Genomic DNA, 71,626 nt, shown 5'->3' on the forward strand with positions numbered 1-71,626 from the left:
GACGGAGCGGGAGATGTTGGCGCCGGTCTGGTCGGTGTAGAGGGAGACGGTGCGCCACCAGTCGGAGACGGAGGGGGAGGGGGCGGCGCGGTGGTCGGAGATTGAGTTGAGGAAGTCCTTGATGAGGAGCTTCTGGGATTGGGGCCACTTGCCGTACCAGATGAGGTAGATATTGATCGGAGATGAAAGCACCGGCCCCATGTGGTATTTCAGCTTGACGAACTCCGAGGACCCCTCGAAGCGCTTCGAGGACGAGAGGGTTCGGAGGGGTGGGACCTGTGGGTTGAAGTGAGTTGGGTTAGTGTTTAGGGTTTGCACCCTGCAATTGCATAGACCAATTAACAGTGATAGGAAGAGGAACAAGTTAGGGAATAATGACAACATGCTGCTCACTGCTCAGAAATTCACCAAGGGTTGGGACATGGGACTCAAAACTCAATATGCTAACAAGGGATATATAACTGCTTCAACATGGGCTGGAGACAGCTGCCATGTGTGCCCGCACTTTACTCACCAAAATCAATCATAAATATCTCTCTCTCTCTCTTTTACTTTTCTTTCTGTTCGTTTTTTAATTCTTGTTCACTAATTAACCCTTTTATAAATAGTTTTTTTTTTTTTTTACTAGTTTACACTCTCTCGTTCATAACAGTGGCCATGTTACTTTACCTTTTTTTTTTCCTTTTAAATCACGTGTATCTTTTATAATAGATAATTGTGTTCAAGTTACATAAAATAATATTATAAATAGCAAAAAAATTTCTCCAATTATTTAGGACAGCTTCATAAATTGAAATTTTGAACTGAAAAATACAACTAAAATAACATTATATCCGTTGATTCAGGCGGGCTTGATGATACTTATTTACTTTTACTGGTGACACTTGTGGTTGGTTGGTTGGTTAGATACTTTAATTTACTACTAGGCTTGAAGTTGGGGGTGGATGGAGGATGGGGTCGCTCTGCAGCTGAAAGTACGTCCTTGAAGTTGAAACTTGAAACCATGGCCGTGATAGATGGAGAAGATTGAGAATTGGTTGGTGGGTGTGGAAAATAATGAAGTGGTGTTGGGGACGAGCTGGGCATGTTGGGATTGCAGACTTGCATGGTACAAAGGGAGACAAAGGAGTGAGTTGCCATGAAATGGCTCAAGTGGGGTTACATGGTTTGTTTCTCATTTTACCTTGTTTTTTGATGTTTTCTCGTGCCTGAGATTTCAAAATCTCTCTTCATTTATTCTCGAGGGTGTTGGGCAATGTTGCAATCCGGGAACTGTGTAATGCCGAAGCAAGAACTCTCTGCACAATTACCTTTAACTGGGGAAGCTTTCTGGGGATCCATCTTTAGTAAAGAACTGAGAAGCATTTCCTTTTGATAATGTTACTCTTGTCGACTTCACATTCATCAGCATTGGTAATTGTTTCCACGTGAAGTGATATGCACAACTTGCTTCAACAAAATCACTCCTTCACTTGTCACAACTCAAATGTTGTTTAAGCCTCTCTTCTTTTTCTAGTTAATAAATTTTAAATTAAACTCCTCAATTATGCAAGAAGATGATAATAAAAGTACAGAAAGTTATTTATTTTAGTTTCTGATCTGAGCATCTAGAGAAAGTATCGAGCATGGTGTTGTGAGGTTGCAGAGATAGCTAAAGAGCATCTAGAAACCAAAAATTCAAGTTTTCATGGTCATGTGATGACAAGTGATGCATGCACGATACATATGATCTGTAATTTCACCTTGTCCCTCAACCGCTGAAAGTTGTCCTTCAGTCACGGCGTGCAGCCTGTCTAAAAAGGAATCATTAACTTATCAGAAATTAGTTAGTGCTGCCCAGTGCCCACCAAGGTGGTTCCACTTGAAACAATTAACTTCACTGTTTTGGCCCATTTTCCTGTTTTTACACGGAGATCATAATTAATGAACTAAATCTTAGTTTAGTCTTTTAAACTCAAGATATATACACAAGTGTCATGTTTTTATAAATAATTTTGGCATCAATTAAGTTCTTTAATCATGGAAAGTGACACTAAAATCGTTCTTCAGTTTATAGACTGCAAGATTAAGGGACCAAATTGATGTGTTTATAATGCTCAAGAAATATTAACTTCACATGATAGAGAGACTGAATTGACGTAAACTTCTTTGAATAACTAAAATAGTGACACTTTGTATTTTTGGGAACTCAAATGGACGTTTACACTAATTTATTTTGGCGTGAGCAGCTAATAAATTTTAGTTGCCTTGCTGGCTGTGGAGGTAAAACCACAGAAAAGTCTTGATTCACATCAAATCAGGTGTGACATTATTGATCGATATATCTCCATCGCTTCAATAGTTCAAGGTACTTTCGGTATCTTCCTAGCTATATTTATAGGTCGTTGTGCTATACAGTATCTGTGCTAATACTAGTTTTTTTAAGGAAAAAAAAACTTCAAAGAAAGAGATGATGCAATATTCTGTATACAACTCTCTAGTATCAAGGTTATATTAGTTTGTAGGTCATGTTTTGATGTCTAAGAGGTGAGCATGCTAAATTGCAGAGGACAATAAATATATGCTATGGGTCTTTGTATCGACTTGAAAATGATGAAGCCTTTACGGTGCATGGATCTAAACTTGACTTAGTGTGTTGACGCACTATTGCCTAAAAGTTTGTCATGAATTCAGACATAATTTCTCATCATAAACCTATTTATGTTAAATTATCACTGATGAGTGGTAATGTAAGCACATGGATAAAGATTAGGATAATTTATTGGGCGAAACTTATACACAGTACCTACCTTAGGTGTTATTTTACTATTCTTCAATTCTGATAAATCAAACTTACATATTAGATATCTCAATTTCTTACTTCAAGCTTTTGTAAGGAATTTATTAGCATGTTTGGTGAGAACTGTTGCTAAACCTGGTTTCTTATTCACACATAGGTTCTGATTTCTGAATGCGATTAGTGAAATATATATATATATATATATATATATATATATAACAGATGTAAGTCAGTTATGACAGATGTAAGTCCACGCTAATATTACGCCTTAGGACCTTCTGGATGTAGATGCTAATAATTCTGGCGTTTCACATTAAGTTAATTGCTTACGTGTTTTTTTTTCTGCTGCACTTATCCTTCATTGTTTACGTGTTTTTTTTTTCTATTTCTTTTATGTGTTGAGGATGATTTTTTAAAAGGGAATCAGAATAAATAAAGATTAAAATAATCTTATGCTTTGCTTGCTAAAGCTTCTGTCAACTGCTATCAATTTTTCATCTTAGTAGTATCCTGAAGTCTTGTTTTAATTTAATGTTGCATTTGGTTGCTTATACATTAGTCCAAAGCTGCTTATGGTCTACAGAATATCATCAATTGAGGAGTTATTCAAATAAGTGAAATAACAAAAAGAATAATTTCGCTTTGTTTTATATTGGGTGGTTCCACAACATATATGGTCCTACTGGAAATATGAAGGGTGGGTATCCAGTTGTAGATTCTATAGCATATGCCACAGAATCTGGGATTGTTGCAATTGGATCACTATTTTTTTTCTAATACAGTAGACAAAGAGAATGCCCTTAATGGGTTCAGCAGAAATGTGGAAGCCATTACTTCCAACGATAGGTTTGAGATTTGGGAGGATTATATAAATTACTTGGATAATTGGATTTTGTTTTCCTGGGACTTAAGGCTATTTTTAGTCATTATTTCACTGTCTCTGTTTTTTATTTTTAAAACAGTAATTTTTTACGTGTATTCATCATAAGCAATAGGTCTCTTGAGTTGATGTTTTTAAATACTGTCATTTTGCAATCCTTATTATTTATGCTTGGATAATGTGATTTAAAAACACAAATTATCAAGAAAAAATAGATATGATTATCCTGTCAAATTCTTTGATAATGTGATAAGTTAATAGTTATTGTTATATCGCATGTTAACACTATTACTTTTACAGTCTAAAACCATAATTTTAATATTTAAAGAACATTTTTTCATGTACAATAACGGCAAAAAAAAACAATTTATATCTATATTATATACAATGCAGGGTGTTTTTATTTTTCATTTTTGTGACATTAATCCTTGTAACTGATTTTAAACAACTAAAAGAATTATAGAATTTTATTGATAAAGAAAGTATGTGTTACACTTTATAAAAAATTACGCAATAATTTTTTTAACAAAAATCCTTTACTTTTAGTTGTTTAAAATCTGCCTTAAAAGTTTTGTTCTACAAGTGCCGTAAAAGTTAATGGTTACAAAATCATTTTATAATGCAGGGTTCAAATGTATCAATAGCCATGGGCCATGGGCATTATTGCATTGACAACCCAATGATCATTCATATATTGGGCATAAAAGAAAGCCTTTACGTTAATGGCTCTTTTGGGTTTTTCTAGGATCCAAACGTTAAGCCCAAAATGAAATCTATAACATGAATTCACCATAGTTACAATGAAGTGTGTACTACGGAGTCGGAGAGGTTATGCGGTGTGAACTTAAGCAATGAATGAATTATTGTATTCTACCTCTTCTGTTTCTCTCCTTCCTTCCTGTAAGCTTCCCACTTGTTAAGAAAAATCCTGTTAACCAGTGTTTTAAGAGTTTTGATGAAAGAATTAATAAATATTTTTTATTAGAAATTATAGTGAAAATATATTGATAACACCTCTTTGTAAAAAATGAAAACTACTTTTAATTTCTTAACCAATATTCTAAAGATTTATTAATATTTTAAAGAAAACTTATTTTGCTTGGTGAAAAGTACAAATATATTCAAATACTTGTTTTTTTTATGAATAAATATATTCAAATACAATAAATGCGAGTTATATAACATTTGCTTACATATTGTCATTTTTCTTTTAGGTTTATATTCAAAATACACAGTTAATCGCAAGATATCTAATTTTCCTAGTACAGATATATCTTTTTCAATTCGTTAGGCTGTGGCTGCACAATTTACAAACATGCATTGCTAACATTTCACAACTTATATTATTCAAATTGTCAGTCTGTGTAAATTGTCAGGATATGTAGACTACTGACCACCATTAATTTTATTTAGAAGTAGTTTAATTTACTACGTGAAGATGCTGATTTTTTAGGTTAATAAATTTATTCATACAATTATTGGTTTGAAAGTTAGATAAAGTACGTGCATTATTTCCTAGTATAGAATTTTAATTTTAAAATCAGTAATGTGTGGAAAAGTTGAACTATTAGGAAGAATGCGCTATATATATATAGTACTTAAATAGTAATACAATTAAAGACAGTAATTAGCTCTAGTGAGCGATTTGGTTTGCATTAGATGGAAAAAAAGGTCAAGGTCTCAACTGCAGTTTATGGTTACAACTTACAAGGACTACGGCTAAACCCAGTTAAGGACTTCAGAAACGGCTAAAATTTCATCATTAGCTGTTTTGTTAGGAGTTGAGACCTATAAAACATTAGAAAGGAGCCCATGTGTAACATGGGAATCTTGGGATTTGTTATTTGGGTCAATTGATATCGAACAGTACAACGGATATTGCTAAAAAAAGCTGCTAAACCTTCTTTTTATATATATATATATATTGAACATAGTAGAAGCTAAATACTAAAAAACAATAAATTTACTGCCTATATGTTCTTTGGCTTTGTCACTAGCGGGTTCCTTTAGTATTTTATTCTGACAAATTTTGTTTAGTGGGGTTATTTAATTTATTATTGCCTTGCTTGTTTAAGGGTTCGGCAATTTGATATCAATAGGTTTTGGTGTCTGATATTCTCAGGTTTGCATGAGCTTAAAGCAGATACAAATGTACCAAGTTTTAGGCACTTCTTATATTTACTCAGAAGTGACAAAGTTGGTGAACAGTATTAATGTCAGCTAGGTTGCAGGGTTTAAGTTATGCTTTTATGATTCCTGTAGAGCTTAATAAATTAGTTCAGTCTCTACATAGGTGGATCAATAAGGATCAAACTTTTGATATTATATTAAACTCAGTCTTTAAGATTGAGGCTAGTGTCAGTTAAGTTATAAACTTATAAGCTTGTTTTCTTAACATTCTTTAACACTGTTTAATTTCCTAAAAGGATTATAAAACTATATGCACATAATTAATAGTTAATAGTAATAGAGTTTCCAGTTTTTTCGCATCACTTTCTTGAGAGCAGGGCCCACCCAGCTACTTACTATGGAAGTAAATGAGGGAAACGAAAGAAGGATAATCTTATCTGGACCACTTATCTGTTTGTTAATCATGAAACAGGAAAATGTATTGTCATGCTTTATTCCTATCTTCTGCAATATTAATTATTCGAACCTTGTTTTCCTCTATCAGCTGGTTGATGGGTCGATAGTGCATTATAACTTGTGCTTTTCACACCATCAATTGCTGATTAATGCTTCTACAGTAGGTGCTTTCCTTGACCCTGCAAATCTTTTAGCATTAGCTGTTCCATCACGCTAATGTCATAAGAGTAATGTTACATTTGCACATTTTTTTACATATTCTTATAGAAGTTGTTAAATAACAACATTTCAATAAAATTGTTTCTTGATGTTCTAGATTTTTCACATTACTCTTACATCGTTTGTGATTTTAACTGCCTCAAATATATGTATTTTTACATTTTATAAACCACAATCATACACTTTAACATCACATCAATATTTTGAGGGAAAATCACATCTTTGTCATCCTTATCTATATCTGTTTTTGTATGATGGGTGGGGTATCATAGTAATTAGCTTTAATAATAGAACTTTTAAGTTAAAGTACTTAAAGGCAAAGTGGTTTTCAAATCATCAGAGTATTTAGTTGGGAGAAGACTTATTTTAGTCGTATAGGATCAAATATTTCATTGCGTAGATTCCAAACTCACCGATGGGCAATTTAAGATGCTTTGGACAGCACAAAATATTTACTTTGTACTATTACTAGTGGTTCAGTCTGTGCCATGCACGGGTTAAATCTAAACGAAAATACTCTTTGGTGCGAAAGAATTCTCATGGAATCAGGTGGAAACAGAAAGATACTGTTGTGATTTCTGTGAAACGATAATTTCCATTTTCTATAATTAATCATCATGATTTCTGCTAAAAAAGTCACGTCCTCATCGGTGCAAAATACTTTCCCAATAAATAGCAACACTGAAATCTTGTATTAACCAAAACTCTTGAATTTAGTTGGCTAAGACACTAATTGCTTCTCACCATTCCTCTATTTCAGAATTTCATACTTTTTCCCTCAAAGTATATTATGGATGAATTAGTTTGTCTCTTGGTTCAAAATGCACTTTGTTAAATTGCCTTTAAATAAATAAATAAATACTGTAGTAAAATAATGGAGTATTTGTAAGGAATTTTAACCCACCTAGAAACTTCGTTCGAGGTAAGTTTAATGTCGAATAATTGGCTTAACCACCTCACGTAACAGATAGTACTAATCTATTGGAGATAAATGAACCAATTACATTGTAGTACCAGCTAAGCAGTGCCTCAAAAGAATAGTTTCTTAAATAAATTAAAAAAAAAAGTTACCAACTAGTAACTAGACGATGATGTCCACATTATGACAAATTAGAAGCTTAGCCAATTGTATAGTAGGTAATTCGTTTAATTCAGTGTGTTGAATACTCGAAACTTTGTTATCTTATCAAATCTTGGTGGTACTACGAGTACCCGAAAAGGCAATCACATAATATAACATAGTCGCTGCTGCAAAAACAATTATATGGTCTGTGTCAATGTGACATGACTGCTTCTTTGGCATGTTCCCACTAACTGAAATAAATAGATCCTTCATAAGCCATGAGAAATTGGGAAATAGAAAAGCGATAGGCCTAAATTAGGAAATTATTAATGAGATAATGGCATTTCATTAGGACAAACATGTCACTGGCACAGTGCAAACAAACAACCACAGTGGAAGCACTAGTACTATCATCATACTATGTCACACGCACACGCTTTTTTTCTTGCAAACATTATTCTTTTAAGAGCTAGAGAAGTAAATATTGAAGATAAGAGATAAAAGACGTACCAAGAAAATGTAAATAATTTTGATAATATAAATAAAATTATTAATTGCATTTTTTAAAATTTATGCAGTATAACTTTAAATAACAAATAAAAAGAAATAAAGGCGTATAAAGTAATAAATCAAAGAGTACAATCTCTGTATTGTGTTTAAGTTTGCTAAAACCCTTTTGAATTTTTTACTTGCTATCTGCAAATATCATTTATTGTATTGAGATCACACCACTAGTTTCTAGGATTCCTTCGGCTAGGGAAGCAAAACTTTAAAGGCAAGCATTATATGCTGAAGCTCATTATCCAAGTGAGCCAAGGTTAATATCATTACTTTTTTTCTGGTTCTCTTATCTGATTCCTGTGATATATTCTTTCCTAAAGCACTTATGCATGCTGTCTTCTACTCAACAAGTTAATGAATGTTTTGCTATTTCCTTCTTGATGTTCATAATTATTGCTTCACCACACTAACAACACATAAGAATGGGTGCTTCAGTTTCAACTATGCTTAGTCAGATCCAAGGAGAAAAAGTAAAGGAAATAAAAGTATATAATAATAAATATATATGATTCAGTGGCAGAAAGATAATACTAACAAATACTAGTAAGCATTTAATTTCCTCTGAGAATAACAATAAGCAATATCTGAAAACTCAGAAGTGAAAGAACCATTTTCTTCTGACGAAAGATTATGTATGTAAAAAAGCTTCTACAATCTTTCTCTCACTCGTTGCATACAACTAATTGGTTAGAGCTTTTCAATGAGGGGTTTGTTTGAGACATACAACACTTTTCTCTTTTGCCATTTCAAATGGTGACTTAGCTTGACAAATGTCTAAAGTTAAAGAACTACCATCCTTAAAGAAAAAAACAAATACAAAGGAGATAGAAGAGATAGAGCAAAACAGATGTTAGAAATTGGTAGGAGTAACATTAATTTGATTGTCCTTGTTCTTCAAAGAAGATGCATTCTCTTTCTCCAATTTGTCATCAATTTTGTCACATATGTGATTAAATGAGTCAGTCGTTGATTCCCATTCTCCAATAACATTAATTAGTCAAAGTCTTGCATACCGAATGGGCTGTGGCTGTGGCCCAAGAAGCACCAAGTGGACCAATAAATGTTTCTAAGTATATATAACGTACAAGTTTTGGCGTAAATATATTATCTGTTCGTCAAATTAGCTTTAATTATCCTAAATTAGCCTGAATTATATATATATATATATATATATATATATATATATATATATAAAAGAAATTGGTATCACCAAAACAAATGAGAGTAGAGGGGACCCTACAGATTATTTTTTTTTATAATAACTCTGACAACTTTGTAATTAGCTTTACTTGTTGTTTTGAAGTAAAATAACGGGTTAGTAACTTTTTCAAATTCAAGAATATTGCCTTGTAGGGTATGTATAATATGTCTTTCCATAGCACAACGGATTACATAGGCCCACCGCAATGATTGAGAGTAATTTTATGCGTATGTATGTATACATGTACAAAGGAAAACGTTAGTTGGATTAGTTATTTATGAAAGCTTTTTCTTTCTTAAGTTACACAATTCCAAATTTTATAGGCTACATTAATTAACATAAAGTTTACATAAATATATCAACCAGTGAACCAGTCACCCACAAACACATACAATTTTTTTTAAAAGATTTATTTTGCTTTTATAAAAAAGTATAAAAAAAAAGTGATGAGATTTTGTTGAGGGCAAAATTTATATATAGTTTGTTATCTATTTTTAGTGTTATCTTTAATAAAAAAAAAGTTTTACTTTAATAATCCGTTCAAAAAATAAACAATAAAAAATTAATATAAACAAAAATAATTAAAAAATATAACTAATCTTCTCATATTGGACGGAACATTAATTACTCCAATATGAGAAAGTTAATAAGAGAATTTTACCCAAACAACCCTTATACAATATGACCAACTATTGATATCATAGTTGATAATGATTAGGAGATTCAAAATAAAGATCAAGAAACATGTGAAGACAAATAGGAAACATTATTGATATTCACTTGACCTATATCGTTATATCCTTCTTTAAATTAATGATATATCAATTATAAAAAAAATAATTAAGAGAAATAATAATAAAAAACTTTAAATGGATAGAGCCTACCTCTAAATTCGTACTCCATAATTTAAAGTTAGACTTGGTTGGAATAATAATGTAATAAAACATGTTTGAAACAAATGGTGTTGAGAAAGCAATACCAACAAAGCAAGAAAGGATATGTAAAAAATATAATAAAAAAATATCAACTAACAAATACAATTGAACCCTTCTAGAGCTAGTTAAGTACATGTTTGGAATGGGTGTTAAAAAAACAATAAAGAAAAGATAGATAAATAATTTAAAACTAATTAATAAATGTAGTTTAACCCTCTCAAATTGGGTTGAGTATAAAAATTTGAAGTGGGCGAAATACAAATTCCTCGAATGATTCAATCTTAATTTTAGTATATTACACATTTGTGTTCAATTACTTAATTTTCTATTTCATTCTTTGAATTAACGATATCTCTCGTTATAAAAATGATAAAATTAGTTAAGATTTTTTTAAAAAAAATATACTCATAATTGATAAACCCCTAGCCTTAAATTTTATACTTGATAATTTAAAGCTCAACTTTGACCCGAATAATAATGTAATAAAATATATTTGCAATATTTAAATGTGTTAAGAACAAAATACAAAAAAAAAAAAGTTAGATAAACAATCTTAAATCAATACAAACAAAATCAACTAAATTGTAGTCAAACCCTCTCAAATTGGGTAGAGTATAAATTTGAAGTGAGTCGAGCATATAAGTTTCCCTCGACTTTCAGTTTGTAAAAGTTAATACTCCTTTCATTTTAAAATATTATATTAAAAAAAACTAATAAATAGATAAAAGATGATAATTTTATAAAATTAACTTTTTTACACCACAATTACTCCGCAAACGGAGGGAATAAGAGGGATTAGCACAAACAATCCACATTAATTGTAGTCAACTATTAAAGTCATAGTTGATAGAGGCTATGAAATTTAGAACAAAGGACAAGAGACGGGAGAGGAAAAATAGAAAACATACCGATATTTTAGCTTACCTATATCTATGTAATCCTCTTAGAATTAATGATATCTTAAATATAAAATGACAAAATTAATTAAGAAAATATTTAAAAAATATTGTCAGGCTTTAAATTTCATACTCAATAATTTGAAGTTTGACTTTAACTGAAATATAATAAAATGTTTGAAATATATAAAAGTGTTAAGAAAATAATCCAGACACAAGAAAAAATAAATAATCTAAAATTAATATTATTTGTGTGCACAAGTTCACTTTTATGCAAGTGTAAAAAAAAAGATCCTTGTTCTTAAATTCATAATATTTACATATAAATTATGCATAGCAGAAAATCTTTCTTGTCTAATGTAATTATTTTTTACATTCACTTGTCACACTTTTCCATCCTCACCAAAGTGTTTGAACAGGTATTATCATAGATAAATTCTTCGTGATTTTCACCCAAAACAAAGCCAAGTTTGAGGGGGGGAAAATCAAAACACTGGTCGATGGTCAGAACTAATAACTCAGAAGAAGGTGGTGACATGGGAGAGTATCAGTCAGTCTGAGGCATAGAAAATTTAGAAAGGCACCAAATTTGGGACGAAGCAAGCAGGGGTTTGGTAAGAAGCCGATGTAAGAGGGTTTATTTATATTATTAGTTACAAAATACAAGTAATATATAAAATTATACATATTGCAGATAAAAAAAGTAATATATACTTTTAAAGTGACTTATAAAAGTAATTATTATTATAAAATATTTATGTTAATCAAATATTTAAATTCCCTATTTTCAACTTTCCCAAAACCAAATGTGATGGCTCACACGTGTCATGCATTCCAAGGCAGTAAGGCACCTTCCCTGAGTTCCCTCAGCTCAGACTGAGAAAGTGGAATAATATGCCATTATTGCCAATGCCAACTTACAAGTCACAGCCTTCAGTCACAGTCAAATTAGCTGCTCACACTTTCACTTTCTTTTTTATTTTTACTGTGGGTCCTAATTCATGATCTACTGCCGCGTGTTGTTTTTTACCAGCTGGGTTATAAATGCACAAACCATAAAAAAATCAATAAAATAGGACATTAGTCAAATTTCTGGATTATGATTATTCCTGTTTACTTCTAGGATTTTGGTGACGAAAATGGGGTGCACATATTGAATAAACATTTGCAGAATAAAAGTTCAAAACAATATTCCTTATTTTCAAAATAATATAATTTTCAGAATATTTGCTTTCTGCTTTGTATTTACTTATTAATTGAGTTTTCGGGTAAATATAAATATTACTAGTAATTTATTATTTTGTATGCTGTTGTTGTTGGTCACGGATTTCCTGTTTTCGTTTATTTCGAGATGCCACGAACCTTCCTTCTTCTGCGTCGTTTGCTGGCGTCACTAATACCACTAACTCTTCTCAGTTCTCTCCTTTCTATAATGAAAGTAAAATAAAAATTCTCAGAATTGTGTTCTTATTGAAGTGATAAAAATAAAAATATACATATAAATAAGGATTCAATTATTAAATCTGATTTCATGAAAAGATGCGAAAACTTTAAGAAAGAAAAGTTTCACCCCGTTGTCCCCTTTCAAGGGACCGAAACGTTGTAAGTTGTAACTCCTCTATCCCTGCTTTCTCTCTCAGAAATCAACAACCCAACAACAATTGATGTTACACATTACAAAGACAGTACAGTATTTGTATACTGTAAATATGTATAGACGCAAATCTGAGGTGTCCGAAGAAATAACAAAAAATTATGTCTGTCATCTATGCGCATACTAATTCCAACAAACAATTAAACAAATGTTTTTTTTCTCATAATATGACAATGATAGAGAAATGTCTCTAATGCCGTAATGCATGTATGCTCAAGTACTTGGCAATTTTTTATTTTTTGAACTTCAAATAAACACTGTGTTTTTTTCCACAGTTAGATTCTGCAAATATTTACTCTTTCTTTCAGGTATTTTATTACATGGAGTCATGGAATACTCATATACTTTTGCTTCTTACAGAGACGGTAAGACCCAAAAAAAAAAAAAGTCTTGTTCTTATCCTAATATTTTTGGTTATATTTTAATTACCGATTTTTTCAGAAAAGAAAAAAGAAAGAAGGAAAGTGCAAAATTTTTTCTATGGCTTGTCCTTGAGAAGAGAAGCTAATCCGGTGACCACCTTAACCCCTCTCTCAACACTCCTCACTCTCACCGCCGGTGGCTGCCACGTCGGCGTCGCGACCGGTGGAAAGCTCTTCTCAACGCCGGGAAAAGTCTCCGGCTTTGGCGGCGATGTTTTTTCGCCGAAGATCAGTTCCAGTTCACCACACTCACTCTCCGCGGCATCATAGCCGCCGCCTCCGCCGTCGCTCAAATTCTCCGTCGAGTCATTGACGGCGGAGGACGACGTTAGATTCGCCCTAGTGCAGGAACTTGATAACCACTTCACCAACATGTACTCCGCCTTCCTCCACGGCGGAACGTGCATCCCTTTCTTCTTCAAGCTCTGCTTGGCCGCCTCCGACACGGCGGCGACGATCTGGCAGAGTCGATCCGATTTTCCAACGAAAATGAACGGCAGAGACTGAAGGATCGCCTTGTAGGTTCCCGTCGATCGAGCTATCTCGAACTCCGATCGAAAATCGATATCAATTATCAACCTCTCACCTTCCACAACCACATCGATGTATTCATATTCACCTGAATCAATCAAAACCACAACATTCACTTCTCCACAATTAACTAAAAAACAAATCGACTGTGATATATCCAGAAAAATTGGGGAAAAATAAAAGAAAAAGGAGTACCGGCAGGGTAGGTTGGGGTTTTGTCCCATTTCGATGTGCAAATGGAAGAATCGTAACCGAGAGAGGAAAGGCTTTCGGTGACGATCTTTCTCAAATCGCCTTTTCGCTTATAAACCTTGCTGTTCTTGTCAACGATCTTCGATGTGTCAGCTAAGAGGTTTCTCTCCACAACACTCGCGCAAGGAATCAAGCTCTGCAAGAAAAGAAAAAAAAAAAAAAAAACAAAGAAAGAAAGTACGGAAGTGAAATTAAAGGTTTTTTCGATGCTGAGAAAATCGTGAACTAGCTAATTAGGTTTTTGAACTAGTTAGTTACCTTGAGCGCGTCACTGGCGTCGCTGAAGGAGCCAGAGGAAATTGAATCGCCGAAGATATCGAGTTCCTCGTCGGAGCTGTCGTTGCTGTTGCCGTTGAAGCAGTTGCAGCGGTTGCGGCCGCATTTCGCGGTGGCCGGTGCGGGCTTCTCGTTACTCTCTTCCATGAAACTCTGCACCATTTTGTCTAAACAAACGGAGCTCGGTTCAAACTCCGCGGCTCCGTCTTTGGTGTTGGACTGAGGAGCCTCGCCGGCGGCGGGTTTCTCCGACGAGAAGGACGAAGTCTTCAGCACATTCGAGAACTGACGGTCGAACACAAAGAGCCTCTTCAGGCGCGACTTCAACACCGGCTTAACGGGGTCGTTTCGAACCACCGCGAGCTTCTGCGAATCGACGTCGATGGGTTGGATCTTCATCGGAGGCATGACTGACAAAAAAAAAAAAAAAGTGGAAAAAATCCCAAGAAAAAAAAATCCGCTGAAAATCCGTGTCTCTTTCTAACAACTACTCTATCATGTAAGTTCCATTTTGAGAGAAGAAGTATCGAATAACTTCTAGACTACGCGAGTAGAGGTGAAAAACTTTTGCAGCTCAAGGTTTTCGTGAAAAACATGGCGACGATGGTAGGACAGACGTGCATTGCTCATAGAAAGAGAAGAGAGTTTCGCCGGAATGTTCATTTCCCCGGCGAGATCCCCGTCGCCGGCGGTGAGTCACGGTTTCGGATTGAAGGAAGCTTTTTTTTTCGTTTGTTTAATTTTCGCTATTTTGTTATTTTTTTGGCGTTTTGGATTAGGTGTAAGGCGTGGGTGGGATTGGTATTTATAGCGAAGAGGCAGAGTTGCTGGCATGGCTGTATCTGCCACGTGGGATCCGACGTGGCGTGGGTGATTATCGTGCGCGGGGAGGAAATTACGGTGGTGACCTCGGCACTAGGTGGAATATCGGGTAGATGCCCCTGGTGTTCTGGAGTTATGGCAGAGAGAGCAGCGATCGTGGCGATTATGCATTAGGGCATTACGTGGCTTTTGAAATTTAAAAATGAAGAGGTGGAGGAAATTTCAAACCTGTGATTGTGAAACCAGAAGCCATTTGGAAATTGGAAACATGTGCAAATGACAAAGGTTTTCTTGGATTCTAATTTTTAAAAACAAAAAGTATGTGATTCAGAATTTATTTAAGTTTTCTTAAATTTATAGTTTAAAAAACAGAAAAACATTTCTGCTGATTTTTATGTTTTTTTTAATTCCTACAGCTTTTTTCAGTCTAATATTTATCAAAAGGCCTAACGATTAGTGTAATAAAATTATGAATATACTGTTATATTAAATATTAAAAATATTTTTTTTGTTTATAATTGTTTTATCCCATTCGAATAATATTGTTGCTGATAAAAAATACATATAATTTAAACAAAAATAAAAAAAAAATTAACGTAGTTGGATTTTTTTTGCTATTGAGCATAATATAATTCAATCATACAAGTAAATTTTAATTTAGATCAAATATATTTTTTTATCTTTTTAAAATGATTATGGTTCGATCGTAGTCTTTTTAAGTTTTTTATTCGTTTTCGTTATACTAATTTTAAAATATATATTTGTTCCTTCCTCTAAATTTGAAATAAAAAATACCATAAATAGTGCATTAATTATACAAGATTGAAAAACGAAATGTTCTAAATAACATTTAAAACAAAAAAAAAACATTTTAAACTTAAAAAGAGTAAAAACATTTTTCTTTTTCGAAAATTATATCATGGTATAAGACTCTTACAGAGAAAATAACTTATAAATGGAATAATTATAAAGAAATTTCCTTAAAGTTATGTATACAAAATCAAATTAATTTCAGGAAAGAGTTTGGTTTGCTCCTCCCAAAAGCGAATAACAGATATGAATGGGAAAATTTTATAGTGTCACATTACAGTAGCTTTGGGAGCAATTGCCACAGAAACATGTGTTCATGTAATCCAATGACAATGCATACCAAACAGTTCCGAAAGTGCATTTTCAGACAATTATCAATCAATGATCATCAAGCACCTTATGTAAGGGTTTATTTTGATTTTCATTCGGAATAATTTCTTTTTAACAGAGATCTATCTAGCTAAGCGGGTTATTACTTACCAATTTTTGTTCATGTTTTAAAGAGTTGGATAATACCTATACTTATATTTATATTCGATTAAAACGGATATTCATCGCCAAAGTTAAGATGTGTTAAAGTAGATATACGTAAATATGAAAATTTTCATCTTTTCTTTGATGCCATATAAGTAAAACCGAAGGTAGTAAAATGTAATTCTCTCTTAATTAATTAATTTTAGAATTTTTAAATTTTGCTTCTTCTTGTCTCAAATCTTATTTTTCTTCTTCTTACTATTTAAATTGATTTTGCGTAATTATTTTATACTGTTAAATATCTTTCTGTTGATTTGTACTTTTCAAATTTTATTTAAATAAAATATACTTGTGTAATTATATGGAATATATTTTCTCCAAATGAGAAGAAAATAAGTGATTCCGACCCACAAGCACATCACTGAATCCGTAAAATTAAATGTTTTTTTTTCTTTCAACGTAGATATTTTCTGGACATTCATAAAATTGATGGACGTTTTACTATGAATGTTGAAATAAATAAAGAACTATTAGGCCGACAAATGACACTATTTTTTAAAAGGAAAATAAAGTAGCAACCTCAATAGAGTTTTCACCCGAAATTATTTTTTTATCTCAAAACATCAAACTTGTTAAGTGTGCATTTTCATTTGGATTGTTTATTATTTATTAATAAAATAAAGCATCTTTTCTGTTGTTTTATGATTAGGATGCCAAAAAGCCAAAGGGTTTGCAATTAGGGAAACACAATCATGTTCAATGGATTACTGTATTTGTCATTAAACACTATGGGGGTTTAAATTTCCAATATCTTAGAACTTTAATTTTAGCTAGACTATTGATGCTGCTTTAGTGAACTTCTTTTGATGATGTCTATTGCAATTTCTTTTTAAAAAAAGGCCATCATTGCCACTCTAAATCTTTTGGGAACACGGGATTGTTATTAGCTTTATAGATGCAAATGCTTTAATTACACTAGGGGTTTAGGAAAAGTTGCTCCCTTTTGTTAGGTGAGAAGTTTATAGAATTTCATTAAGGAGGTCATACCTTCACAATTTCTAAGATCAACATGAGTTTTGTTGTTTGGTACTTGATTCTTATTCCCTAGAAGCCTATCCCTTAAGTTTCATGTACAGCTTACTTTCATTAACCTTGCCAAAATAATAAATCAGATTTGAGGGTTAAAGAGAAGGACGAAGGCAGCTAATTAAGAAGGCGAAGTAGGCATGATTTATAAGTATATTCGGTATTCAATTTATGAGCAATCTAAAAAATATGAACAATGGAACGGTGTAAGTGTATCGGTCTTGTTGGGCAAGGCTTAAAACAATGAAAAATGTATATTCATTATTATTATTATTATTAAAAATCGCATTATTAGAAATTATGATAAAGTGTACTAATAATATTTTTTAATAAAAATTCTTCACTTTTGGTCACTTAATATCTTTAGAACAGTTGGCACTTACTAGAGCTTATAGAATAGAAAAATATCTTACTAAAAGTTGTTCAATTTTTTAAGGTTGATTTTTTTATATAATTTGTTTCTCTTTTTTGTTGTAAGCTACCATACAAAAACATTATTTAAAAATTAATTATTAAAACATACTTTTTTTTCTTTACATGTATCTTCCATAAAAAAAATTATATTAAAAGTGCAATTAGATATTAAATGAGAGTACATCTTCCGATCACAATTCTAATAATGGTTCATTATATTGTGAGAAATTATTCTTTTTTCTTATAATATGAGAAATTATTCTCTTTTATTAGGCCAAACCCAAATTAAAAATTAAATCACATTGCTTCATTATATTGTGAGGAATTATTGTAAAACTACCTTAGACCCAACTTTAAAAGATAAATCTTCACGGGGATAAAGCATAAATAGTTGTCCTTTTTATAACAGACAAAAGTTATTTTGCTATCATTAAATATCAGTAAAAAAAAAAATTGAAATGCTTCACCTTTTTGGATTTTACATTATGTTTTGTGTTTTCATCAATTTCAACTTTTAAACACAAACATGTTATTATTTTGCATTCTTCTATATTTTTTCTTTTGAACCATGTATTTTGGGTTCGAGAGATAAAGACTAATTCTTAAAAAGATTAAAATTTATTTAAGAAGTTAAGTTCTCATTTTTATATTAAACCTACAATCACATATTTAAAAGATAATGTTATCTATCAATTATATTATCCAATATTGATTCCATCCTTGTTACCCCTCAGGGAATTAAACACATTATATATAGCAGATCTAACCTAATTTATCTTAGTGGCATTGCTGATCATCATACGCGAAACTGTTGACTGGAAAAGACTATCCTTGCATTGGCCTAGAGAGCTAAAGGAAAAAGATAAGTGAAGAGGAAAGGGTGGGGGAAACAAATTGCTGTAGCTGAGTGTCATTATCCATATAGACATTACAGTTGAAGCAGGCCTGTAAATAAATGCTTGATATAGTGGGGCCTTGAATTTGTATTTTTTTTTTCCATATGAGGTGTTAAATCCTTTATCCTTATACAAATCCCCAAATAATGCTAGTGCCAAAATAAAATTAAAAAAAGTTTTGTAAGTTTTCCGTTTATCTAATTGCGCAAGTTGAAAGTTTTCATTCGTAGCCTTTTAGTGTTGAGCTACTATAAATTATCGTGAACTTTTTTTTTTGGTGAACTTTTATTTATACTAGTATAGTTTAGATTAGAGTTAAATTTTTATGTACTGTTGTAGTAAGAATTTATCCTATCGATCAAATAAAAAAGTATGACTTTTAAAGATAATAATTTATTATATTTGATAATCTATAATTAAATAATAGCATAAATTTCTTTACACCATTAATATATACACTATTTACTCTTTAAACATTATATTTGTATAAATATTAAAAGAAAATGCATTTCATTAATAATAAATCGCTTATGTAGACTTTGAATTAGTAAAACCGTGTTCGGCCTCTCAAAATTGTCAAGGTTCAAGATTCTGTTGTTAATAAATAATCAATGTTAGTTAATAAATGGGGATTGTAGCATTTTCACCTCTCTATTTTAGTAGCATCCACTGAAATTAAGCCACAAGATGACAGGCAATCTAGAATTAAAATACTGAAAAAAATAAAACTAATCTATAAAACTATAATTTGTCTTGAATAAAAAAATTATGATTGTGTGTATGCTTTTCGTGCTTACCATCAAGTGAGCTCTATTAAATGATGATGTAAAAATCATATGACTTGACATGTGATTACCATATGATAAAGTGTCATTTTGTATTATTTTAAAAATGTCAATAGTATCTAAAAAATTCTTACCTCTTAAAATTACCATATTTTTTTTTATTTTCCGTATTTTTTGCTAAGCAACTTTTGATTTTTTGTCCTTCATTAATTGTTGTTTAGGTTACATACCTTGCATGCCAACGCATGCAGTTATGGAGTACCGTAAATTTAACGTAAAAATCTGTACCCTCGAAAGCAATAAGATGCTTAATTTTAATGTGAAAAAACCCAAATTCTTAAACGTACATAGATGGAAAATAATACATATTTTTTTTTCCGGTACACCTAAGAGATATTTAAATCTTTTTATTTGACATCCAATTAATCTCTTTTCATTGGATCGATTTATTTTAAGATAAAGTGAAATCAAACTCCTGATCTTAGATCAAGAGATTCAAGATTACACATATATTGAATTTTATAAACACATGCAATATCCAACTAAGAAAACCTTAAACATCTCATATTAGAAAAAGAAAAAAAAAAAAGCAAAGGAAAGCCTTAATTATAAGATAGAAAACCAAAATGGATAAGAAAATGTTGAATTTTTGGTTTAAACAATGAAAACAGGGAGGGTAATGTAACAAGCTAGAGAAATTAATTACACCATTTTATTTTACTTGTATCAATTACCTGGCCGCAGAGAAATGAAAACATGAATTTTATGAAGGATATAAGAGAACGATAATTTCCATGCATGCATCAATTTCTTTTTGGGACATCTTGTTTTCATTTTTCAATTTACTTAACCATTAGTAGGTTTAAATTAGTTTTCATGTACCTACTATATTCGTTTCTTTCAATCTTTACTTTCGGTGTAGGAAGGCTTTGTCATAATTTCCATGGAATGTTCAGATCAATCAAAGTAAACTAGCAAGCCTGTCAATGTAATGAGCAAAGATTCATCCATGTGACTTTCATTGTCTCAATAAATTAAACACACACCGTTAACACCTATGTAAGTTTTTGTTCCACAATTTACTTCCAATCTTTTTCCTTTGAAAGTCTTTCTATGGATAAGTTGACCTTCTCTATTAGGTAATTCAAAAATCCATGTGGACAAATGTGAGAAATTTGCAAATATATACTAAGATTTTTGCACCATTTTTCCCAAGTAAAGCTTATAATATAAATGTGCCTTATCTTTTTCTCATGATCTTATATACCCACACAACACAATTCTTACACTCTTCTTTGATACAACTAACCATTCAGAATAGAAAGTCATCTTCAACATACATCACAAATAATTGCTGATAAAAAAGCATGATCATGTAGAGAGTCAAAAATGTGGGTGACCACCCAACAGAAGCAACCGAAAACTAGAGGAGAGCCATCCACCATTTAACCACTTAGCCAAATAGAGAGAGGCTATGCCAGACATGGTGGTCACTGTCCACACTCCCCAAAAGTAACTCAATAGTTGGCCTACCATTGCACCATTTAGTATTTACCCGTATACCTAGTCAAGTGTATATATCTTGCTCACCTAAGAGAACCGATTGCAATGTTATGTTTGTATAATTTGAAGCAAAGTGCCACATGAGATTGGCCCCATTTTTGTTGATTCATTGCGAACATTTGATTTTCCTATGAGTTGTATATATAAAATAATAAAGAATGCTTTGTTTGACCTTGGTAGTTCCACTAATTGATATGGATATAGCAGCTATAGTCCAAAGACAGCATTTAATTATTCAAACCCTCTTTCTTATCGGTCTATCTATTATGTTATTGCGGTGCCTTGTTGATATAAATTTGTAAATTTTATAATGGCTCTAAGGCAATAATTATGAGTGTACTTGCTCAATCTTCTTGCTTACGGGACGTTTGAACTCGTCTTGCGGGTTAGTTTTTCTTATTTAATCAAATCAAGTTAATTATAAGTGTATTTGTTTTGAAAATGATAAACAACATACCACATTCAAATGTGTGGCTTATCATCATAATAAATGGCCGCTTCACTGTGGGTTATTCTAACTATAGAGAAATTAGTATTTGTTTGTATCAATTGCAACAAAAGTTGGTGTCTCAACCATACTAATTTTTCTAGGCAGATAAATAAAATAAATTTTCAGATGATGACTGATAAGGACACAAAGTGTTTGATAACGAAGGCCAAACAGGACATGATGCCCCAGACCCCAGATCATGTTCTTCCCTACCAAAACCATCCTTGGGATTTTGTGGTGAGATTTCTGTTCGGTTTGAGTTTAATTTTTACAAAGTCCTATCAATATAAGAAGTGTTATACCGTCAATCATTCAAAAACAGTCATTAGTATAATTTTTAATATAATTACTATAAAAGTTAATAAACCTATTAAAATGATGGTTTGTAATTAAATAATAATATAAAAATCATTTACAGTCTAACTACATACGATATTTAGTCTTCTGGTTGAGTTTTTACCTTGTTAAAAGTCAAACACTCGGCTTCATCCCAAGATTGTACCCTATGATTTGATTTGAGCTCTCGGTTATTGTGCTAAAATAATGTCACATTTTAACTGTTGTATGATGATGTTATACACATCATGGGCTGAAAGAGTCATGGCTGATGATGAATCTGTAAGCCACATAATGGTTTTCCAAATGGGGCCCCATCCGTGATGATGCTATAAGAATTTCACAACACTACAAAATCCATCAAAATAACAGTTATTTTTTTCCTAGATGATTTAACCAGCCGTTTGAATCAAGTGATTTAACCTCAGCAAAGAATATCTTCTCACGTGTGATGATCAAATGTTCAGTTTTGGATGATCTTTGGGTAGATATTTACTAACCAAACCCAACTAGGAATTTTAACTTGAAGACTATGAACCTTGTGTCATTTGTCAGTGACCATAATAATGGGTAGTGTAGCAGGTGTTATATGGTGGTGCTTTCAAGTTTTCGAGTCACCTTCACATCTTTTTCCCCAACTTGAAATCGTAATTGCGGGTCCACTGAATTATGGAGTTGGAGTTTGACAGTTTGAGCCGAATCTGTTGGCCTTGTATGGTAACTTGAAGAGCACTTTACTACTATGTGGTTTCAATTGATTTCACTAGGATACTTCTGACATATTACACAGCATTCTGGTTACTCTGTTTTCAGATAGAAAAATAATTTTTGCAATACTTAATGCATACATATTTGGTGCTGTGCAGCACCATATAAATTCAGTATACTCTGGTTAAAAAAAAATTCAAGATGTTATAAATGTACTTCATTGATTGTTTGGACTGATCTCTTCTCAAGAAACAGTAAATTTTTTATAACTTCTCGAAAGATTTTTATTTTAAAACAAGAGAGAACAAGTTTATCTCCAAAAAATTGCTGTGCTAAACATTTGAGAATAAGGTACCTTAAAGGTTGTGTCTTTAACTTGAGTGAGAGATATTTGGTTCATGAATGCATTGGATATACATGTGAAATTAGTATGCAGATGAGCATCTTCTCTCCCTTTTATTTTTTTGGATTTTTAGATGGTGGGCTCTCTTTGATTTATTAAATTTCTTCTTTCGTTTGTTCTATGTGTATCTTTAGGTTCTTTCCGGGTTCAAGTTAAAGAGAAAAGAACAATAAAGAAGGAACAAAAAGAGCAGTTGTACTACGTACCCATTCAAATTTTAATTGTAAAAGTTAAAGAGCCACATCTGGAGTTTTTGCATTGCTTGGAAGCTGCTTAAAAGCCTTATAATACTGTACACAAACACACACACATATATATATATGACTTTTATCAATGTAGTTAAGGTCACTTACACATCCCACGTCTTTTTTTCTCACTCTTCCTTTTTGGCCCTTCCTCTTTCTGGGTGGGGTTGCCCTTGCCCTGGAAGACAAACAAGCCAAGGAAAGTACCTTGTTCAAGGGACCGTATAATATAACAATTATAAAAACTAAAAAACATGACCCAGTAAAAAAAATTAATTACTCACTGCAATTAAGTTCATTTACTTGACGGATGACATTGAATAAGTTCATTTATACTATAGGACTCAGTACTGTACACAATAGATTAAAAAAATACTAGTACTGTAGTACTTGTACATTACATTTAATGTAATATTTTACAATAATTATAAATGCTATTTTTGTTTTCATATAAAAAAGTTAAACAAATTTTGTTGACGGAATTTTTTTCACTTACAAATAAAAATATCATCACTGATGCGCCTTAATGAAATCTTTAGAAGTGGGACAATACAACTTCCCATCAAATTTGATCAGGGATTTTCATTATTTTTCGTTTAGTAGATACTTTGACGCTTTTAAAATTTAGGTGTGAAGAAGGCTCAGCAACACCTTGCTTCAAAATTCAGATTTCCAACTTATGAATCTTAATAATAATAATAATAATAATAATAATAATAATTAGAGGAGATTTGGTAGTGATGACATTATGCTCTTATGTATTTTCTATGCTCTCACTTATTTCGGCATATAACCTATCATGTTGATTTTTTCTTTGCCATGTTGTATATTGTGGTCGGGTACATAAGAAAGAAAAACATTGAATAATTCTATTCTTTATCCGTATTAAGCATAATTGTACGGAAACTCTTAAATTTGACGAATAAAGAATGTTCTAAAGTAAGCATTACATTATGTAAAAGCATGGACAAAATGTGTTACCAGTTTCTTGGAAGAATAAATTTGACAAACTCAAACCTTTAACAGTTCCATTGTGAATGAGCAAACGCTTATCCGTTTATGATTTAATTGTTGAGTGACTTTGTAGCGTGCATCATTATTCATGCTTTTGCCTGCAAGGAACCAACTAAAAAGAAAAGGACGATAGAAAAAAACTGAAGTAAATGAGGTTCTACTCAAAGCCAATCCTGAACAGTATGAAAAATAAAGAAACGTTGCTTTGGTAAAGTTACTCATTTTCTTTCCTCAGTCTACTGCAAGGACTTAAGTTCTTCAATCACACTAGGAGTATCCTAAAAGTGTCAAATCCAATATTGTTCAGTGAAGCAACTAAAGGCGTTGGCCATGACGTGCATACAGAAAATTTGTAGCATGAATACTGTTCTGGACCGAATCTGGGCCTACTCTCAGCCCAACACAATCCTCCCATTAGTTAACCGCATTTATTTCCTGCAATTTCACTATTATATCATGTATCTCTCATTGCATTTCAAAAAGCCAAATGAAAATTTGCATTCCAGAGTGCAATGGAAGGTGCTGGATGCAATAGCCTAGTTCCACAACACAGCCAAGCAATGCATTTCAGACTGGTATTGTCACTTGTATGAAACTTGGGCTGCTGCTTCCTGCACAATATGCCATATTGCTTCTTGCACCAATCCAGAATATAATTTTACATTCCGGATTAACCTTTCCGGAATCTAAAAAACGTGGAAAAAAACCATTCATTAGGTGCAGGATGCAACTGCCTGAAATTCGTCTGACTGTAAATGCGTGAAATGGAGTAATTACTAATTACACCTATCCCACTCCATTTTGCTTGCGCCTTTGTATTTTGTATATAAAGTTAGAACTTACGCCTTCTTGCATATTACTCCCACTAGGCCGATCCAAGTAATTTAACTTTGCACCTTTAAATACTGAACAACCATTACACTTCTAAGTGCATTATATTCTAAATGTTGCAGTTATACTTCTGAAGATTTATTAAACTTTTTTTTTTCAGTATGCGCCACTTCTAAGTACATTCTCTTCTAATCTGTTGCAGTTATACTACTAACATCTAGTTTGCACATACATTGTGCATAATGATAGGCAAATACTATGGAATCTTTATTGAAACCTTCACATTTTAGTCAACATTGAAGTGGAAAGCTAATGCAATGATATAAAACATGGAAAATGCAAATGTGTGCCTTACAACTTAAAAGGGTAGCTATTACACTATTGCCTCACTCGACTAAAAAAGATATCTAGAGCTTGAAGGTGTATGCATTAAAACTAAGAACTTCAAGGCCATAATATTAACTCTCCCAAACTTCTGTCGTGTCCTATAAATTAAAATGACAGAACGAACAAAATTCATTCATGTAGTCTCTGCCCCATTTTAGCACTCTAGCAGCATCCCAGGTTTTGAACAAGCAGCAATGTTGGCTTTCAAAAGAAATGAAACATGTTCTCAAGGAACATTCATCACTTGTATTGACTGCAACATGTCTGAGACGGCAATGACAAGGTCACCAGATTTGATCAGATTTCTGGCCTTGAGCAATGAAAAGGTTCTGTTGAGATTGCTCTCCATATCATCTGTGAAGCTCAGGCGGAAAGGTATCAAGCCCCACTGAAGATTCAGTCGCCTACGCACAGATGAAGTGGTAGTAAAAGCAAAGATTGGGCAGTCAGGACGGCAACGAGACAATAGAGACGCCATGTGCCCTGTCTTTGTGTACACAAAAAGCGCATCCACCTCTAAATTATTGGCTGCCAAAGTTAAAACTCAATTTAGCATACATCATCATACAATGAAAAAGCAAACACAACTGAAAATTAAAAAGAGCTTTCGGGATCTCTTGAACATTAGAAGAGACTGAATATTAAATGAGTAAAACAAGTGTGTTAACCAGTCATTAATCAATATAGTGTTTCAGATATGAAAACTATATACTGTGAAATGGTCGTCAAAGAATATCTGGGTCAAGAACACAATATGCCTCTTATATTATGGTAAGTAAGAAAAAGAAACAATAATGAATTATTATTAAAGAAGACTTCCAGCATATACGTTTCTTTAAACAGACATTCTTACAGAAACTATCGTGGTTTTAGGCTCATTACCTTGTTTATAAAACTTAACAATTGGAAAGTAGTACAGCAACCTATAAAAAATAATTAACTTTGAACTTTTGAACAGTATAGACTGATGCGACAAATCAAATCAAATATACGACAGTGAAAGGCATAAAAAAATAAGGAAAACAAAGCAAGTTTAAGGCTTAAGACAGCTTACCCATCTTAGCAGCTGAATTGCAGATTTCTTCAGATATCTTTTCTGAAAAATAAGACCCAACTGATGGGAGCAACATAGCTTCATAGCGTTTTTCTTCCCTCCACCATCTCTCAATTCTCAAACTGACACTCCTTAAAACAGTTAAGGCCTTGTCAGGGTACTGGCCCATGGCTGATTCACCAGAAAGCATTAAAGCATCAGCTCGTTGTCTGACTGCTTCAGAAACATCTGCAACTTCAGCTCTTGTAGGTGTAGGGTACTCAATCATGGATTCAAGTAGCTGAGAGGCAACAATGACAGGCTTATTCAATTGCCTGCAAACCTGAACAATCCTTTGTTGAGCAGATGGAACCTGTTCTAAAGGTATTTGAGCTCCCAAGTCTCCTCGTGCCACCATAGCTCCGTCTGCCGCTAGAACGATCTCTTCTAAGTTCTTCAATGAGTCAATACTTTCTATCTTTGCAATGACAGAAATATCACTGCATCACCAGATTCATCACATTACAGTATTTCAATCTCAACTCTCAATATTAGCATATTAAAAAATATATATAATAAAGGCAACATTGAAAACAGTACATAAAATTGTATGGAGTGCTGATCTTAACAGACAGGATTAACATTAAAGGCCATATTACAAAAGCACAGAACTTTCACCACTTTGTCCTGCAGTTATTTTTGTTCGGAATAAGCTGTTTGAGATTTTTTGGAGAATATTGGGTCAGTTCTAAGGGTTACACCAGTTCCTCTTAATTCATTTCAGAGGTTTTGGTTTGGGCAAAGAGGATAAAATTGAGACATTGTATTGTCCTTGCAGTTCTTTGGTGTTTATGGAGGATTGTCCAAGCCTTTATAAGGACCACATTGGCCATATTTCTAGTCAATGTGGGATGTCAACACACCACCTCACACCTAGAAATGGACATTTAGAGCATAGATAAAGGAGGCTCAATAACAGATTTAAGATAGGCTTTGGTACATCTTAGAATTTGGACTTAGGACCTAACTCAATCCCACAAAGGTGGCAAAAGGCATACCAAAGGAATTGAGATGAGGAACCAGTGAAAGGGTTAGAGCCTCTTGGTGTTCTAAGGGAAGGCCCCTTTAGTCATTTGCATTCTTTACCACCTTATATTTTTGGGGTTCAGGTAAGGTGATAGACATTGCACCTCAGTGAAATTGATGTGGTATTCAAGACAAAAAGGAAGTCTCGTTAAAAGGTTCAAAAAGCATGCCAAATGCACAGGGCAAGAAGCACCAGGAGGATTAGATCCTCTGGTGTTTGAGGCAAGGCCCTTTGGTCAGACACCCGTCAATAGCACCTTCAGTGCCTGCTTGGTTCAGATAAGTCATTTGTCAAAAAAGCTAACTCAATGTGTAGGTCCACAGAAAAGGATCAAGGCATGTTCAAATATTGAGAGACAAATTTGGAAGAGATGAAATATGGATATAAATCTAACAAAGGAGATGAAACTGAATCAGATATAATTCAATAATTCATGGAACTTTGTCAATGGTGTTACTTGTTAATTAAGATTCCTTAATATAACAAAAGGGGTAAATAATAAAAGTATACTTCTCAACGGTGATATAATAATAGTACTAAAAATTATATGTTGCCAATAACTTTAAAAAGAAATTAAAAATGAAAAAAAAAGTTCAGTGCATACCTATCACGAGATCGTGCAGCAATATAGCTTTTAAGATGAGTAATAACTTCAGCAGACTTGACAAATGAAATAGCAATAAAATCAACACCCTCAGAAATACCAAAATCAATGTCTAACCAATCCTGCATATGGAAAATCAGATAAATGAATTACATTATTTGGGGCAGATGGTCTTTCTGACTAAAGGAAAATTGGCATCAATACATGAATCACCTGAAATCTAACATGACTGGTTAAAAGCATAAATCCCCCAACATTTGCATGATAACTATTAGACTTTAGATATTACTACAGATCCACAATGCACCATGGTAAATCACTCGTCATTTACCATATGCATTGCAAAGGTTCAAAACTTTTAAGATCATGGACGTGGTTTTGTCATCAACTTAGATAAATTGGGGGAATATAGCCTAAATTAATCCCTTGAGGAAGCAAGCAACATGATTATCAATCTTTCCCAAAACCATCAGATTGCTCCAATTTTGGGTCTTCATCCAGTACATAGACTGGTATATCGGAGTTATACTAAAGCTGGAATCGCTTGAGCACTGGCTTACAAACTCAAACAAAGTTGCTTGGGGGTTGCTCAACTTCCACCGAAGCTTCCAGTTGAAAGCACGGCCTCTAAGAGCCTTTATGGCCCTTGGTAGCCTCTCTGCCTTAAGTGTTCTTGTCAAAGCAAAGTACTCCTCAACCTTATGCTTCATTTCCTTCAAATTCTAGAATTTTTAATCTTCTCCAATGTCTTTGTTCCTCTAGTTCTTCTTTCCTCCAATGCTCGAACATCTTTTGATAATTTTCAAGAATTTCAACCTCCCAATGCTTTTCCACTTTTTCATCATAGAATCCAGTACCCAGTACCCAGTACCATGGTTCCAGGACCATAGCTCTGAAATTGATAGGAAATGGAACTCACTATTTAAGAAAAAAAATACTTAGATAACAGGGCTCTGATTACAAGGGAAAATTTGCAGGTATAGAAACTGAGAATGAAAACTTACCTGCCCTGTAGCTACTGCCATTCCAAAACTATCTAAGCGATTGCCTTCCTCTCTCATTTCGCCATTCTTCCCTAATACTAAGACAGCATCTAACTTTACCACAATGCTTCCTACACTTGTTTCCAAGTATGCAAGTTTGTTATAGCCTAGATAAATTCCTCATTTTCCCTTGCCCATATAAGAGTGCCTAATACATACAGATTAGAATCATCACAACCAACTTGTACCGTCATCGTTAGACCATTGGCTCTGCATGATAGTATCTATTCTAAATTCCTAATCTCTTAATTTTCACTTATAAAAAAACATTAAGAAAAAAGCAGTCCAGACAAATGACCCCAGGATGTCATTTCTATATATAATTTATCACGCCAAAGAACTCACTGTACTGATCTACAACTTCATGCATCAATTCAAGACAATGAGCACAAATCCTGGATACTTGCTTATGTCATAAGATAAGTACAAATAAGCTAAAATTAACTCTTTCATACACCCTTAATCAAGAGAAGTGCTACTCACATTTGGCATGCCTAGAACCAAAACAAGACCATAATGACGATACAAAATTGTTCAGAAAGTCCAAATTGAAGCAGAGTGCTTTTAAAGTATATCACTCATGTGAAAGTGTTGCAAGTGAAACTGGGAAAATATCAAATAACTAAATTTATCCAGGTGAAAGCCAAGCTTGAGGGCAAGAGATTATGGTATAAAAAATGAGAAAATGTAATATACAAACTGGTTATGGGATATGAAAAGAAGGCAAGAGATTCAGAATTCAGATCAAGGAAAACTGTATTAAAAATGAAGGAAAAGTTTCGGAAATTCAGCAAGATTTCAAAGGAAGGTTGAGGGGTTACTGCTACAAGGGACACACATTACACATATCAGAAATCAATGTTTTTATGCCATAGAGGTCAGTCATGTAAGCTATAGACCTATTGTTGGGCTTGCTAGGAAGATACAGAGGGAAACAGGAAAATAAATAAAGCTACACATGATCTTCACTGATCTAGAAAAAAACTATGATAAAATGCCATGAGAAATTACTTAATAGGATCTCAAGAATATAGGAATTTGTATCTTGTGTCTTTATTGACATAAAAGATGCATGACACGACAACCAGTTTGGCAACTCATGGAAATGTAACAAAAGATTTTCCTTTTTACCTTGGCATTAAGCATACTAATCAGGCAGTGGGCATATCTAAGAGTCCATGCCTCAATGCACATCTTTTGCAAAGAGAGGCTTCGGAATTAAAGAGTTTGCCATTAAGTGGGAATAATATGGAATACATATAATGCAAGTTCAATAACGTGTAAGTTAACAATGTTTTTGAAGTGAAAATTTATGAAGTATATCGTTCTGTAAGTTGCATAGTTTAGGTATCTTGGGTCCAACATAAAAAGTGGCAGGGATGTCACATCATGCATAGGTTTAAAGAGTTCAACGAAATAGAAAAAAGCTTTAATAATAATAATTTATGATAGCAAAGTGCTTATCGAACTTGCAGAATATCCTATTCAGCAACAATCATACCAACAACGCTCTAATAGTAGTGGGTCACTAGTGAATGTTGGGCAATAAAGTGCAAACAATAGCATAAAGTTGAGAAACACGGTAAAACCTACTGATGAGAAAACAATGGAAACGTGCCTAAGGTGGTGCGGTCATGGCTTGGTAGAAGAATGAGAAACTTTGATCAAAATTGAAGATGGTACAATTAAAAGGGGCAGAACCAGACTGCAGACGCATGAAAACTTTAAAGAAAAACCATTAAAAAAGACTCTAATGTCAATAACCAATTAGAATTTTTCTTAATTTTGGGTCAGTAGCCAAACAAGAATTACATTATATACAGTAACTATAAACCTTTTGTATAACTCGATAAACTCAGGGTTGCCGGAGTTCTAGGGACCTCCTATGCACACCAGTAGCTCCCAACTATGACCTAGGATTTAATAATACAACAATAGGAATACTATAGCATTGGCAAGATTTGTTTCTTCACTCAAGGCAAAGTTGACAACAAAAATAAATATTATACTCCAAAAAATATAGCAATAAAGAGATGCAATGCAAGGAAGCAAAAGGCAAAGGAGGAATTGGCAACCTTGGAAGAAATAGTAGGGAGCATGGCATTCCTTTCTCTCACCAAACTACCATTCCTCCAAAATGTGAGATTGGCCCGCGGCAGCAACAAGCCAGGATCAGTACAACGGCACTTTACATCTGGACCTATTTTCTGAATCACCTCAAACCTAACCATTCCTCCATCCACCAAAAGTTCATCCCCCACTTTCACATCTGCCACATCACATCACATTGCAATCATTAGAGTCTAACAACAAAACAAACAATTGCTAAAATTTGATTAAGTTAGTTAACCTTCAGCGAAGCCTTCATAATTGACATTGATGGTGCGTTGGGGAAGCGCCGAATCGAAGGCTCTAACACTGAAAGTCCAGATCTCACCGTCCTGCAGCAAGCAAGAGAGTAATACATTATACAATACAATGAGTATTGAATCGAAGAAGTGATGATAACAAAAAGGGAAAATTAATTAATGAATAGTAATAGTACATCGGCTTTGGCGGAGGAAGCTCCGCCGAGATCACCCATGTGAATCTCGCTGCCTTCGGTGTCCATCATGATGGCGACAGCGAAGCCCTTCTCGTGGTTGAGCCTCCGGACGCGGTCGATGACCTCCTTGTGCCACTCCCTGGTGCCGTGGCACATGTTGATTCTGGCGACGTTCATGCCTCCGACGGCGAGGGCCTCCAGCTGGTCGAAGCCGCATGTGGCGGGGCCCACAGTGCAGACGAGCTTGGTCCTGCGCGTGCTGCGGAAGCCGTTCTCCTTGAGCTCGGCCTCCGTGACGGCGTCCACCTCGATGGAGCTCGGATCGGAGGGGGGCGGGGAGGGGGCACCGTTGTTGTCGGAGACCAGGATTTCCGGGGAGGAGGAGGCGCGGAGGGAGGGGAGGCGGCGGTGGGCGGCGGAGCGCGGGAGGAGGAGGGTGGGGGGTGGGAGGTGGGTGGGAATGGCGGTGGGGGGAGGGGTGAAGAGGCGGAGGTGGAGGGAGTGTGAGACTGACATGGTGGCGCGTGGCGGAGAGATAGAGAGGGAAATGAGGTGCGAGTTCGAAAGTAGAAAATAGAAATCTAAGTGCGTTTGGGTTTTGAGTGTTGTTATTAACGGAGTTGCAGTTGTCTCTAAACCCAACTGCGGAGACTACGAGGTGCCAGCTCTGTCTCCTTTCCTTTAATGTGCTGTGCTGGCTAAGAAGTGCGTTTTTCCGTTAGGGTAAGTAAATGCTACTATACACGCAAAAAATATAAACTAAGAAGAATTTTAATAGAATATACCAATATAAATTTAAATGTCTAAAATTACGTATAATTTATACAAGTTTTTTCAAATTTAAATTTGTTATTACGGGTATTAAAAGTGGTGCCATGGTGTGATGTGTGTTGATGGTTTTATTCTTGGTAGCTAACCAAGAAATGTTTGCAAATTTATGTTATAGGGTTCTATTTATAAAGTATTTATCAATCTGGGTTTGTTTTTAAATTATTTACCGGGGGTCCATTTTTTACAAGCTTGCGCAGCTACCAATGACGATATACCTTCAACCGCCATTGCCACTAGCGAGGAAGCTGCTTACGTGGACATGTCGCTATTGATGTTGGCACGCTGACGTGGTTAGCATGCAGAGGATACCGCCATTGACAATGGCGAGTCTAGTGACATGGAGCTAGAATCGCCCCTCCCATTGGGGAGACATGCACAGCACGGGCAGCTAGGGCATAGGCTTGCAGCAGCAGTTTGAAGACGCAAAAGGTTGCAGAGGAGGCAACTTTTCATATATCGCCATTACTAATGGCGAGAAATGCACAGTTGCAACGCCCCTTCTATAAAAAAAAAAAAAAAAAATCCTCCATTAGAAAATATTTCATCTCCTCCCCAAGTTCCTCTATAAAAAAAAATCCTCCATTAGAAAATATTTCATCTCCTCCCCAAGTTCCTCTTTAAAAAAAAAAATCTTCCATTAAAAAAAAATCTTGCATAGAACGCGTATACTCTTATCCTCTCCTCCCCAAGTTCCTCTATAATATTTCATCTTCTCCTTCTCCTACATGTGTCTTCCTGCGTTTTGCTCCTACTATTGGCGATATACTCATTTCTTGTCACAAATAAAATATATTCTACAAAAATTAAAATATATTCTTCAAAATAAAAAATCTAATTCCAAAAATTACTAAACTTAAACTTCAGCTTCAAATTTCATTCTAACCACATAAGTTATTACTTCAAAATAAATAATTTGTAAATGATAAAAATTATTCAAAAATTTAACTTGAAAGAGAATGAAGGAAAGCTTATAAAAAAATCACTCAACAACAATACAAATTGTTACTTCAAATAAATAAAATCTGAACGTGGAATCAACAAATTTCAACAAATTTTAAAGGCTTTCTGCTTTTTTTGCTTTCTTTCTCTCTTCACGAATCACTACAAATTTTAAAGGGACAACCTGCCTGTTTAAAGGAAGGAAACAATGTTCAGGACAAGAGTCTCGCTATTACCACTGGCGAGAAACCACTGCCCTAGTTGTGTCTCTTATCTTTGCGTGCATGTGACTCTGATCTACACAATGCCCTAGCCTATAAGCTATATTGCCAGACGCATTGGCGGTACGCTCCTCCACGTCAGCCTAACTCGTCATCACCATTGGCGGGACGTCCATGTCATCTTCTTTCTCGCCAACGGCGATGGCGATTCCGCCTTCATCGCCAATCGCAATTGCGACTTCCATGCAGAACAGACCTTCCTCGTTAAATCTTTAGAAACAGACCCTATTACGTAAATAATTTCTAAATAGGATCCTCTGACGTAAATTTACCAAGAAATGTCACTATTTATTTATACTTTTTTGGGGAAGAAGAGTACTAGTGATATTATATAAATAGAAATATGTAAAAAAATAGAAATAGAAATAAGTTGTAAACAAATGTCACAAAGATTTGTAACTAAACTAAAATAATGTATTTAAATATGTTCATTGATCTTGCAATGAAAAGTAAAATAATATTCAATTGAGTGGATCTCATACCGACAATAATATTATCATCTCGATTCACATTATTTTTTAGGTTTACATTGACGAATGACAACAATATTATTATTTCTTTATTCATTCAAATGTAAAAATCACATATAACATAAAGGATAAATTTTTTAAGTGAAATATTTGTCAATTGAAAACATATCTTATAAAAAAAAGATTTGTATGGCTTAGTAGTGTCTTTTTTATTAATTAGGAATGAGTGACTTAACTTGTAAGACATTTTGCAACTAAAATAAATTAGCATCTTTTGTCAACTTTGTTTTTAAACACCATAAATCCCAATGTATCAAACCCATATCTACCCATCAGAGTGTTAAAATCACGATCAACATGTAAGACATTTTGCATCTCCATCCCACAAGCTTTGATAACAACTTTAAACTAAAACTCATCCATAATTGAAATTCATCATCCATCAAATAATGCCACCCACCACCAAAACCACCATAATCGCAAATTGACAACATAGAACCACCATTGAAGTTAGTGACCACAACTTCAACAAGTGACCATTGTCCTTGCACTCCCACCATCGAAGAAGCCACCCTTCAAACCCCTACTTCACAACTCCTTCTACTTGTCTTCATTTCCTTAAGGACTACACATTCACCTTTTTGTTTTGCATATCAAGTTCATGTCCTATGAGACATTTTTAGTTCCCTTATAAGTTGGGCTAATAAAGTATCCATCTCACTACTGTTAAAGGCTACGAGTGTCCACCTGGGATAATACTATCATTTTTCTCAAAGTTCTCTTATAGGTTTGGAGTCAATAATCAAGTTTGTAAATATGAAAAATATATTTGTTAGAAAAAGTCTGTCTCACAAATAAATCTTAATATTTATAGAGAATAGTTCTTAAGTCATAAAAGAAGATATTTTGTATTCACTTTTGCTTAATCTTTAAAATGAGGAGACATATTTTATGAAATTAAAACTTGAATGATTACAATTATCTACTAAAAATTATATGAAAATAAAATTTATAATTAAGCCAGTAAAAGGACAAATTAGAACATAAATAAGAAAACAATAATTCTAGTTTGTGTTGAAAGGTTGCACAGAGCTTTGAAACTATGATCATACATACTACTTCAATCCCAAAACTGACTAATAATAAAATGATAGTTTTAAAAACGATAATTGTTGAATAAATAATTAAAGTTTTCTACGTGGCAGCAAATCAATGCGCTCCACGTCATTCTAAACTTCAAGACGCCGTTCCTTTCTTCCATGGATATCCAAATCAAAATTGTAAATTCGTTCCCAAATTGGAAACTGGGGTTCCTTTCAATTCAACGATTCCAATTCACACAGCAAACAACTCCGATTCTCTTTACAACCTAATTAGAAACAACGGTGCCAGGTTCGATTGAATCTTTCTTCACGCTTTTTGCTCATTTTATCAATCCGCAAACTTGACATTCTGATCCAACGCAAGCTCGACGCTTTTTTGGCTGAAACTCAGGTTTTCAGATACCCTTTTTGTTCCTGATTAATGGGTTTGGTCTGTGGATTGTATAGGTGATTAAGTTAGAAGCAGATAGAGGATGGGGGCAATGATATCTAGGTTCTGGTTTTTGTTATTCCCTGCAAAGGAGTATAAAATTGTTGTAGTTGGGTTGGATAATGCGGGAAAGACCACAACCCTTTATAAATTGCACTTGGGTGAGGTTGTCACAACCAACCCTACTGTAGGAAGCAACGTGGAAGAGCTCGTCTACAAAAATATACGATTTGAGGTACCTTCACTTATCACTTTACTACTTCATTTATTTTGTTTTAATGTGTTGATTTGGTTTCAAAGGTTTAACGTTCTTTTTATTTGTTGCCGAATATGTATGAGTACGGGACTTGTTTATTCTTAATCTTTCATTAGTCTGATCAAAGTTCTGCCCGGAAAGCACCCTATGACCCTTATTAGTAAATAATAGACTACTAGCAGTTAAATTCACCAGCACTCACGGCATCCAAACATCTTTAAAAAAAAATACAGAAACATATACGTCTGTTTGGTTTCCATGAAAATTGTGTTTTGTAGACCGGATGCATGTTTTCTATTTCAAGGATTATTGACATGTAGTTGATCCCTCCTAGAGACCAGATCTGATTGTTGTTTTCTCCCGGTGCATTTGATTGGGGTAGAATGAAGAAGAGAGAAGGGATTTTTTTTTTTTTTTAAAAAAATCTTCTCATTTGGTTTAGAAATTTGAAGAGAAGGGAAAACGCACATGCTTTCTCTTGCAAACCAAACGAGGGAATTCCCTTCTCTTTCCTCCATTGTAATTTATTCCCTCTCCTCCTTTGAACCAAATGCAGGAGGGGAAGTGTAGAAGGGATGTCTGAAATTGAAAACATTTATTTCTACTTTTCTTTTTTGGGCTTCAGGTAGAACAGGCATTTATAACCCTTCCTCGAGTCCTTTGCTAGCTAATTTTTTTTTTCCCAATCTGGTTAAGGGATGGATCTGGTTTGCATAACAATCCACATGAATGTTTTTAAAAATATTTGGTATTGAATATTTCGAAGCTTTACTACTGTGCAGGATTAAGACATTACTCATTACACTTTGTCATTCATTTCAGGTCTGGGATCTTGGCGGACAAGAAAGACTGAGGACATCATGGGCAACATATTACCGAGGAACGCATGCTGTTATTGCGGTGATTGACAGCAGTGATAGAGCCAGGATCTCTATCATAAAGGATGAACTTTTTAGGTTGCTGGGGCATGAAGATTTACAACATTCTGTCATTCTTGTCTTTGCTAATAAACAAGATATCAAGGATGCTATGACTCCTGCTGAGATCACTGATGCACTATCCCTTCACAGCATCAAGGATCATGATTGGCATATACAAGCTTGCTGTGCCCTATCAGGAGAAGGGTTGTATGATGGTCTTGGATGGATTGCCCAGCGAGTAACTGGCAAAGCCCCAACATGATGTTGTGTTGCTGAAAACCTGGGATGAGATTCATTTTTCATGTATTGAATTTATGTCATAAGTGACACATTCTATGTATCATTTATACTTAAAAGAGCCAAGCTAGATTGTAGATTCTTGCAGTTTCACTTTGTGTAATCGAGCAGATCATTTACCAAAGATCTATAGACATGCCTTATTCCACACGCTTTGCAATGAAAAAAAATTATATATACATATATACTGTCATCATGGGTTGGTAATTATCGTCTAAGCAATTAAGCTGTCATCTGAAACATAAAAACTATGTATTTTCTATAATTGTCATCCGCACATGGGAGCATGCATGAAAATTTGCCAATAACAATATTGTTTCAAATCTCAATTTCTAGACCAATCATGGATTAGAAAGGGGGGGAAGGGAGCGGGGTTGGCAATTAGCATTGATCATCATCAGAGAATCCAGCATCTACAGCAGCTTTTAGAATCTTGGGGGCCTTCAAACCACCGATCCCATGTAGGACTTAGGGGACCAACTGATCTGTCAAACCCCCCCAAAAAAAATTGTTACACATCAAAGATAGCACGTGGTTGCAACGTAAATAAAAGTTCACTTAAGAGATCTTACGATGGTAGTAATGGATCAGGTTTTGTTTCCACATTGATGAGCATTCTGGCAAAACAAAAACCGGATGGAAATTCAAAGTTAAACCAGCACAAATTATATACATTATCGAATCATTTTCTACTTCTAAGCTTACATTTTGCACGATGTAGATGCTTTCTCCATCCTTTCAAGTTGTTCCAGCTCTTCCTGCATTCATTTTATAGTGACTATTGAGTATTGAAAACTAGAACTAAATACGGGTAATTGATAAGGGAGGCTAAGAACCACAATCAGCCTTTCCTATGAAAAGCTCACCAGACGGCTTCTTAGACCTCCCATACATTTTCATCAAAGACTACGGAATTTAATCCTACATAAATAGTGAATATATGAGCATCATAATAGTGAAACTGAAAGGCAATGTGCATGCCAAACAGCATAGATCAAATGGCACAAATCCCTTACTGCAAGCGCTAGATCCCAGGATGGAATCCTGGGCAAGCTGCTTTACCTGAATCCTATGCCTACCATCCCCCTCCTGAACTCGGTCACACCTAGCCTTAGGGAAAAAATGTAGAAAAAGGAAAAGGGCAATGTAAACAAGACCACATGGAAGAGGATTGGAGTATTGGACTACCCTTTAGTCAAGGGCGACAACTACAATTGCCTTCCCCTTTCTCTTTGGGAAGCCATATCTAGTCATCCTGACCAGAAAAGAACATTCAGTTCCACAGGGTATTCTGAAACTTGTACCTCAAAAAATAAGCATGAAAGAGTTTTCATGTCCTTAGAATTTTCATATCCCATCTCCCTAAAGATTAAGATACAAACGGAAAATAATAAAACCAATAACAAGACTCCTAACAATGAGCTTATGCCAACTATGAGGGATATATAATAAACAGAGAAGGAAGCAGTTTCACAGGTATGTAGTCCAAAAAATATTTAATCCTCCCTGTCCAACGGTGCTACCCACTTATAGAACGGATTTACATAGTTGGCCTTGGCCACTTAAAGCATTAAAAAAAAATCAACCTATATATCTAAGAAATTAATGGTTGCTTCTTTCTCTCCTCCATGGATGAAGTGGGCCTCATGATGGATTACCAAATAATCTTAACTGGGTAAGGACTTGATAACATATTCCAGATCATGAAACTGTTATTAAACAAGATAATAATATTTGACAGAGATGATCACTAAAAAGTTACAAGTGGCCCCCTTATCAACTTCACTGGTCTTTGGCAAATCACCGAAAGAGACAAAGGAGGGGGCAGTGAATGACCTTTGCAACATTATATGATTGCTTAATTACTCCTAGTAACCTTGATGCCGATAAGGTTAATAGCACAGGATTTTGCTAGTTCTCCGAACATCCAATGATATGATTGCTTAATTGCATATCCTTAACAGGAGCTCAAAAGGGTGTTGGCACTGATCTATCCAGTTTGACAAACCCCCAATTTGATGTTTCTAAATTTCCTTCACACCTAAATTTGAATCTTTTAGGTTGGTAAGGATAAATGAAGGCAACAAATCTAAATCAAGTTCTTAGAGCATACTCTCCATTCCCCAATTCAATACGCCATACCTTCTTGTAAGTGATCTAAAATATCAAATTTTGGTTTCTAATATGTCATAGAACTTACAATTCATTATCTATACCTTCGCCAGCTCACATAGAAAAAGAGGAACCAAAGAATTGGAAGGATTTTGGTGATAAATCATATTCCCTCTGTGGTCTGTCCCATGTTTTAAAGATTGCTAGTTGAGAAATGGAATCTCAAATCTCAATTATTACCAAAAACAGGGTTGAACCATTTGAGTAATTGATGCTTAATTGCTTATAACGGTACAAAGTGAATCAAAACAGTGGGGAAATAATAAATTATTGATAAATGAGAAGCAAATGCAAACAGCAAGGTTTATTTTGGAATGATGGAGGTCCTACTTCATGAAATTATTACCCCCCAGTTCCAGTAAACACTCATCAGAAAATAACCCAAGAAGGTACATTCATATATTAAGCCAACTATGTCAACGGCAATTATATCTAAAAGGAGGTGGACTAGCTAAATTTCTCCAACTTGTTTATTTTTGTTGACTACAAAAATATTATCAAAAACAAAAACACTACCACAATCCCTGCAGGGCCAACTTTGTCCCATAAACAGAAAATGCTAAAGTTGATTTGTGCGCAATGTTGTTAAAATAACCATCATAGTGTCGCCATAACACTATAACAAGGCATTCAACCCCTTTGCCATAGGCAATTTATGAAGGGAAGCCCACTATGGCGGCGCCATATGCCACAATGGTGTGATTATATGGCAGAATTTTGGTTACCCACCATTGATAAACTTGTTTGTGCATAAATAAACATTTAGAAAAATCACCTGATATTTTAATATAGAAAATTTCATAAAATTTTCAACCGGCAATCTTTGTTGTTAGACAGTTATGAGTGATGGTAACCTGGATAAAGTTTTTAAAGGCATGTTTGGTTCTATATCTTGGATGTGATTTTAAGAAGCTAATAGTTATAGTTTTCACATTCTAAAGGTGATTCTTTCTCCCCAGGTTCCCAACATGCAATACAACGCTGAACCTTTGATACAACTATCAAGTGAAAGATCTCAGTCTCTCTCCCTTGCTCAATAGATGTCTCTCCAAATATTTGAAACGCAGCAGCTGAGTTTCAGCAAATCCCTTCAAAAGTCAAGGTGCATATTCCATTTTTGCATTATTACAATTATGAATTATATAAGGTTTTTAAAATTCTATCGCTGTTTTAAGTAAAGCAGCCACTAGTAAAAAGAGTGATAAAGTAGATTGTAAATTTAGAGTCATCTGAAAGAAAAACTGTGCCCCTGAGTGTAACTAAATGAACTTTCTGGCAGTTTCCTACAAAATGAAAATGCAAAATTGTCCAAAAACCGCAACTTACGACATGAGTAAGCAAGAAACGACAAAAATTAAAGTAAAAAAAACAACATCGGTTTAATTATACTATCTCAATCATTAAGCTTTGGTCGCTGTAATGACAGATTGACAGTGCATATAGACAGATTAATCTATTAATCTTAGAAAAGTGAAGCTTCCTAAGCAAAGACTCAGGAACGGTTGATATCTTCAACTGAAATGTTTCCACATCTAAAGATAACTTTGCCAGTTAAAATCGCATTTTGTTCATTAAGAATAATTGATAATCAAAACCCAAACGCCTTTTTAACAGGTAAACAATTAATATATCAAAACATTAATTATGATATCCAGAAAATATTCATTGGGGAAACAATAACCAAACTACCAGTAGTTTGGTCCTTCAAAGATACACTTGACATCAATCTGATCCTCTAAAGATATGCAACATCAAATCAGGAACCCTTAGATTAAAAAATACACCAAATCAATCCTTTTGTCTAGCTAATTGACACAAACTTGAACCATTTTCATGTCAATTTAAATATTCAGAGGACTGATTGGAATTCAAAAATCTTTGTAGGACCAAATTGGTGTAAATGTAAGTGTATATTTTGGAAAACCATGCATTTAATAAAATAACTACCCTTTTAACTATCAGGAGGCCACACTATAGTTGAGGTTCACGGACCACAATAACATGTACCTCTCCAATCTGCACATTAATTTCTTAAACAGTGTTTCCACAAACAAAAACTCATAAATCAAGCTGACAGAAGAATACCCCAGCAATCAACCAAATAATTTTTTGTTGTTGTTAATTTGTAGGCAACGTCATCAGGTTCACAGATAGCATTTGTCTCTGATAATACCGACACACCAACAAAGAAAAGTTAAAACCTTTCTCAAACTCATTTTACCATCTCTCGTTGAGAAGAACCAAAAAAAAAAAAGTAAACCAATCAAAAAGCAAAGCAAAAGGCCAATGGAAAAAACGACACAAACAGAGAACAATCAAAAACAAACAGAAAAAAATCACCACCCCACCAATGAACAAAACCCCAAGATATAAATTATGAAGAGAAGAAAAAAAAGAGTACGTACCTCTAAGAATCGTGCTTCTTGCTCCAAGCGTTTGAGTTCAGCATGTATCCTATGTTTCCCTCTTGTATCTGCGGAAGACAGAGACTGAACCCTGTGGGTCATGGGGCTTGCGGATTCAGGCCCACCGGATTCCATTTTCCGAGAGAGAAGGGGTGGCAATGGAAAATAAAAAATCTTAAAATCCCTAGCTTGCAAATAGAGTTGGATATGATTATGATTATAAAAGAGAGGTGATTGAGTTAGAGTGCATTGAAGAAGAAATCTTGATGGACCCCATGATCAAGTGCTGGCCATGGAATTGAAAGCAGAAGCAGAAGGGTGGGTTCAGAAAACAATAGAGCAGGATCTAAGCGTACTGAAAACGCAGAGACAGAGACAGGTCACAAGGGCGTTGTGTTTGGTGAACAAAGAATATAAGAGAGAGAGGTTAAGGGGTGTTTGGAGTTTGAAGAGTGTATTGAGAGTTGGAGCGGAAAATGGGGGTGAAAAAGAAAACTTGTTTCAAGTGTTGAAGTCGAAGTTGTCGTTTTTGGGTGCTGTTGTTGGAATTCGAACACAACATCAAAGCTGGTTTTCTTTTGAGTTTCTCATTTTTTGTGTCCAAAAAAAAAAATACTTTCTCTCTCTCTCTCTCTTTTCTTTCTGACTTTGAGACTCTTTTGATTTTTAAGCACGCGGTGAGGTGTTTAAACTCACTGGCTATTATGGTTTGGTTTTATTTTATGCAAACAAACAAAATTGTTAGGACAGATGAGATTTTACTGTTTTTAAGGATAAATTAGCTGTCAATTTTGTAAGTACTTCCATGTTTACTTTTTAATTGTCCAATTTTTAATAAAAAAAGATTTTTATTTATATGTAATTTTTAAAGTTCAAGTAATATTGATTCTTTTTTTTCAATTATATCCTTATTCTAATTAATCACTTACATTTTTTTATAAAATTAAATGATAAATAATTGAAAACTTCAAAAAAAAAAAATTAAATGCAGATTACATACGTTCCCTGCTTCTCCACAAATGAAATGTCAACCAATAGAAAATTATGAACATGCATTAGTTATGGAGAGAGAAATAGAAATATACAATAATTATGGACATTGAAAAAAACGTGGAGCTAGAAAAGGAACTTAATAGAGAAAGTGTATCATTTTATTATTATATAAGAACAGAGAAAATACTAAATAAGACAAAAAAACAAACAAGTAAAATAGAGTGAACGAAAATAAAATAAAAAAATAAATAAAATAAAAAAGAGAGTATTTAATTTTTTAAAAATAAAAAATAACAAATATTTTAAAATTAATTTAAAGATAAAGATTTAATAGTTGAAGAAAAACAACTATTTAAAAAAAAACAAACTTAACTCATTTCCTTAGTGATAAAAAGGACAATACAATATGATATCATATGATAAATGGTTGAATTAGCTTTATCCATAGTTGCCTGAGCTAGAGTCTGGACAACTATAGTAATTAAACCCTCCTAATAACTTCAACCTGCAAGTATGGAGAATTTGACAGAAGGTGCTTGCAATGATCAATTAAAGCACCAACTTCAGATATATCAGGTGTTGGGTCGTGGATTATCTAAAACTCCCTTAAAGTCAGAAAACAACACATTTTCTTTGGAAAATAATAGATTGTCATTTAATAAAAATTGTGATAATTGATTATCAACCATTAAGAATCAATTATTTTGTACGGGAAGTGATTTTACTGTACTATTTTTGTGTTGTTTTGTTTCACATTTTTTTTCCATTCTTATTTACATACAATAAGTCGCACATCATTTTTTACTTCTCTTTTATTTATACTTTTTCTTCTTTACTTCTCTTCAATTTCTCATATACCAAACGGATCCTAAAAATAAGGTATTTTGAACTTGAACCTAGTCTCTGCAACATAAAACAGATAAATTCACTTGTGATAAAAAAAAATAGTTGTATAAGTATAAAGATCAAGATATTAAATATAGACATTTTAGTCCAAAATATAATAGTATGGTAGTCCCATTAATTTTTTTTAATGCATGTACATCAAACTTAAACATAAAAAAGATTGAAATGATCTATTGGTTGAATAGAGCATATGAGTTGTTGTAAACCTCCTATTCCATGTCTTTAATTATTACATATGCAAAAAAACACCATAAGTAATGGGAATAAGGGAGTAGATTAGAATATATTGACTAATACTTTGTTAATATGTGTTCAACAAATAAAATTCATATAAGTTCTTAAATTTGAGTATTATGAATAAAAAATTGATCAAGAGAAAAAATTTCATCAAAGATAATCAACAAGTTTTTAGTCAAATATTAATTATCAACAAACCCAATAAATATTGATACTAATAATATGGTGATTTTAAAAAAATATCTTGAATAATGATTTTTTCACTCTTTTACCCCCAAAAAAATATCATAAAAACATGTTATTTTATTGAGTAATGAAAACTGACACTTTCATCTTACAATATAATGAAAACTTGTTTTCAATTATATATTGTATTACTCAACACAACCAAAACATATATTTGTGTGTAATTTTCCATGCAAAAATTTGTTTTTGATTATATATAAAAAATTTAATTAAAATATAATTTTAATTTTTCTATTTTAGTTCTCTTACTTTAAAATAGAAATATTTAGTTGTTCACTTTTACAACCTGTGATATTGATTATTCTATCAAACTAAAAGTATTAATAATTAATAGATTAATATTAACTATAACATAAATTAAACAAATAATTTCATTTCACGTTATTAAATTTGGATCACGTTAAGATATTATTAATAATTAACACTTTTTTGAATTCGATGGAAGAACTAAAATTGTAGATTTTATAAAATTAGAAGATCAAATATTTCTATTTTAAAATAAATAGACTAAATTGTAGATTTTTAAAAATACGAAAATAAAATATCTCTATTTTAAAATAAAAAATAAAATTTTTAAATTTTAAAAAATAAAAGTACTAAAATTTTATTTAAATCTAAAAGACTTAATTGGTGTCAATCAATCACAAAACATTTTATCAAACTGGGGTAAACAATTTAGAATCTTTATTGTTCGTTAATTCCTTATTGTATAAAGTTGTTTTGGCATAATCTTGTTGAACAGCATTCCCTTCCGGTTTCTAGTATGGTCGGGATTTTTGCCCTTTTCATTTTAAAAAAAAAAATCCCGTTTTTGTCTTTTCTTTATCCGTTATACACTGTTATATTAAACCGTTTGAATTTCCGTCTTGCAGGTGGTACGGTAAAAGGACATTAATTTACCAAGAAGTTGCTCTTGTGCCGAATCCCACCAATTGGACAATGTCACATATAATATGAATGGATTTTTATTTAATGAATTTTATTCAATAATAAATAAATAAATAAAGTGTATTGTTAATGTTGTTGGCGTATATAAAGCCATCTTAATGTGAAGAGGGAGATTAGTTGTTACGATGGGGCATGGCGTGTGAGGTGGGCAATGGTCCTCTTCATGGTCAACGGAGAAAAACCAGGCGTGACACTTACGAATCTTAACAATAAATGCATTCATTAGGCAACCAATTAAATTGGATTTTGTTAGTGTTTATCTGACTGGACCTAACTTTAACCTAAAATATTGTTATAACTTTTGAAATTGAGTTTGAGTTTTTTTTCCGGTGTAAAAGTAAGGATGGGAATATAATATTGTAATTACTGGACCACGTAGAGATGAGAAAGCAAGCCAACCTGATTTGGCTAGTTTTATATCATGTCTTAAGTGGGATAGGTTAACCTACCAGTGATCCATAGAATTGCAAAAGAAAAAGTATATAACTTTTTTTAATATAGATTATAATATTTTTTCATGAAAAACAAGAATTATCATGGGTGATAGAGTTCATCTCATTAATATAGCTGAATATTTAAGACTCATACTTGACATCCTGTAATTTAATTTTATGTTAGTTGATTTATGTATTTGATGGTGGAAAAAGTATATAAATACATTTTGTACTTTTTTTGTTTTTATTTGAGTATTTTATACATTTTTTCTTTTGCTGATTTATACAAATTAATGACATGTACGATGTCTCCGTTACACTTTTGTTTATTATTAGGTGAAATTTTGCTATGAGATACTTAATTTGAATAATTGAAGAATTGTACAAATTAAAATATATGCACATAAGCTAAAAATTAAAACATGCAACTGTAACTGATGCTGCACTTGCCACTATTACCAGGCCAACATGGCCTAGCCACAGATTCAGGCATAGAGCGTGATGAAGGATTTGTTAATTAAGTCCGTGTCATTTCTGGAGTCAAACAATTGTAGCCTTTCTTGAATAAAGCCTTCATCTTCGTTATGATTGCCTTGGTCTACTTTACCATTTGTCCTCATCACGAATATGTATTAACTATATCACACTTGAATGTGGTATGTGGGACACCTTCTGTTAACTGTTGAGGTAACTTGAAATCATCAATTTCCTTCCAAGACATTTTCTTCAATAATTAACCTTGGCATGTTGCTGCACAGTGCAAACTTTCTATCTTCCTTTTTGCTTTATGTAAACTCATACATACTTTTTGAAAAAATTGTTAATTCATATGGCTGTTGTGGACTGGAGTTGCCTCTCTTAAGATACCTAGCTTATCAATTCAATGTGTTATATTTTCAGCAACAATCTTATCTTCATCATTGAGCATTATATAAAAGTGTACAGCTAACAACAGATGATAGGTCTCCTTAGACCATTCCAACCGCCTAATAAGCTAAATTCTTTGTCCTTATTCTAATTTTGCACTAAGATCGTGATGCTCTACGCTTTTCCTATGTTTTAGTAATTTTTTTCCTGGCTCTTTTATGATTATTGCCTTTGACTAATACTCACTAGCTCTTTTGGGGATCCACGTTTACACCATATTTTGATATTGGAGCCAGGCTAGGGATACTCAAGTAAAATCGACCACCAAGAGCTTAGAGATGCTGTGAAACAGTCAAATTGGGATTAGCTAATTGCTATCACTGAATTTGCAGGATGAATCTTAACCATATTTTGTTTGCTGAAGATTGTAACGCCTGCCTTCAACTTATTTTGTGGCCATTTTGTTCAGTCACATGCATATAATATGTGCATTGAAGAATACTATAATAGAATCTGTTCAAATTCTCATTGGGATGAACTTTTCCTCAACTTTATTATTATGTCGGCTTTTCATTATCATGAAAAGATAATTGTTATTGACAAAATAGATAGTACTAGACTAGCTGGAGTAGATTTTCGGTCTGCCTGATGTTGCTATGGTTAAGCCAACAATTCTTGTTCCGGAGCTGTTGCTGCTTGCCGGTTTCTTAAAATGCTGACACTTGCTAATATTTTTAAAAAAATGATAGTAAAAAGTTTTACTTGACAATTGATCTCTCTGAAATGAATGTGGTGACAAATTAGGAATGAACTGCCGATGAATCTGAGGTTGATTGTTGACTAATGGGAAGAGGGATGTTGACTTGTCTAAAGAAGATTGTGAATTTGTCTAAAATATTCCTTTTTAGTGAATTTAAAATACTCCTGTCATAATTTATTTGTTTGAATATAAAATTTCAAAAAATTTAAAAAATTGAAATTTCACTTTAATAGTAAGAATTTGAACTTTTTTCCTCTTACACGTACCATAGGTCCCTTTGTTCTCTCTCTCACACCTTGTGCCGGGGGTATCGTTGGCGCCGTTACATTGGAGGCGGCCGCTGCAGTCTCCGCTGGCGCAGGAAAAGACGGTGCCGAAGTAGGCGCAGCCGCTGTAGGCCTAGATGCGATCGGACCAGTGGGCATCCGGGATGGGGATGGATTGGTGGGTGAGGGTGAGGCCGCCGGCGGCGAGGACGGGATGGCCGGCGTTAGGCTAGATGGCGGGCCACACGATGTAGTTGCAGTTGTTGACGAGGGTTAGGATAAGAGCAGCGGTGGATGAGTAAAAGGTGGTGACAGCGAGGATGAAGAGTGAGCATAGGAACAATGAGCGAGTCATGACTGGGGGGAAAAAAATAATGAAATGAAACTATGTTGTTGCAGAGAGGGTTTTATTTATAGGCAGTGTTTATGTGAGAAGAACGAAGGTGCCAAAGTGAGAAAGGCGTGTTATGCTACTACGGACTGTTTTATATTTTCAAGGGATGCTATCAACAAGTTTTTTAAAAAATAAATATTTAAAAGTGAAAATTTGAATTTTATTGAAATTGAATTATTTCATCTAAATAAAAAAATTAAAATACAAGAAATTGAATTATTTTATCCAAATAAAATATTTACAAAATAAAATAAATTTAAATTAAGACAATTAAAATGTTATGTAGTTGAATTTTCTAAAAAATTTTAAATTCTCCATCAAGGTAAAAGTTGGATAGGGAAAACTTAATGGGTAAAGTACCTATCAAGGAAGTTCATGTTGCATCAACTAACTAGTTATTTTCGATAAGATTCGTGTGTACACATTACTTATTTTTATTTTTTTCAATACAAGCAACTTTAACAACAAATTTCTACAATAGAACAACTCTTTTAATTGCTTCTCATGGGTCCTACCAACAATGTTTTTTTTTAATCTCAAAGTAATGTTTTTATTAGTGACAAACAACTTAAAATAATTATATATGTTCTTTTTTTTATTAATTTAATAATGTAAAGCAATGTTGCTTCAACTAGCAATTGGACCAAGGAAGCAACCCGTCCGTTCGCGACTACAAAGGCAATTGCTTTGGTAGCAATACTGCTTCCAGTATCCTGTTACTTCCCAATCATGCGATGAAGATGATTTAAGACAGTCTAGTAAATTAATAAAAAATTTCATCAGTGATATGATATATTAAATGAATACATGTTATAGTGACTATAGTGATATGTATATAAACATCAAAGTGACTTTATTTTCTTAGGGCCTAAGGTAGATTACGAGAAATTATATGTTGTCTTAGTATAATGGTAGGGCCTAAGATATGATTTACTAATTTCATGTATAGGTTAGTTATCTTACTAATATTGACTTTCGGTCAACACTTACGACCTACAGTTTTCATAATATCTAGGCTTGTCAGAGCTATCATGTGTATTAGTTCCGTCCATTATAAAAATAGAAATTAAATTAGTAAGTAATTTCTTCCTAACATTTCATTAAGAAGTTAAAGCTTTAGATTTTTATAAATAAACTCATTTACAATTTTTTTTATTAATTCTCCTTAATAGTTATTTTTACGGCTTATGCCTCAAAAGATGTGATCATGTGGAGATATGTTTAGTATGTCACAGAAACATTAATATAAGTGACGGATAAAAAAAATTTAAGTTGCAGAGACAATATTTTCATATATAAATGAGTGAGGATGATACTTATATTATAACTTTTTTTAACTATATTTTAAATTACAGGGCTATATTAAGAAGTAGAAGAAAAATCTTGTGGGGATAGATACCCCAAACCATCTAAGGTAGATTTGTCCATAATTAACATTATATATTTTTTATACTATTAAATAAAATTTATATGAACTTTATTAAATAAAGAGAGCAAATACTTTTTTATATATAAATTAGAATAAAGAATGAGAATATTTTTAAAAGTTATTCTTCAACAAAAGTGTTTTTAAGAATTCTTTCTGAAGGAGAGTATTTTTAGTTTTTTAATATTTTATCTCTTTCAATCTATTATTTCATCTTTAGTTATAAATTGAATTTCAATATTTCTTTTAAAAGAATTTACCAATAGAAAAAAATAATCTTATATTACAATATAAATTATTTATCATAAATCTAAAATATAATTTATATATTCAAAATTATTTATTTATTATAAATTCTACTTATATAAAAATAAACATTTGTTCTATATAGTGTACAGGGTAAAATACTAGTGATTTAAACAAAAATTTAACCCAACAATCATGACCGTGATCAAAAGAACATGTTTTCTAGCAGCGTTCCTGTTTTCCCTTGTTAGTCTCTGCTCGCTGGTGCTTTAAATTGTGGTCTACAATCTGCAATCGCGTTATTATGGCTGCACCAATTAGTTGCATTTATTCATAATTTTTTTGGCTAACCACAATGGTTAAGAATTTAAAATAGAAATGTTTTTGTTAAAAGATGGAAAATTATGTTTTACGCTCCTATAATTTACACCAAACATTTTTCTTTTAATTTTTTAGTCAATGTTGTAAAGGTATTGATTAGGAATACCTTAATTATTTTTTAAAAAAAGTATCAAGCATGGTGACTTAAAACATTGGCTGTGCTTATTAACTGTACCAAAAACAGAAAAGAAAAGAAAAATCCAAGAAATTGCGCTTTCAAGCGTTGGCAACGGTTCAGTGGTGAATGGAACAAGAGAGTAACAAGTAGTGCCAGGAAAAAACTTACGAGCGCAAGCTTCTGTTATGTGGTGCCTATCCACTTATTCATTGCAGCAGCACCAAGTTCCGTGTCTTGATCTTTCACTGCATAATCCTTAATAAGCGTTACCATTTTCCAAGTCACTTTCAATCTACAAACCATCCTTGTCTTGTTTTTTCGATGATATAAACTACATTGAACCATAGTCCATAGTATTTCTCCAACTTTTCTCATTGTTGTCACTTCATGGCCTACTTAATGCTAAGTGGTGCTGAAAGTACAAAGCTCACTAGTGGTAGTGGCTTAGCTCCATCTGGGTTAGGCTCAATTGGTCTTAACTTTCACAAGAGGTGTTTCTTCAAGAAGAGTGTTGTGTCCTATGGTATCAAATGCGTGGTACCCAGATGCAGCATCTCATCATTGAGTCCTGCTTCTCAACCTGGATTCAAGGAGGGATTTTGGTTCTACAGGTTTTTGGCTACTATTGTGTATGATCATGTCATAAACCCTTGCCACTGGACTGAAGACATGAGAGATGAGGCATTGGAACCTGTTGATATCTATGACCGTAAAATGAGAGTGGTGGATGTTGAGGGAGGAACTGCATTCACCACTCTTGGTATAGTGAAGCATGTGGATGCTAAAAATGTTACAATTATTGACCAGTCCCCTCACCAGCTGGCCAAGGCCACCAAGAACAAGAAGGAACCCTTGAAAGAATGCAAGATAATTGAGGGTGATGCGGAAGATCTTCCATTTCCAACTGATTGTGCTGATAGATATATTTCTGCTGGAAGGTAACATGTGGTGTCAATTTCTTTCTTTTGAAGAATTTTGTTACTGCAATTAAGATTTGGTTGTGTTAGCGAGTTAACTTCACTGTTTTAAGTTAATGTTATGAGTTCTCTGGCATGGATTTGGAGTTTGGAACTATAAGTCATGCTCGATGGATGATTAATGTAAATTTTGCATTTAAACTGTTACTAGTTTTAGTGACATTTATAATAGAATAATGGATAGTCGATGCCAATTAAATTGGGCTTTTATAAGATGGACTATGACTAACTCTTAGTCTTATGATCATTAGACCAACAAAATATAAAATATTAACCTTCATTCATGAATCATAATAGCTAGTATCTTTAATGATAACTAAATCTTAAACTTCATGATCATTAGTCAAATAAAATAAAATAAAAAAATAAAACTAGTCCCGCTCTTCATGATAGTATGTTGGCATCTTTTACAAAATGGCCAATCTTATATGATGATGTTCTTCAGTATTGAATACTGGCCTGACCCACAGCGTGGCATTAAGGAAGCATACAGAGTGCTGAAAATAGGAGGCAAAGCATGTATCATAGGTCCTGTATACCCAACTTTTTGGTTATCTAGATTCTTTGCAGACATGTGGATGGTCTTCCCCAAAGAGGAAGAGTATATTGAATGGTTTAAAAAGGCCGGTTTCAAAGATATCAAGTTGAAAAGGATTGGTCCAAAATGGTATCGTGGTGTAACACGACATGGTCTCATCATGGGTTGCTCTGTGACTGGAATCAAGCCTTTATCTGGGGACTCTCCCCTCAAGGTAATGTAAATTTTCCTTCTAAACATAATTACCATGCTCAGATTCTTGTGGTGGACTTTTTTATTATATTGTGTTCACAGTAAGATTATGTTGCAGACAAAAAAAAAATGTACCAAGGAGAATAATTATCTTGTACACCAGAAAAATGAGATTCACGGTTATCTTGAAACGGTTATTAAGATGCTACTTAGAGAGTTAAAAATTAGAATCTCTGTTGAAAAGAATTGGTACTTCAGAAGTAGGCATATAGATTTTTATTAATAGTTTTCCCATTCCACAATTGACAATTCAGATATGTTTGCTTAGAAGTTGTTAGTCTTTTTTTTTTTATTTTGGGGGGGGGGGGGGGGGGGGGGTTGCTTTCTCCTTTAACCATAACAATGCTTACTTTTAGTTGGATTGGGATTTTGAATGCTATTTGGTGTATGTAGCTCAGTAAATACCAGAAGATTCTTTTTTGAAAAGAAAAATTGCCGAGTCACATGAAACCTTTTCAGTTTGAAATGATGGGTAAATATCGGAAATTCAGGTGTGAAGTCACCATTCATCAAGAGTTGTGCTTTTTGTTGTGCATCGCAGCTGCCTTTCTATATTCTCTAGTCTTGTAGAAGCAACAATTGAAAGGGATGGAACAGTCTCTAAATCTGGATGGATAGAAAAGGACAATTAACAGAGCAAGCAACTCTATGTTTTAACAAACTTGTCTTTAATACTGGATCTTAAGATAAATCTTAAGTTAAAGATTTGGTTTTTTCCAGATTCAGCAATAAAACATATTCAGTTCTCGAGGAAGAACTCTAAAGATTCCCACATTTTAAAAAAGAAATTATTGCTCATTTGGTAACAGTAAAACGTGGGAAGAAAAAAAACAAACCAACAAAAGATTCATGAAAAAAAATGACAACATCAGATCTTCTTTGCAACAGAGAGATCCACGAAACAATTTTTTTTTTTTAAGAAAAACATCACAGAGAAGGGGAAGGGGGGAAGACGAAGGGGCACGCAAGGGAGGGGAAGGGGAGAAGCCAGGGGGCCCGCGGTGGAGAGGAAGGGGGGAAGAAGGGGCGCACGGAGGAGAGGAAGAAGAAGGGGCGTCGAGGAAAGAGAGGAAGAGAAGAAGAAGAGTGGGGAAGACGAAGGGGTGGGTGAGGAGAGAAGAAAAAAAGTGGGGAAAATGAGGGGGTGGGTGGGTGAGATGATCTGATGAGAGAGAGGAAGAGACTCTATGAAGGTAAAGGAAAAAAACGTTGTTTGTCGATTGTAGGTGTGCATAGTGAACCTTGGCTACAAAATTTTGTGATTAAACAGTAAAATTTGTAGACTAATGAGTCAAAAGGAAGATGAAGAGGAAATGAGTAAGAATATCTACCAATCAATCATGTGGATTTGACTGGTCCGAAGGAAGTAATGAGGGGAAAAAATATTTTCAACCCCACTTAAAGAAAAAGAATTAGAAAATAAGTACTACAACATTCTAATGAAAGACACATATACAATGTTCGAAAGGTAACTCTAATACCATAAAGCCTTTTGTAAAATAATTAGGTAAAATCTAGGCATTGCATAATTAGTTGTTATAAAACTAGTCGTTGCATAAGTAGCCCTTATGAAACTAATCGTTACACAAGTAGCCGTTATAAAACTAGTCGTTGTATAATTTGTTATTTAATTATTCAATTCTCATTTACTCTTATACGTCTTCTTCAAATAGTCTTCTCATTCTCATTCAAACAATGGATCCAAATAATGACTTTGACAAAGTTTGGAAACAAATTGTTTATGAAATACTTGATGATGATAGTGATGAATAAATCATGACCTACTTACGTGTGATGCAACAACAGTTGACGGATAAGGCCTAGAAAAGTGATTAATTGCAATTGTGAAGATGAACATCTACAATTGATTAATGACTACTTCTCATAAAATTTGATATACATAGAGACTCAATTCTAACGTAGGTTTCAAATGTGGCGATAATTATTCATTCGAATTGTCAACGCTCTTAGTAATCGCAATGAGTATTTCCAAATGAGACCTGATGTTGTTGGCAGAATGGGTATTTCACCATTGTAAAAGTGCACTATAGTTATTCGTACACTGGCATACAAATTTCCTGGCGATTGTATGGATGTGTACATTAGAATTGGAGAATGTACTACAACTTAATGCTTACAAAAATTTGTAAGAGTATCAATGAGATATTTGGACAAGAGTTTTGAGAAGGCCCAACAAAATTGACATTAATCGGCTACTACAAATTGGAGATGCACAAGGATTTCCAGGTATGTTAGGTTCCATTGATTGCATGTATTGAGAGTAAAAAAATTGTCCAATTGCATGGCAGGACCAATATCGTAGAAGTGATCATCACTAACCCACAATAATACTTGAAATTGTTGTTTCACAAGACTTAGGAATTTGACATGCATATTTTGGAGTTGCAAGTTCAAACAATGACATTAATGTGTTTATCCGTGTTTGATGACATTTTGCATGGTCGAGCTTCTCCAGTACAATTTACAATATAATGGAATTTCATATAATATGGGGTATTATCTTGCAAATAATATTATCATGTTTGAGTCACATTTGTGAAGACCATACCAATGCCCCAAGGTCCTAGAAGAAAATTATTTACAAAATGTCAAGAAACAAAGAGAAAGGATGTGGAACAAGCATTTAGTGTACTTAAATCTAAATTCATAATCATTTGCGGTCCATCGTGTGCTTGGAACATGGATATAATGTTGGCGTACATTATATTACATAACACGATTGTCAAAAACTAATGTGATACATTAAGTGGTAATGTCGATGTTGATTATGATTACATAGACAATGACATTTCAAATGTTGAAGTATCTCTTGGTGTTCATCTTGACTCTGTTACACACTTGCAAACAAGATGCGCTATGCATACAGGAGAAATTCATTAACAACTTCAAACAGATTTGGTGGAACATATTTAGGAACATTAGAATCACAACAATAAAAAAAATTCTTTGGCATTAATGTGTTGCATTTTTTTATTATCAAATTTATGTATTTTTCATTTGTTTAACATTTAGTCATTAATAAAAATTAAATTTATGCTCATTTTCCTATATCTTAATATTTATAAATTTTCTCCTTAATATTTTTATTAATTAAATTTAATTACTTAATTAATTATATTTAATTTAATAAATATTTAAATGAAACACTTAAAAGTAAAGTTCCTTTTAGACCTACTAAAAATTATCTAAGATCCCAAAATAAAATTTCACTAAAGAAAAAAATGGAAGAAATCTTCAACTCTAGGTGACGATGCAAAATCTACCAAAAATTGATTTAAAATCTCAATTTGAAATCTCCCACTAAAGATGCTTTTACACTATTACTCAAGAGAATCAATTTGATTCTCTCAATCAATATATGTGATCAAATTAAGGCTGTTAGGTAACAATGTGAAGCAATGAGCCAATGACTTTGGTGCTTTAGATATACACTTTAATTAAAATAAACTATTATTTTTACATAGTAAATTTTAAGGTTAATTTAATTTTTAATCCCTCAACTTTTTTGTATTTTTGCCCCTCAAAATATTTATGACAATTTTTAGTCTCATTAATTTTTTGTTATAGTTTTTAGTTCCTCTAAATTTTTTTATCCATTTTTAGTCCCTCATTTATTTTTTTTGCTAAAAAATAATCTTAAATATAAAATAAACAAGAGACCAAAAATTGGAAAAATAATAATTAATTTTGAGCAATAAAAAAACAAAGGATTAAAATTAGGCAAAAAAATTTAAAAGGACTAAAATTGTTGATTGAAAATTAACAAAAGACTAAAATTGTTGACAAAAAATTAATGAATGACTAAAAATTGTATAAAAAAATTGAGGGATTAAAAATTGAAATTTAGAAAAGTTGAAGTACTAAAAACTTAATTAACCCACAATTTTACCACAAAATAAGTTGCATCCTAAAAAGAGTCCATTTTTTATAAGAAGTAAATTATACTAACTGCCCTTAAGGTTTCGTGAAATTACATAAATACTTCCTATTCTTTTTATTCTTATATCAACTCCCTTAATTATTTTTTTAAAAAAAAAAACATTACACTGACGCTACTTATACACCATTTATATATACTTAATTGTTTTGAAAAATATTAAAGGTTCTTGTAAAAAAAAAAATCGTGTAACCTCACAAAACTTTAAGGATAATTAAGTTACATAAAAAAAACTTATTGAAATTATAAGTTTTTTAACAAGATCAAATAAGCTCTCTACAAACTCTTCTAAAAACTCCCTTATGCCTATTACTTTAGGTACCTAATGATGTAGCTCTGGAGATTTTTGTAGCCACATACATTTTCTTTAGCAACCAGCATTACGACATTGAATCTACTATTATATACACTCTAAGATGTTATATACAATGAATACTATACAAGGCAATGTTAGCCAAGAAGTGTATTACTTTGTTTGGAAGCTTGTTTTCCCTACTTTTTTGAAGTGTGATTGTGCATGTCTTTGTGCAGCTTGGTCCTAAGGCAGAGGATGTAATGAAACCAGTAAATCCAGTTGCTTCTCTCGCGGATCCTTCTTGGTACAATTGCAGCTACTTACTATGTACTAGTTTCAATTTACATGTGGATCAAGGACAAAATTGTTCCAAAGGGCTTGCCCATCTAAGATTGGAGAATGAAGTTGGGGTATATGATGGCCAATTATTTTTTACTTGTACATCAATAAAAAAAACTATTATGGTAAGATAAGATAAGATTCTTTCTTGCATGTTTCCATCTTGCCAACGTATCAGGGATGAAATTTTTGCATCTAAACCATTAATTTTGCTTTGTTGCACTAGCTAGCTTCAGTTGTTTAATTGGAAGGGATGGCATGCTTATAGGCTTATAGCAGTTATGCCAAATTTAATATGTTTATAATATGTTATCATGCTAAGCCTTTAGTAGACATAAATAGACCATGTGCCTGGCTGCCTCAGCATTCGTGAGCTATGTCTGGAGGAATCAACAAAACATTGTGCTCCTTTTACCTACGGATAAGACACCGAAGACAGAGTATTGACTACATTAAAAAACGATTATTTTAGCTAATTTATATTCAATGATTATTTTAAGTTTTTTTGGTGATCTCTCTAAAAAGAGAAATATGTTTTGATGAGTTTTATTTATTTATTTACACGGTCTTAAAATATTGTTCATTGCAGAAGCATATTAGCTTTTGCCTAATTCAATTTTAAAAGTGAACTTGGATTTCTTTCATCGTTATTAGTGTAAACCATGAATTTAATTTGTTAAGAGAACCGTTCTTGTGATAGACATCTCCATTCTTATCTACACACTTATTTTTTCTGGGAACGTGTTCTTTTTTAAATAAAAAAAATCCTTGAACGAAACCCCATTTACCATATAAATTGAATAATTTTGCAAACAAGTCTGGATCATGTGACCCCAAAAGCTTTACTTTCGGAGACTCTTACATTTCAGAGTCATTTATATGCAGACTCTGTTTTCTACTGAAAGAGATCAATATTTTTAACAAGTACTCTCTAAGCTTTTAGAGTTAAATATGAGTCTTGTGTCTTGATCATAATTGATTAGCTTAAATTCATTTACATGATTGCAGTTTTGTACCTTGTACCGTAAATTACATTATTGTAAGTTTAGAGCAATCTTTCATTGCATCAATTAAACAAATAGACTGAGAAAATACGAGGGTTGAATAATAGGCCGGAGTTATGTGGGAAGCAGCATCTGACGACTTCACAGTAGGTGCAGTACAGAAGCTTCTTGTTATAGCAATTAGGGAAAAAACAAAACTTGGATAAATTCTTTATATTTTTATAAAGATTTCAAACCAAACAATAACAAATAATTGTGATATTAAAATAACTTCCATCAAACACACCCGCACACCCACGCGAGAGCATATCTTATGAAAATAAGAAAATTAACCATACAAACTATATATGAATGACCAAAATTGTTTTAAATAATTCTAATCTTAACCATAAATTGAAATTATATGATTAAATTCACTCCTCTCATGCTTTCATCTAACCTGAATAATAAACTAGATCTGAGGATAAAAAAAATGTGTCTTAATCAGATTATTGAATAATCTTTTTCCTCATAGCAAATCAAACACATTATCTTTGCTTGACTCTTAGAAGTATAAATGATACATAGAGTTTTTGTCCCTCGTCATATAAATTCAATACATGAAAAATGAATCTCATCCCAGGTTTTCAGCAACACAACATCATGTTGGGGCTTTGCCAGTTACTCGCTGAGCAATCCATCCAAGACCATCATACAACCCTTCTCCTGATAGGGCACAGCAAGCTTGTATATGCCAATCATGATCCTTGATGCTGTGAAGGGATAGTGCATCAGTGATCTCAGCAGGAGTCATAGCATCCTTGATATCTTGTTTATTAGCGAAGACAAGAATAACAGAATGTTGTAAATCTTCATGCCCCAACAACCTAAAAAGTTCATCCTTTATGATAGAGATCCTGGCTCTATCACTGCTGTCTATCACCACAATAACAGCATGCGTTCCTCGGTAATATGTTGCCCATGATGTCCTCAATCTTTCTTGTCCACCAAGATCCCAGACCTGAAATAAATGACAAAATGTAATGAGTAATGTTTGAATCCTGCACAGTAGTAAAGCTTCGAAATATTCATACCAAATACCAAATGTTGTTTAAAACATTCATGTGGATTGTTATGCAAACCAGATCCATCCTTTCACCAGGAAGCAAACAAAGGACTCAAAAAGGTTTAAAGTGCCTGCCTACACCAATATCTAAAGAAATAGAAATAAATTCTACCAACTTCTGGCACCCTCCCTGTTTTCTCACAAGAAAAATATTATCAAGTATTTTCTTTCTACGTGAATTGATTGATGCCATTGTGCTCTCCCAAAAACACTTGTTACCAAGACAAAGTAAAGAATATATTAATGTGATTATCCCATGTTCAGACAGAATCCTAACATTCAACATCACTAAAATTGTGGTTGGAGTTGTAGAGAATCAAGGGTAGCCAAGCATTAGCCTGTATTTTGAAAACCATTTGCATCCTTAAAAGCTTGTTCAGTTTATACAAATAAACTTCATTTATTGTGCCAACATGTTTGGCAAAATTGTGAATAATCAATTTTGCACTCCAAATCACAGTTTTGACATGTCACTTTTGCAGTGAATAAAAAAACCATGATCTCCATAATTTAATACCATTTATATATCATTATTAGGATGAATGAGCAAGTTTAATATTGCCAAAAATGAGAATAATGCGATGGATATGTAGTTACACAAGACAAGATAGAACTAGGAATACAATCATTAGAGAGAAAGTTGGGGTAGCTCCCATTGTAGAAAAAATGCTAAAACTTTGTCTTAGATGATTTGGACATATGTGGGGAAGACCTACAGTAGGGCAGTAAGGAAGGTTGGCCAATGGAAGATAGTCTAATAGTTCAAGGGAGACTGAAGATAATTACTCATCAAACCCAATTGGGAGACATCTACAAGTAAATGGCTTACTTTGCACTTAATACGTGACAGAACTTTATGGCCTTATATGATCCAAGTAGTTGACCCAATGCCAATGTAATGGGAAAGGACTTTGTTGCTGTTACACATATAAAAGTGGTAATTATACACAAACAGGTTGGATGAGAACATGCTGATCTTGTAATACCATTGGGCAAGCATTTGATGAAGTCTATTCAAACAGGCAGTTGAAGTTTGAACATTACCTTTATGACAATCATTTCACTCCAAAATCATATTTACAAAATCAAGAACATTCAAAATTAAGTTTGAAAATTCTCATCCAAACACACTCAGAAAATAGAGACACAACGAGAAGTATACAATGTCCAGGACAAAGTTCCATGTTTGGTCCCAGGAGCATGAAAACACAATTTTCACCAAAACCTAACAAACATTAAGGCAGAAATAAAAAAGCTATGTTCTGTATGTTTTATGATTGTCGGATGCTCAAAAATTAAATTTGAGTGCTGATAAATTTAACTGTTTAGAGCCTATCATTTGCTAAAAAACTCCAATGAAAGACTAAGAGACAAGTCCTCATATCGCACATATATTCAGCAACAAAAAAAAAAAAACATTAATCCCTTGAAGCAAGATCAACACCTTAAAACAAAATGAATGAATAAATAAAGTAGTAGAGTGATAAGTGAAGGGACCTCAAATCGTATATTCTTGTAGACGAGCTCTTCGACGTTGCTACCAACAGTAGGGTTGGTAGTTACAACCTCACCCAGATGCAATTTATAAAGGGTAGTGGTTTTTCCAGCGTTATCCAATCCAACAACAACAATCTTATACTCTTTTGCAGGGAATAACATGAACCAGAATCTCGACATCATTGCCCCCATCCTATATCAACTTCTAAATTAACACCCATACAATCACCAGAAAAAACCCATTAATTGGGAACACAAAGGGTATCTCAAAATCTGATTTTCAATCAAAAAAGCAACGAACTTGCGTTGGATCAAATGTCAAGTTAGCAGATCGATAAAACGTGCAAAAAAAAACATGAAGAACGCAAAGATCGAACCTGGCACCGCTGTTTACAAGGAGAATCGGAGTGTGTGGGAGAAAGGGTGAATCGAAATCGTGAGAACCCCAACTTGGAATTTTCAATTTTTGTTTTGTATTTTTTTACTTTTCAGAATGGAACGAATATAAACAAAAAACAATTAAAAACATTGAGGCTTCCTTCATGGTATTCAAGAGGGTGAGTGGCCCGACACGTCAGCTATGACCAAGTTTTTAAACTTTTACTTATTGGGCCTCTTTGTTTAAGTTTTTCTTTAAAAACTTTTTTTTAAATAGATAAGCAGTTTTCTATTTTTATGTATTTGTCTACTGTTTCTTAAAAAACAATTTCGATTAGAAAAAACTCCTATCTTCTTTTTAAAATATCACCTTTTTTCTAAAAAAACCACCTTTTAGAAAAAAAAAATTAAGAACTTGTTTTAAAAATTTAAGCAAACTTACTCATAATTTTAATTCTTTTTAAGAGTTATCACTAATCATATTTTTATAATTCTTTGTCTATTTATCTTTCTCGTGTGAATCACGCTCTTTACTTTTTATTGTGTGTGAATTGTTTGCGGCCATGCTACAGGAGGCTGCTCCTGCAACATCTAATTATTATTAAAAATAGGAATATAACAATATATTTATATGTTTAATTATGAAAGGTTAATATGCTGCTGATTCAAAATTATTTTGATTCAGCCTCGCGTGAGAAATTGTCAAATCATTTGACTCTTCATCCACTTCAATATAAAGGATTAATCAACAAATAATAGATAATAAATAAGTTGGTTTGAAAATAAATAAATTACAAAACTGCTTGTTGTAGAGAATCTAAGTTCCTTTTTATAATACAATAACAACAATAAGTTTTGAATATAAATTTTAATAGAAACTACTTAAATATTTATCACTAAATTGATTCTAGTGTATGTTTTAGCATATAATTTGTTAATGTGTTCTTTATAAAACATAAGTGATTTAATTTAACAAATACTAATGAATTTTGTTAATGATAGAATGAGTAATTTATTAAGTTATAGCTTTGATTTTTTTTTTTTTGTCTATAATACTAATAATGAGGATTGAATCAAACTCTTAATATACCTACTTCAACCTCAACCACTGGCCAAGTTCAATCTTTTAAAATACATATAAAATACATATTGTTAACATAATCCTTCAAAAAAACAATTGGTGTAGACTAACAAATCTCACACACTAATTATGTGAATATAATTTCTCTTATTTTAAGAAATATATTAAAGTAATGTTATTCTCAAGTGAATTCATTCTTGCTTTATTAATTGAGTTAGGATATATTTATTTTTGGGTTATTCTTCCTACACCATTAGCATAATTTCTTTTACACCTAACATATTTTTAATAATTTTAACTTTATCCCTTTTTACTTGTTATTTTTAGTTCCTTCTTTTTTCCTTTTCTTCTTACACCATTCACTTTCTTGGATGTTAGTTGAGCTCTTCCTTCCATTGTGGTTGGTTTTGTCAAGGTGTATTATTACGGTAGTTGGTTACCTACTGCATTAAGTTTGTGGTTGTCATTGTGGTGGGTGTTACTCAGCATTGACGACACAACAATACTCAGCGGTGGTGGAGAAGACACTTGCGGAGGAAGAGAAGAGACTCATGAAAGAAGCACAGATTGAATACCACACAAGGATAGGGAGAGACTCGCAGAGGAAGCACGAAGGAGGAGAAGAGATATAAATATGAAAATTTGGTAGCAAAGAGAATGAGCGCATAGTAGATAGTGTATATCAGCTTTTAAGTGAAGGCCAAATTTGATATTTTACATAATTTGATGGGTGTAGAAGAAAAATAATTGGTGTAGGAAGAATATCCTTTTTGTTTTTTAGCGAAAGCCCACTATGGTTTGTAGTCTAAAAATCAGTTCTCATATGATTTTTTTTTATATAAGTAGATACCTTTGTAGGGTTATTATGATATTGATAAGGAAAATTTACTAGTTTTGTTAAGGACTCTAGTCCGCTTGTCAAAATATTTTAGTTAGTTTTTTATTTTTTCTAATAGCTGAAAAACTTATTTAATTATTTGGAAAAAAAGTTTTTTTTAGTATTTTTTTAAACGTAACATTTTATAAAATGCTAACTTTTAACTTTTTACATTTATTTTCTTTTTCACCTTAAATATTTATTAAATTTCCTTTTTAATCTTTTATATTTAAGGTAAAACTTTATAATTTTTATCTTTTATATAATTTCATTTTTAACTATTTTAACAGATAATTTACCAAACACTTGTGATTAAATAACATAGATTTATAACTTTCAACTACTAACTAGTTTGATCAAATATAATCTTAATTTATGTCTAAAATCTAACTAATTATGTTTAGTGAAATCTCTTATTTTAATAATGTTTTTTTTTCATTTATACGTGAATACTGAGATTTTATTTAATGAAATCAAATTCCTTTATACTGGCCCACATGTTTATAAGTTGGTATAATTTATGTTTTGTTTGTGTATTTTTTTTAAATTATTAGCTGGAAAATAATTATGACAATTGATAACATTTGAACAGGACGTTAGAGTGTTTGTTTTTATGCTCATATGTGAAAAACTATTCTCATTTTCAAAAATATACTAATGAAAGTAGCACTTTCAGTATTTATACCAATATTTTATATCTTTTTGTTAAATATTAATGTGGTGTGATAAGATGGGTAGATAACTATGTGGCTAAAATTTCAATCCTAAGGTTGTGTGTATAAAAAAAAATGTTAGAAAAAGTTAAATCCTTTAATGAACCTAAATTCTTCGAGGGATTTGTTTTTCATTGTAAAATATTGTAAAATGTAGGGTAATCATATTTTGTGGCCCAACAATGAACTCTTGCACTAACAGTTTGCAGTCTCCATTTTGGTAAAAGTTTCTATTGAAACTCACATTGGAAAATTATACATATCGATCTTTAATTAAGTTTTAATTTTAGGAATACAATTTTTTTTTCTTATAATTGTTTTCTATCTTTAATCACAAATTAAAAATATGGGCGTTACAACAAACACTAGGGCTTGGGATTATGAACAAAAATAAAAGGTTGGGGATGATGAAGAGAGAAAAGGGTAGTAAAACAGGGTGGTGGGGGTAATGAATAAGAGAAAGGGATTGCAAACCAGATGTTGGGGAGTCATGCATGAATGCAGAACCCTTAAGGGCTCACATAAGATGACTAAGAATTCAAAGGAAAGTTTAAAAAAAATGTGGCAACATTTCATTCAATCTAATCTTTAATATCTTTGATTAAAATTCATTAGTCCTGATTAAATGAAAACATAGATCCTCACAAGACACTTAATGTGTCACATCAACATCATTAATATGATCAACTAACGAACATTCATTTTTTTTAGTAACATGAATGACAAAAATGTATTTTTAAAGCTTTTTTTTATAATTTGCTTAGACCTAGAGATTAATCTAACGTTGCCTCACAAATTTAGGAACTAAATTGTGGTTTATTCATTTTAAATTTTGATACATTGCTAGATAAAGATTTTTATATTATCAATTAATTAGAAACTATTAAAATAAATATTATAAAATCAATACTCTTATTATATACATCATTTTATAATTTTTCTAAATAGTGTAACAAATCATTACACATTATCATTACATTTTAATTAAATTCTAATTTAAATGTGACGAATTAGAAATCTATAATTAAAAGGACTTCGTTTGGCCTGGGAGAGTTCAATTTTGAATGTGTATGGTTTTTTCTCCTTAGCAATGGATCCGGGTGTGTTTATTTTCAGTGTTTTATACTTTCTGAGACATATTAAACATTAATATCACTTTCACGAGTCATTAATATTCAATGTGGTTAACGGCTAATCTAACACGATCAGAGTGAGTATTAATATTATTGTTGATTGCAGCAATTTAGTACGTAGTATATGAAATTTATATGATACTTAGCTTTAGTGAATCCTGAATCTTGGGCATGCTATAAATTCATTGGCTTGATTTTAAAGGATTTGATCTCCCACCTTCTGGAAAGACTAATTTATGCATTAGAGCCATTGTCCAGCTAATGCAACACTTTAACAAACATGCCAGTCACGCACCACCTGATAATTATAGAAGCGTAACTTCTGAATCGTTAATGGCCATTATAGTATTTTTGAATCTGAATCTCTTATAGTACTTGTTTTCATTCTCTTTCAATGTTAATATCATCGTATCTTAATTGGCATAAACACAGTAATCATGTCTGGGGAAACATAATTAAATTCCCATACATTGAATATAAACTTGCTGTTCTATTAGCTAGTTTCATGCATGCAGGCTGGTTTTTTTTTTAGATACAACAACATTAATAAGAAAATAAATTTCAATGGTTTTTCTTGAAGTTTGGAAAATCTTTATATTTAATAAAAAATTTATACATTGATCATATAAAAATTATTTTAAAAGTCATATAAAAAATATAATTAAATGAAAATAAAATTGTTTCAAATTATGAGTAAATTACCATTAAACTAAAAAAAAATTACACTACTAATGTCCCATATCTTTTCAACTACTTAGACAATTCCCTCATTTGCAAATTTATTTTTAAGACACATACACTCATTTATAATAATAATAATTTGTGCACTTTATTCAACCAACCGAATTTGATCTCTTAATTGTCAAAATTATTTTAGTTATTTAATTATAAAGGAAAGGATAGATTAATGTGTAGATTATTATTATTTACTATAAGTCTATAATATATATGATGATGTTGATGAATAATGTTTAGATCACCTAACCTAATATTTTTATTCTGATCAAAGACAGTATATCCACGCCGAAACTACTAGATTCACAAAGATATTTATTTGATCGCAAGTAACTAACAAACTATATTTTGTAAACCTCATTATCCATAGATTTAAAATATATATGCTCACTCTTTTATCATCAACAAATAATTATCAAATTGTATTTTATTCTAGGTGGTCCTATTGCATAGACGTGGATCAATGTTGGCTTAAATTATAACATTGCTATTTGCTAGAGGACATTAATTGTATCTATTTTTTAAAATATGCGACTGTATTTAAAAAGCATAAGAAACTAATAGTTTGATTATATTTTGGATGGACTTCACTGTCTGTGCTTTTTATAAAAAAAATATCAATTTAATAATGTGTTTATTTTTTTATACTAATTAGATATTTTTTTTAAAGAAATAACTTCCAAAACCACACTCTAAAAATATTACAATTTTTTTTAATGTTTATCCTAACACATGTATTTCATAGACATCTCCACCATCCAGGAAGAAAGGAAAACGGAAACCGCAATTGCATAGGATCAGAAATATATTAAACAATTCATCCATTTTTCCAAAAATAAAAATCCAATTACTACTTTATTAGTACGTGGTATTGTGTCTATAACTATATTAAATCAATAATTAATATATACTACTAATTAATTTGCACGACCCCAACCCAACAGTTCAAAGCAACTGGCAAAAAGAAAATAAGGGCTTGTATGGTACATTGGTACGGCACCTCTTTGTTAGATCCTTTACGAACATTTTTATTAGAAATTGTATTTGTATATTAAATAGATAATAAAAAAAGTGAGATAACATGTGATAATATAAAAAATAGATAAATAATATAACTCATTTTTTATTTTCTACAAATTTGGTATGCGTATAGTTTTTCAACAGACAGCTGCCACACTTCTCTGCTCCAATAAGTGAATAACACACCTCACTCAAAGTAAATTAGATATTAACTTTATACTATATTTGGGTTGACTATAGGAATTCACGTTGAGAATAAAATTATGGTAAAATTATTATAAAAGCAATTATTTATTGCTTCAGAAAATTAAGTGAGTTCGGCTCACCATGTTGTCAATATGCACTTATTTGAGCCCCGGTTGAACTCCCCTTTAGCTGTTTCAATTTCTGCTCAATATAATATTGTAACATTTAAAATTTTTACACCTCACAAAGGTCAAGCATTTATAAGGATTTAACTCTTCTAAATTAAGAAGGGACAAAATAAATAATTTCAGACAACATAAGAAAATTAATAATTAATATTTTAATATATTCATAATTCATTATGTATGTACACAATACTACTACGATTGATATTTTCTTACCAATTATTAACATTTAAATTTAAATATATTTTTAATCCTTTAAATTTGAGCAGTTATTTTTTTAGTCCTTCAAAATAAAATGTTTTTATCAATTTTTCAAATTTTTGAAAAATTACTTTTAATTCTTCTTATTCTTTGCGTAAATGGTGTAATAATTTGTAGAGATTTTTCAACATCAATTTTTTAATTTAGTTTCTCTATAAAAACAATTTAAAATCACCAAAAATGTAAAAAAAATCGTCAAAATTTCACATTTATGTTTTTATTTTTTTTCTTTAAAATTGACAGAATATGTAAAAAATGTCACCAAACCATATTAGGAATCAAATTCTTTGGCAGTTTAAAATTGTTAGAAATAATTTTTTATAAGATTGAATTAAAAAAAAAGTTATGGTTAAAAACTTTCACAACTTATGAAACCATCAACTTAATAAGAGAGATTAAAAGTAATTTTTAAAAAATTTGAGATACTAATAAAAAAATTTTAAAAAACTAGGAAGAAAATAATTATCTAAATTGAAAACACTAAAAACACATCTAATTCTAAAATTTATTACCTTATTCTCTGAAGTTAATTGGTAACTTCACAAAAGGCAAATCCTATTTGGTCACCCGAATCTCTTCCTGGAGAAATTCAACGTGTCACATATTGTTGCGTTAAATTCATAAGGTGGCCCGCAGCTTTGGTGAAAGAAACATTCAAAAGATTTTCATGGGGAAATGTCAAAAAGCACATAGCCGGCTCGCAAAAGTTATTTTAATAACAACGAACGAGTCATTGTCCTCCAAAAACCGTGTTAATGAACAACGTAGGGTCTAAGGCTATGAAACAATGGAGAAAAAGAAAAGGAAAACTCACCCATCTTCACAGTAAGGAGGGGTTGGGAAACGATGTGTTGAACAAAAAACAGAGAAAATTAAACCAAAGAAAAAGGTTGATGAGTAAGTCTAGTCTTGAATGAGGGGACCCCTAAGTAACACATTCTTCACACAACAACGCGTATGTATGTATGTGTGTTTCTTTTCATTCCTCAACCGCGTTGACACTGTCATCTGACTCATCTCCACATGACCCATATCACAAGGAACAAACACACACACAAGAAAAAAACTTGATTAGTTTTCTATTTTTTCCTTCTCTGAGTCTCTCTTCTGGTGCAAGCAAACCAACCAGCTAGCGTGGTCTTTGGGTGGGTGGTGTGTGGAAATTGGAAATTGGAAATTGATGAGAACGCAGACTCTACACACCTCCCCATACTCCTTACTCCATACCCTTTCAAGTTTTAATTAAGGCCTTTTTATTTTGTCCCCTAAACACCAAACCCTTCCAGCTGTCAAGGTTTTCACCGCATTTTATTAATCAAATTAAATATCATCACACATTAAAATATCATCCAGTGCATTTAAATCATCGTGCCCCACCCCCACCCCCTTTCTACTATACTTCCACTATGTAACAATTACAATTACAATGTGATTTTTTTTTACACAATAAAGCCAAAGTATGGCAACAAAAACAAAATGTAACATGTAATATTTTAATGACTTAATTGTAAAAATACTTCTCCTATCTTTTCTAACTTATTAAATTGATCTTTTTATATTTTAATTTATTATCAGAATCTTTTTTTAATTGGTTATTTGTGTTCTTATAGTGTTAAAGTTGGATGTTAATAATTAACAAAAAATCTGTCGTGTGTCATTATCTCATTAATTATATGTGTCAGTCAACAACCAATTACATAATGACATGTGACTGTCAATAATCAATCACACATAAAAGTCATATTTTTATAATAGCCAATATCTAATTTTAATTATAGGAACTCAAATAATTAATTTTAAAAAAAACTTTAATAATAAATTAAAATATAAGAGAATCGATTTAATGAGTTGAAATAAATAAGAGAAATACTTTTACAATTAAACCTATTTTAATTTGACTTAGTAAATTAAAATTTTAAAAGAAATCTTGCAAGACTAGCTAGCTAGCATCACCTAAGTTCTACATATAGCCCAGCTAAGATTGAGCTATACTCAACTCAATACATTGCTCTCTCTCTCTCTCTCTCTCTCTCCCTATATCTATCTTTCTCTTTCTCTTTTCTGGTTGAAGTTTGAAAGACAAATACACCATGGCAGATATCCTGAGTGAAGAACAGATTGTTGATTTTAAAGAGGCCTTTGGCTTGTTTGACAAAGATGGGGATGGTGAGCAAGTTTTCTTATTAAGTTGATTCTTATTTAGATTGTGTTGGTAGTTGTTTATGAACTGTGTGCATCTTCATAATTAGGTTGCATTACTGTGGAAGAACTTGCCACTGTTATTCGGTCGTTGGATCAGAACCCCACCGAAGAAGAGCTCCAAGATATGATAAGCGAAGTGGATGCAGATGGCAACGGAACCATTGAATTCGATGAGTTCTTGAGCTTGATGGCCAAGAAAGTGAAAGTAAATTATGTTCCTTATTTTATTTTCCATTCATTGTTATTATACATACATAACATAACATGCCAATAAGTCCTAATTTGTTTATTTAACATGCCAATAAGAGCTTCATATGCCTTTTCATCATACAATAACCAAAGGCTAAGTTTAGTTCTGTGTTCTTTTTTCACTTAGGACACCGATGCAGAGGAGGAGCTCAAAGAGGCTTTCAAGGTTTTTGACAAAGATCAAAATGGCTACATATCAGCTAGTGAGGTATACATTTTATTTTTCTTTTCGGTGGCTTTAGTTTTCTTTCTTTGATGTCAACGTCATTTCTAATATTCATTAACATACAAAAAAATTGATAAAGTCAGGGTTTCTGCTAACGTGAACAATGCAGGTAGGGCCAACAGGCCAGTATATGTTGCAAATTAGTTTACAGCTATTTTTTCTTTTTCTTGAAAGTGTCAGAGCTCTAGCCACTTTTCTTTTTACCTTAATAACATAACGAACGCAATTTGCAATTATATATCAGTAGTTAAAGCTCATGACATTTTTTTACCAAATAATTATTTACAGAGTTTTTTATTTTCCACATTTTAAAATTATTTAATTTTAAGTATTATTTAGACTTAGGCATCCAAAATTTTGCAATTTTTATATGTAAAAATTAACAACTAGGACAGTAGACCGTACATTTCCGCATGCAATGAATATTATTAGCTGCTTGATTAGAAAATGCATTGGGTTTGTTTGACATTTGAGTGCTGTAGAGAATCTTACGTTTATCTTTCTCTCTCTACGTATATAAGTGTATAGAGACACTTACATACACATAGCTACCTCTACTAGTGGTATAGTATATGATAGTAAAATTAATATATGTTTCTGCTGTGTGCAGTTGAGACACGTAATGATCAATCTAGGAGAAAAACTAACCGATGAGGAGGTGGAGCAGATGATTAAAGAAGCAGATTTGGATGGTGATGGCCAAGTTAACTATGATGAATTCGTCAAGATGATGATGACCGTTCGATGAAACACTCTCACCTAATTGGATTGGACAGATTTGTTATTCAAAATTCATTGGCTTTTCCAACCTCCTCCCTCCCAAGAAATAAGTGTTCTTTCTTATTATTGTTTGTTGTATTGTATTATTCTACTTGTACTTAGTCATGACCAATTAAGAAGTAGATTTGATCCATTCAAGCTCAAAATTAAATTACTATATTTGTAGTTTTAGTTCAGTATTTTCTATGCTCCAAGAGTAATTAAGAAAACCCAAGGAGCATATTTACCATTAAAATATGCATGACTTTTACCATGTGCCATAGTTCTCATACTTTTATCAAATGGTGGCTGGGGGGTGTGTTCCATGGATTAAGAAAATTTCTGAAACACGGACTTGGAAAATAGACCTGCACATATATTTAATGTTACAATAAATTTATAATAAAAAGATTGATTCTTGATTTCCATAATCTAACTCATGTATCACTGAATATGAATATCTAACACCCTTTTGAATCACGCTTTAATTTTAGACTTTGACGAAAAAACCAATATATCCTTGGACTTGACCATGAGTCCGTGACTTCTAGAAATTCATTCTCAGTTGGTCATTTTCTTGACTTAAAGGAACAGTGGACAAACATTGGTAAAATACATCCTGCCTAATTCGGTCCTGTTCTTCCTTTCCATGCATCTTTTTTTATCCATCTTTCATTGAGTTAATATCTGCCTAATTGTATGATAAAGTAACGGAACACATCATACATCATCTCCTTCTTCTTTATTGCATTACTGATTTTTTATTATGTATGTTTTATAATCCAAGAGGATATAATTAATGTACCCAAAAAAGTTTTTAGCCCGCCAGGTGAGTCCACGATTGTCAAATAGCCATAGCCTAGCACTGGTCTATCCATGATTGACAAGTATTGCACGCACTAAAGAGAAACTGGGGAAGATTACCAGTACTTTAGGAATGCATACTCAAGCTTCAAATGACTTTCCGTGTGGGACTAAAGAACCCATTGAACCTCTCGTGACATAGAGGCTCTTCCCCCTTGGGCATTTGTTGCGCAACGAAAGGCTCGTTCCATTTTCTTTTTATTGTTTTGTGAATTTGTTCTCATTTGGGCTTTGTAGGCCTGTTTTGTTTAAGTATGAAAGGGATCCATAAATTTTATGTTGGAATAATACTCATATCATAGATTAGTTTTTATTCTATATTTCAAATTATGGGGATAATTTGTAATCACCCATAAAGAAAAACTAAATAAAACTTTGTGGGGGCAATTGCCCTCAATGTGCAGTTGATATATAGATTTGAGAATAGTCATTCGCTATCGGCTCACGGCTGCTTCAATTAGATTTTCAATATCTATTTTCTTCACTCCCTCAAAAGTGCAATGCACACATTATTCTTGTAATTAGCAAAATAATTATCTCTACTTTTTTATTTGTATATATTTGATTTTCTTAATAGTTTATCTCTTTTAATCTATCTTCTTTTATCGTTATTTGTAAATTGAATTTCAATTTTT

At 32.6% G+C, this 71,626-nt stretch overlaps 7 protein-coding genes and 1 pseudogene across 10 annotated transcripts in view; 3 read left to right on the forward strand and 5 right to left on the reverse strand.

Moving 5' to 3' along the window:
* The window catches only part of LOC100786500 (protein EXORDIUM-like 5), a 1,297-nt gene extending 761 nt beyond the window's left edge, over positions 1-536 (reverse strand). Inside the window, exon 1 of the mRNA XM_003555477.5 lies at positions 1-536. This exon is cut by the window's left edge and continues 761 nt beyond it. Within this exon, the coding sequence (XP_003555525.1) occupies positions 1-384 (384 nt within the window). The 5' untranslated portion in view covers positions 385-536.
* Positions 537-13,065: 12,529 nt separating this feature from the next.
* LOC100812376 (uncharacterized) lies at positions 13,066-15,035 on the reverse strand. The gene is made up of 3 exons (XM_003556344.5): positions 14,238-15,035; positions 13,923-14,115; positions 13,066-13,815 (listed from the first exon to the last, which is right to left on the reverse strand). The coding sequence occupies exons 1-3, from the start codon at positions 14,661-14,663 to the stop codon at positions 13,253-13,255; spliced, it is 1,182 nt and encodes a 393-aa protein (XP_003556392.1). The 5' UTR covers positions 14,664-15,035; the 3' UTR covers positions 13,066-13,252.
* Positions 15,036-25,375: 10,340 nt separating this feature from the next.
* Positions 25,376-32,567, reverse strand: LOC100787043 (pyruvate kinase isozyme A, chloroplastic). The gene is made up of 6 exons (XM_026127340.2): positions 31,832-32,567; positions 31,637-31,727; positions 31,362-31,555; positions 28,244-28,365; positions 26,574-27,052; positions 25,376-26,047 (listed from the first exon to the last, which is right to left on the reverse strand). The coding sequence occupies exons 1-6, from the start codon at positions 32,345-32,347 to the stop codon at positions 25,746-25,748; spliced, it is 1,704 nt and encodes a 567-aa protein (XP_025983125.2). The 5' UTR covers positions 32,348-32,567; the 3' UTR covers positions 25,376-25,745.
* Positions 32,568-35,340: 2,773 nt separating this feature from the next.
* Positions 35,341-37,506, forward strand: LOC100813814 (ADP-ribosylation factor-like protein 5). Of its 2 annotated transcripts, XM_006606334.4 has the most exons (3): positions 35,559-35,744; positions 35,903-36,120; positions 36,964-37,506. In XM_006606334.4, the coding sequence occupies exons 2-3, from the start codon at positions 35,929-35,931 to the stop codon at positions 37,321-37,323; spliced, it is 552 nt and encodes a 183-aa protein (XP_006606397.1). In that variant the 5' UTR covers positions 35,559-35,744; positions 35,903-35,928; the 3' UTR covers positions 37,324-37,506. The 2 variants fall into 2 exon arrangements, with proteins under 2 accessions (XP_040869400.1, XP_006606397.1); XM_041013466.1 differs by having other exon boundaries at positions 35,341-36,120.
* A 5-nt stretch (positions 37,507-37,511) lies between these two features.
* Positions 37,512-42,624, reverse strand: LOC100812916 (guanine nucleotide-binding protein subunit gamma 2). The gene is made up of 4 exons (XM_003556345.5): positions 41,936-42,624; positions 38,064-38,116; positions 37,931-37,975; positions 37,512-37,843 (listed from the first exon to the last, which is right to left on the reverse strand). Exons 1-4 carry the CDS (start codon positions 42,068-42,070, stop codon positions 37,756-37,758), a joined length of 321 nt encoding a protein of 106 aa, XP_003556393.1. The 5' UTR covers positions 42,071-42,624; the 3' UTR covers positions 37,512-37,755.
* A 7,642-nt stretch (positions 42,625-50,266) lies between these two features.
* Positions 50,267-56,622, forward strand: LOC100814346 (2-methyl-6-phytyl-1,4-hydroquinone methyltransferase, chloroplastic-like; annotated as a pseudogene).
* A 1,399-nt stretch (positions 56,623-58,021) lies between these two features.
* On the reverse strand, positions 58,022-60,648 carry LOC100527908 (uncharacterized). 3 transcript variants are annotated; one of them, XM_006605260.4, is made up of 3 exons: positions 60,500-60,648; positions 60,123-60,315; positions 58,022-58,520 (listed from the first exon to the last, which is right to left on the reverse strand). In XM_006605260.4, exons 2-3 carry the CDS (start codon positions 60,312-60,314, stop codon positions 58,161-58,163), a joined length of 552 nt encoding a protein of 183 aa, XP_006605323.1. In that variant the 5' UTR covers position 60,315; positions 60,500-60,648; the 3' UTR covers positions 58,022-58,160.
* Positions 60,649-68,685: 8,037 nt separating this feature from the next.
* Positions 68,686-70,401, forward strand: LOC100500308 (EF hand calcium-binding family protein). Its single transcript, NM_001249241.2, has 4 exons — positions 68,686-68,857; positions 68,941-69,098; positions 69,270-69,350; positions 69,979-70,401. Exons 1-4 carry the CDS (start codon positions 68,782-68,784, stop codon positions 70,114-70,116), a joined length of 453 nt encoding a protein of 150 aa, NP_001236170.2. The 5' UTR covers positions 68,686-68,781; the 3' UTR covers positions 70,117-70,401.
* The last annotated feature ends 1,225 nt before the right edge of the window (positions 70,402-71,626 follow it).

Source organism: Glycine max, chromosome 20 (assembly GCF_000004515.6).
Source record: "Glycine max cultivar Williams 82 chromosome 20, Glycine_max_v4.0, whole genome shotgun sequence".
NCBI lineage: Eukaryota > Viridiplantae > Streptophyta > Magnoliopsida > Fabales > Fabaceae > Glycine > Glycine max.

What these genes read in the sequence shown, in the direction of transcription:
- LOC100812376 (XM_003556344.5), bottom strand. Translation starts at nt 14,663, where the DNA reads ATGCCTCCGATGAAGATCCAACCCATCGACGTCGATTCGCAGAAGCTC. An exon ending in ACGCCAGTGACGCGCTCAAG is followed by an intron (nt 14,116 to 14,237) that starts GTAACTAACTAG and finishes CTTTTCTTGCAG; the next exon opens with AGCTTGATTCCTTGCGCGAG. An exon ending in AACCCCAACCTACCCTGCCG is followed by an intron (nt 13,816 to 13,922) that starts GTACTCCTTTTT and finishes TGATTGATTCAG; the next exon opens with GTGAATATGAATACATCGAT.
- LOC100787043 (XM_026127340.2), bottom strand. Translation starts at nt 32,347, where the DNA reads ATGTCAGTCTCACACTCCCTCCACCTCCGCCTCTTCACCCCTCCCCCC. An exon ending in CTTCCTCCGCCAAAGCCGAT is followed by an intron (nt 31,728 to 31,831) that starts GTACTATTACTA and finishes TGCTTGCTGCAG; the next exon opens with GACGGTGAGATCTGGACTTT. An exon ending in TCCCTACTATTTCTTCCAAG is followed by an intron (nt 28,366 to 31,361) that starts GTTGCCAATTCC and finishes TTCCATATGCAG; the next exon opens with GATTGGTTAGACATTGATTT.
- LOC100813814 (XM_041013466.1), top strand. Translation starts at nt 35,929, where the DNA reads ATGGGGGCAATGATATCTAGGTTCTGGTTTTTGTTATTCCCTGCAAAG. An exon ending in ACAAAAATATACGATTTGAG is followed by an intron (nt 36,121 to 36,963) that starts GTACCTTCACTT and finishes CATTCATTTCAG; the next exon opens with GTCTGGGATCTTGGCGGACA.
- LOC100812916 (XM_003556345.5), bottom strand. Translation starts at nt 42,070, where the DNA reads ATGGAATCCGGTGGGCCTGAATCCGCAAGCCCCATGACCCACAGGGTT. An exon ending in AAGAAGCACGATTCTTAGAG is followed by an intron (nt 38,117 to 41,935) that starts GTACGTACTCTT and finishes AAATGAATGCAG; the next exon opens with GAAGAGCTGGAACAACTTGA. An exon ending in CCTGATCCATTACTACCATC is followed by an intron (nt 37,844 to 37,930) that starts GTAAGATCTCTT and finishes GGGGTTTGACAG; the next exon opens with ATCAGTTGGTCCCCTAAGTC.
- LOC100527908 (XM_006605260.4), bottom strand. Translation starts at nt 60,314, where the DNA reads ATGGGGGCAATGATGTCGAGATTCTGGTTCATGTTATTCCCTGCAAAA. An exon ending in ACAAGAATATACGATTTGAG is followed by an intron (nt 58,521 to 60,122) that starts GTCCCTTCACTT and finishes CATTTATTTCAG; the next exon opens with GTCTGGGATCTTGGTGGACA.
- LOC100500308 (NM_001249241.2), top strand. Translation starts at nt 68,782, where the DNA reads ATGGCAGATATCCTGAGTGAAGAACAGATTGTTGATTTTAAAGAGGCC. An exon ending in GTTTGACAAAGATGGGGATG is followed by an intron (nt 68,858 to 68,940) that starts GTGAGCAAGTTT and finishes CTTCATAATTAG; the next exon opens with GTTGCATTACTGTGGAAGAA. An exon ending in GCTACATATCAGCTAGTGAG is followed by an intron (nt 69,351 to 69,978) that starts GTATACATTTTA and finishes TGCTGTGTGCAG; the next exon opens with TTGAGACACGTAATGATCAA.